At 44.8% G+C, this 63,221-nt stretch overlaps 1 protein-coding gene across 2 annotated transcripts; it reads left to right on the forward strand.

Moving 5' to 3' along the window:
- Positions 1 to 30,884: 30,884 nt before the first annotated feature.
- Positions 30,885 to 60,716, forward strand: Tspan33 (tetraspanin 33). Of its 2 annotated transcripts, none has more exons than XM_069996737.1 (8): positions 30,885 to 31,224; positions 49,744 to 49,801; positions 50,738 to 50,865; positions 51,135 to 51,209; positions 53,699 to 53,794; positions 57,178 to 57,306; positions 59,286 to 59,447; positions 59,645 to 60,716. In XM_069996737.1, exons 1-8 carry the CDS (start codon positions 31,123 to 31,125, stop codon positions 59,744 to 59,746), a joined length of 852 nt encoding a protein of 283 aa, XP_069852838.1. In that variant the 5' UTR covers positions 30,885 to 31,122; the 3' UTR covers positions 59,747 to 60,716. The 2 variants fall into 2 exon arrangements, with proteins under 2 accessions (XP_069852838.1, XP_069852839.1); XM_069996738.1 differs by having other exon boundaries at positions 50,741 to 50,865.
- Positions 60,717 to 63,221: the final 2,505 nt, after the last annotated feature.

The raw sequence follows: 63,221 nt of genomic DNA on the forward strand, positions 1-63,221 counted from the left end.
TCTTAAGTAGCTAGGATTACAGGTATGTACCAATAGCACCTGGCTACTCTACATTTTGTAGTAATGTATTTAGTGCTTTCCCAGAAAATTAAGGACTAAGTATGTCTTTTTTGTGGCTTGGATTCATCAAAAGATTACAACTGCACCCAGCCATTGCGCTTCCTTTGCAGCTTGGGATGCCAAGGTGCTCATAACCATGCTCAGCTTCTGAAAGAGATGGAGTCTTGCAAACTTTTATGCTGTGGCTGGTTTCAAACCATAATCCCTTGATCTCTGCCTTAAAAGTAGGCTAGATAACAGGCTCGACCCACTATGACTGGCTATATATTTTATAAATAGTGTTGGGGCTGGGAATGTGGCTTAGTAGTAGAGTGTCTAGCATGCATGAAGCCCTGGGTTCAATTCCTCAGTATGACAGAAACAGAAAAAGCCAGAAGTGGGCGCTGTAGCTCAAGTGATAGGGCACTAGCCTTGAGTAAAAGAAGCTTAGGGACAGTGCCCAGACCCTGAGTTCAAGCCCCAGGACTGGCAAAATCAATCAATCAATCCATCAGTAGTGTTTGGAAACTACATGGTCAGCCTTTGTTTTTCTTGTTTTTTTTTGTGGGTTTTTTGTTGTTGTTGTTTGTTTTGTTTTGTTTTTGGGTCCAGTCGTGGGGCCTGAACTCTGGGCTTGGGCGCTGTCCCTCAGCTCTTCAGCTCAAGGCTAGCGCTCTACCATTTGAGCCATAACGCCACTTCCGGCTTTTTTTTTGCTTATGTGGTGCTGAAGAATCGAACCCAGAGCCTCAAGCATGTGAGGCAAGCGCTCTACCTGTGAGCCATCTTCCCAGCCTTTTTTTTCTTTTTTTTTGAGATGAGAAGGATACCGGAGATAGAAAGCAGAGCTTCTCAAATGCTAGGCATTTGAGAATGCTAGGTAGACTACTTGTCTACCACTGAGCCCCACCCCAGCCATCTGTACCCATTTTTGTTGGCTTTATAACTAAGGTAGAATTGCTGTGCCATACACTTGCTTGAATTGTCCTACCAGCCTTCCCAGTGTGCTAGACTAATTTACACTGCCATCAGCAATGTATGAAAGTTTCCATTGTTTCATGTTCTTGACAACAATGAGTATTATTTTTCATTTTAGTCATCCTGGTAGGTGGGTAAGGGTATCACCTGGTAGTTTTAATTTACATTTCCCTGATGAATAAAGCACCTTCTCAGGAGCTTATCAGCCATTTGGTTTGAATATTTTCTTTTGTCAAGTGTTTTTTCAAGGCTTTTAGGCAAATAACTTAAAGCCTAAATTTACCCAGGGTGAGTGATAAGAACATTGTTGAGTGTTCAGGTTAATCCCTCAATAAGTAAGTTTTATTCAAGGGCTACATTGAGATCTAGTCCTTGTTTTTGTAAGGTATTTACGTGATCTCACTTGGCTAACATAACATGTAGAAAATGGAGGTTTTCCATGTTTTGCAGAAGAGGAATTGATCTTGGGGAGTTTTTTTTTTTTTTGGTCCGGTCGTGGGGCCTGAACTCTGGGCCTGGGCGCTGTCCCTCAGCTCTTCAGCTCAAGGCTAGCGCTCTACCACTTGAGCCACAGCGTCACTTCCAGGTTTTTTCTTTTTGCTTATGTGGTGCTGAGGAATCGAACCCAGGGCCTCGAGCACGCAAGGCAAGCGCTCTACCACTGAGCCACCTTCCCAGCCCTCTTGGAGAGTTTTTATTTTTATTTTTATTTTTTTGATGTGCTGGGGTGGAACTCAGGCATTGTATATGCTAGGTAAAGACTTTACCACTGAGCTATATTACAAGCTCTTTTTTCTTTCTTCTTTTTCATCAGGTGTAGGGCTCAAACTCTGGACTTGGGCGCTGTCCCTGAGCTCTTTTGCCCAAGGCTAGCATTCTACCAGCTCATCTTTTAAAAATTTTTTTTTATTTTTTATTTTTATTTTTTTTTTTTGTCAGGGCTTGAAGTCAGGGCCTTGACACCGTTCCTAATCTTGTTTTGCTTGAGGCTAGAGCTGTAATACTTTGAGCCACAGCTCCACTTCTCAGTTTTCTGGCAGTTAATTGGAGATAAGAGTCTCATCAACAGACTGGGAAGGTGGCTTAGTGGTAGAGTGCTTGCCTAGCATGCATGAAGCCCTGGGTTCGATTCCTCAGTACCACATACACAGAAAAATCCAGAAGTGGAGATGTGGCTCAAGTGGTAGAGTGCTAGCCTTGAGCAAAAGAAGCTCAGGAATCACAATAAAAAATTGCTATTAAAAAAAAAAGAAGAAGAAGCTCAAGGACAGTGCTCAGGCCCTGAAGTCAAGCCCCAGACTAGCAATAACAAAAACAAACAAAACAACAACTCTTAAGCCCAGTGCCAGTTGCTCACGCCTGTAATCCTATCTACTCAGGAGGCTGAGATCTGAGGATCGCGGTTCAAAGTCAGTCCAGGCAGAAAAGACCATGAGACACTTATCTCCAATTAACCACCAGAAAACTTGAAGTGTCTCAGTGGCTTGAGCACTAGCCTTGAGCTGAAGAGCTCAGGGAAAGCACCCAGGCCCAGAGTTCAAGTTCCATAACTGACAAAAAAATAAAAATTCAAACAGAACACAAATAAACAGAAATGCAAATAGTTCTGCATATTGGTGGCTCTGACATTCTTTTTCAAATTGGTGAGCAACTCTAGGCAATTGTTTCTGTTTTTGTTTTTTATCGGTCATGGGGCCTGAACTCTGGGACTGAGCTCTTCAGCTTAAGGCTAGCACTCTAACACTTGAGCCACAGCGCCACTTCCAGCTTTTTTCGGCTTATGTGATACTGAGGAATTGAACCCAGAGCCTCATGCATGCGAAACAAGCACACTACCACTGAGCCACCTTCCCAACCTAGGCAATTGTTTTTTGAGACATGGTCTTACTGTATAGCCTGGACCAGCCTTGTATTCTCAATCCTCCTGCCTTAGCCTCCCAAGTTCTGAAATTATAGGCATGCATTATCATGCCCAGCTTCTAGGTAAACTTTTGAACAAAACAAAGTAGGATCATCTTTTAACAATCATGGTATCTGAATTCCAAAGAAGTGAACTATGATTTTAAATAATATATCAAAAAATTTGTGTTTATGCCAGGCACCATTGGCTTACACCTGTAATCCCAGCTACTCAGGAGACTGAGATCTGAGGTTTATAGTTCAAAGCCAACCTAAATAGGAAAAATTGGAAGTGGAGCTGTGTCTCAAGTGGAAGAATGCTAGCCTTGAGAAAAAAAAAAAAAAGCTCAAAAATAGTACTCAGGGGCTGGGAAGGTGGCTCAGTGGTAGAGCGCTTGCTTTGCATGCATGAGGCCCTGGGTTCGATTCCTCAGCACCACATATGCAAAAAAAAAAAAAAACCCACTGTGGCTCAAGTGGTAGAGCACTAGCTTTGAGCTGAAGAGCTGAGGGACAGCACCCAGGCCCAGAGTTCAGGCCCATAACTGGACCCTCCCCCCCAAAAAATAGTACTCAGACCCTGAGTTCAAGCCTCCAGACTGGCACAAAAGAAATAAATTATTGTGCTTATATGCAAAAGGAGGTTAGCTTTTAAGCTTAGAAAATTATGCACAGGTTTTTCCCTCACATGAATTCCTAAAGACATATTCCTTAGTTGGATAGCATACAGGACAATTCTTTACAAGATTATCACGTTTATTGCCAGACAATTTATCAGCCTGGTTTCATGTCCTCTAAATGGCAATAGTGTCATCCAATCATTGTGACAACACAATACTCATAGGCACCTACTGCACCTATTACAGCCCTGGAAAGCAAAGTCTCTGGCTGAGATAAGAAATAAAACCAAAATGCTGGGCTTTGGATTGGGAAAGACCCAAGCTTAGTACTTAACTTTTTATTCTCTGTGAGACATTAAGCAAGTCACTTAACATCTCTTAGCCTCGGTGTCCCAGCTACAAGGCTGGCATCTGTATTTCACAGTGCCAGCACCTGTGCCTCACTGTACCTGTGGCAAGCTGTAGGCAGGAGCCTTTATCCCTTACACTTCATCATTTAGTCTATGCACCATTCTGCCCTGCCCCATTAGGCAGAGACTTGCAAGGCAGCCCGGCTAGTTACTCCTGCACTTAATTTTTTTGTATTTCTCATTTCCTGATGCTAAATATGCTCAGCATTAGATTACATGGAAGATATGTGTGAACTATCAGAAAAGAAATGGCAAGCCAGCCATGGTGGTACATGCCTGTAATCCCGGCATTCAAGAGGTTGAAGCAAGAGGTTAAAGAATTTTTTTTTTTTTTGGTCCGGTCGTTGGGCCTGAACTCTGGGCCTGGGCGCTGTCCCTCAGCTCTTCAGCTCAAGGCTAGCGCTCTACCACTTGGGCCACAGCGCCACTTCCGGCTTTTTTCTTATGTGGTGCTGAGGAATCGAACCCAGGGCCTCAGGGCCTCAGGCATGCAAGGCAAGCGCTCTACCCACTGAGCCACCTTCCCAGCCCGAGGTTAAAGAATTTAAAGCCAGTCTGGTCTCCATAGTGAGACCTTGTCAGAAGAAAGGAGACTTGGGGGTATGGGGAGAGGAAGGGAAGGGAGAGAAGGAGGGAGGGAGGGAAAGAAAAAGAGAGAGAGAATAAATGTATATCTATATCAAAATTACTGCTTCAGTAAAAAAAAAACATCCTTACGTTCTTAGCTATTGAAAAAATAATACTCTATTTGATGCTTTCCCAAGTCCAAATGCAATACTTCATCACGACCAAAATCTTGGCAAATACAATAACTTCCCACTGGCTGCAACTGTAGGCCTTGGCACAGACTTTTCTAAAATTTGTGATAATTGACTGCTTGGAAACTAGAAATCAAATTAGCGCCTAATGTCAAAGCAAATTTAAAATTATGACTAGAGCTTACATCCAAAGGCACAGAGGTGCAAAATACGAACATAACATTGCAAATGATAGTTTTTAAAGTTCTTAACATGCTGAGCCCTGGTGGCTCACACTTGTCATCCTAGCTACTCAGGAGGCTAAGATCTGAGAATCATGGTTCAAAGCCAGCTTGGGAAGGAAAAATCTGTGAGACTCAATCTCCAATAAACTACCAAAAAGCTGGAAGTGAAGCTGTGGCTCAAGTGGTAAAGCACTTGAGCAAAAAAACTCAGGGACAGCAACCAGGCCTGAAATCAAGCGTGTGCACGTGTGCGCAGGTGCACACGCGTACACACACACATACACACACACACAGAGTTAATAACATGGAACTTATGCCAATACAAAATAAATATGTGCCAAGGATTTTATTCAACTTATTAGCTGACAAGGGAAGCAAAGGATATTAAAACCAACTCAAATGAGAATTTGGCTTTCCAGAAATTCATATTCTCTCTACTGAATAATTCTTTCCTTTCCTCTCTCCCTCCCCCTCTTTCTTTCCATCCCCCAGATCAAATCTAGGACCTTGGCAATACCACAGTATTTTTAAAGCTCTTTGAACAGAAATCATTTATCACAGTGGACAAAAAGTAACTTAGTATCTATTTCCTATTGCTGATCTCAGAAAGTATCACAAATTCCATAGTTTAAAAGCGACCAAAAAGGGCTGGGAAGATGCCTTGCATGCATACATGAGGCCTTAGGTTCGATTCCTTAGCACCACATAAGCAGAAAAAGCTGGAAGTGGTGCTGTGGCTCAAGCAGGTAGAGCATTAGCCTTGAGCTGAAGAGTGGAGGGACAGTGCCCAGGCCCAGAGTTCAAGCCCCATGACCGACAAAAAAATAAAATAAAATAAACGTGACCAAAAATAGCCTGGCACTGGTGTCTTACACCTGTAACCTTAGCTACTCAGGAGGCTGAGATCTAAGGATCCCAGTTCAAAACTAGCTGAGTGAGAAACTCTGTGAGACTCTTATCTCCAATAAACTACTCAAAAAAAAAAAAAAAAGTCAGTAGAGGAGCTCTGGCCCAAGTGGTAGAGAGAGCTCTAGCCTTGAGCAAAAAGAAGCTCAGAGACAGTGAGTAGGCCCTTGAGTTCAAGCCCCAAGATTGCACCAAAAATAAAATATAAAAATTTATTTATTAATTATATAAAAATGAACATTTACTTTCCTACTTATTTTAGGAGTATCTAATATCTCATTATACAATAAAATATCTTATAGTTTTGTTGAAATGTCTTCCAATTGGAGGTCAGAAATCCAGACTGAGTTTACAGTGCTAAAATCACAATGTGGGCAGGCGCTTAGGGAAGAATCAATTTCTTTGCTCTTTTTACCTTGTGGGGTGGGGGAGAACGTCCCATATGTCTTGGCTAGTGGCTCCATTCCTCATCTTAAAAGCCAGAAATGGTTGATTAAGTCTTTCTTACTCGGTATCAACCCAGTTCTCTGCTTTCATTGTCATGTCTCCTTGGATTCAAACCCTTCTGCCTCTTTCTTTTCCTTAAAGGGACCTTCACAATTACATTTAGGAATCCAGGATAATCTCCCCATGTTCCCACCAGGCAAAATCAGATACTTCCTGGGAAGTCCCAGAGACTACATGATATGATCATCCACCAAAATCACACCCAATAATCTCTTTTGCCCTTCTAATACTATTGGACAGTTTTTTCTGACAATAGCAAAACTAAAAGCAACAGTGATTGTAAAAAACAGATTAAGTTACTCTTAGTTCCAGGTCCTATGAACAGTCATCTGACTGAGCCAGGAAATAGCTGTCCCTTCAATCAGGGCCTGGCCACTTTGTCCCTACCCAGGAAACTTCTAGTTACTGACTACTCAAATTTCCTTCCCTCCATTCTAGAGGGTTGGGAACAGCCCGGAAACAGGCACAGAGAAGAAGAGAGAGAGGGATAAGAGGAACATGAACCTTAACCATGTAGCAATTTAGTGTAGGGCTGGGAAGGTGACTCAGTGGTTGAGTGCTTGCCTTGCATGCATGAGGCCCTGGGTTCCATTCGTCAGCATTACATAAGCAGAAAAAGCCAGAAGTGGTTCTGCGGCTCAAGTGGTAGAGCGCTAGCCTTGAGCTGAAGAGCTGAGGGACAGCACCCAGGCCCAGAGTTCAGTCCCCATGACCACCACCACCACCACCACCACAACAACAACAACAACAAAACAATTTAGTGTAGACCTAGCATTATCCCCCAGGTGGGGTAAGAAAGAAGGCATTAGAGTGGAGTGAGGGTGTCTTTCTAGCTACCTTCTTTTCCAGACCCACTTGGCATTCTTGGAATAAGGCCTGGGAGTAGGGAGTGATGATGGTGGTGGTAAGCGTTTCCTTATAGTAATACAAGATGGCTTCTTGCTGTTCATAAGTTAGCACCAATAAAGCAAAAGGTAGCTGGCACTCTTGATTAACCCAAATGCTCCTAAACAAATGACAGATAACCAAGATTTAATGAACTGAGTGATAAGAGTTCAGAAGACCACATCAGTAAAAGTCAAAGTGACACATTCCTTCCCTGAGTGAACCCCAACTAAGCCTGTTGTGGGTTCAAGGGACTGTTAGACTCAGGAGGAAATACAAGTAAACCAAAGTCCTGCTTCTAGGAGGTCCCACTCCAGTAAGTGAAGAGGTCAGGGGCAAAACACAAAGAGGGAAGAAGAGAATTCCAGTGTGAGAACAGCTGTAGAGAAGGCACAAAGATGTGGACACACTGAGTGAGCTGTGGGGTGAAGACATAGATAAAAAGAAGTGACTGAAGCTAAGGATGAATGGTATCAGGCTGTGGGAGTGGGTCTGCAGAAAGGGGGGAGGATATAAGATCTGGGAGGAAAGGATTAAAATATTATATGCCTGGGGCTGTGAAGGTGGCTCAGTGGTAGAGCACTTGCCTTGCATGCCTGAGGCCCTGGGTTCGATTCCTCAGCACCACATAAGCAAAAAGAAAAAAGCCAAAGTGGCGCTGTGGCTCAAGTGATAGCGCACTAGCCTTGAGCTGAAGAGCTGAGGGACAGCGCCCAGGCCCAAAGTTCAGGCCCCAGGACTGGACCAAAAAAAAAAAAAAAAAAAAAATATATATATATATATATATATATATATATATAGTATGCCTTCAGTTTGGGGTTGAGTCTTTTCTTTGCTATGTATTTATTTAGTACATCTTATGTAGCAATATTGAGGCAAGCATGTCCAACACAAAGAAAACTGAGTGAGAAGCTGGGCAGCAGTACTTATGCCTATAATCCTAGCTACTTAGGAGGCTAAGATCTGAGGATCATTTGTCAAAGCTAGCTCAGGTAGAATAGTCCAGAAGGGCCAGGTGCTGGTGGTTCACGCCTGTAATCCTAGCTACTCAGGAGGCTGAGATCTGAGGATCACAGTTCAAAGCAAGCCTGGGCAGGAAAGACTGTGAGACTCCTATCTCCAATAAACCACCAGAAAACCAGAAGTGGCACTGTAGCTCAAGTGGTAGAGCACTTGCCTTGAGCTGAAGAGCTGAGGGACAGCGCCCAGGCCCAGAGTTCAAGCCCCAAGACTGACCAAAAAAAAAAAAAAAAAGAATAGTCCATGACGCTTCTTTGTTTTGTTTTTCTGTGTAAGTATTGAAGCTTGACTCAGGGCCTAGGTGCTGTCCCTTAGCTTTTTTTTTTGGGGGGGGGGGGGAAGGGGTCCGGTCGAGGGCCTGAACTCTGGGCCTGGGTGCTGTCCCTCAGCTCTTCACCTCAAAGCTAGCACTCCACCACTTGAGCCACAGCACCACTTCCAGCTTTTTCTTTTCTGCTTATGTGGTGCTGTGGAATCGAACCCAGGGCCTCATGCATGCAAGGCAAGTGCTCTACCACAGAGCCACCTTCCCAGCCCATCCGTTAGCTTTTTTGTTCAAGGCTAGTGCTCTACCACTTGAGCTATAGCTCCATTTCTGGTATTTTGGTGGTTAATTGGAGATAAGAGTCTTGTGTGCTTTTTCTGCACACAATATTCTTAGACCACAATCTCCTTAGTAGCTAGGATTACAGGCTTGAGCCACTACTGGTGCCTGGCTCATGAGAGTCTCATCTCCAATTAACCAGAAAAAAGCCAGAAGTAGAGGTATGGCTCAAGTGGTGCAGCTCCAGCTTTGAGCAAAAAAGCCAAGGGAGAACATGGTGGTACATGCCTTAATCCTAGTCACTTAGAGGGTAGAGGTAAAAGAATCACAGTCCAAAGCAACACTGGCAAAAACATGAGACCTAATCTGATATGGTCTAAAAGGGAGAATGTTAGAGTGTGTGGTTCAAGTAGTGGAGTGCTTGCTTACTAAGTACTGAAAAAACAAACAAGCAAAAATAACAAAACTGAGGGCTGGGAAGGTGGCTCAGCGGTAGAGCGCTTGCCTTGCATGCCTGAGGCCCTGGATTCGATTCCTCAGCACCACATAAGCAAAAAGGAAAAAGCTGGAAGTGGTGCTGTGGCTCAAGTGGTAGAGCGCTAGCCTTGAGCTGAAGAGCTGAGGGACAGCGTCCAGGCCCAGAGTTCAGGCCCCACGACCAGACCCCCCCCCCAAAAAAAAAACAAAACTGAACAGGACAGTCTACTGAAGAGAAAGTGTTATGTAAATAAATAAAGAAAGCAAGGTGGGGTTGGGAAGGTGGCTCAGTGGTAGAGTGCTTGCCTTGCATGCATGAGGCCCTGGGTTTGATTCCTCAGCACCACATAAGCAGAAAAAAGCCGGAAGTGTTGCTATGGCTCAAGTGGTAGGGCCCTAGTCTTGAGCTGAAGAGCTGAGGAACAGTGCTCAGACCCAGAGTTCAGGCCCCACGACTGACAAAAAAAAAAAAAAAAGATAATAAATAAAGCCAGGTATGTGCAAAGGAGTTAAGTAATGATCAAGCAACCCTTGAACTCTGCCTTCAGAAGTAGGGAGAGAAAGAAAGGCCCAGTGGAAGGTTTTGCAGAGAAGCCATATAAATAATAGCATATCTCTAAGTATGTTAGAATTAGAAGAGGAAGCTGGGAAAGACAATATCTAGTCTACTAAGGGTGGTCTATGCTTACAGACAGTCCAAAGACACAAAACTCATCATGCTGCCTAACTAGGTCATTAGTGACTTAGTCGCCATTGCATCAAGACAATCTGAGACATACTTAAATTGTGCACAAATTAATTTCTTCCCTTCTGCTTAATGCACTTTTCTCCTGGTATTCCATGCTTTGGACTGATCCCTTGGTGCCCAGCAGCTCTTTAATTTAGTTCAGGATCTGATTTCTCTCCTCTTTTGACCTTGGATTCACTGTCTGCTTACGGCTTTGAAACTGCTGATTGCATGAAAGGCCTTAGGGTCACTTCAATTGCCTCCACCTGTTACTCAGTAACTAGCTCTGAGATTCCCAGTCAGGCGAGAAGGAAGGGTTTACAGGCACTCTGCTTTAGCTCTGCTTGGCTAACTTGGCATTAGAGAGAACGCCTCTCCTTCCAGAGGTGAATTCTGTAGTGGTCAGCTGGCAGCTCCAATGGTTATAAGCTTGCTCATGCGCTCCTTTTCCATCTGCCTCAATGCAGGTCAAGTTCACAGTGTCTTCCTCTCCTCCCCAACGTTGTATCAAAGATTCTGCCATCTTCTGTCATCTGTTTTGGCTGAAAAATTTTAGGCCCTTCAAAAATACACACACACACACACACACACACACACTTTTCCCCCTTGCCAGTACTGGGAATGGAACTCAGCCTTGTGCCATGTGAGCCATGCCACCAGGCCTCTTTGCTTTCATTTGTTTTTTCAGATAGGTTCTGGTCTTCTGCTTTTGCCCTGGCATATTCCACAATGATCCTTCTATCTCCATCTCCAGAGTAGCTGGGATTATAAGTATTGTGTAACCACATCCGACTTTTTTTTTTTTTTTTGGTCAGTTGTGGGGCTTGAACTCAGGGCCTCAGCACTAGCCTCTTTGTGCTCAAAGCTAGTGCTCTACCACTCAAGCCACAGCGCCACTTCTGGTTTTTGAGTGGTGCTAAGAGTCTCACAAGGACTTTTCTGCCCAGACTGGGCTTCTAGCCATGATCCTCAGATCTCAGCCTCCTGAGTAGCTAGGATTACAGTCATGAGCCATGGTCACCCAGCTAGCTTCATACTTTTTAGGGCAAGGTGTTCTCCTCACCTTGACTGCCCAGCCTGTCATGCCTGGAATAGAATTCCTTCCCTACAGGTGGGGTTTAGTGGGAAAAAGGACCACTTCTGCACCCGGCACTGAGAGAGGAAATGATCTGACCATAACAGCCTGTGCCTCCCAAAGTAAAACTGCAGCCACAGTCTGGAGACTGGAAACAATCTTGTTGAGAATAGAGATTGGATAGCTCCTCAATAAGTTGCTGAGGGAGGAGAGGCAAGTGAACGCATCAAAGGTCAAATGCCACAGACTATTCACACCCAGACTTTTTTTTTTTTAACAGTACTGGGGATTGAATTTGGATTTGCAGTTGAGCCATACTTCCAGCTCACCTTTAAAAAAAGGTATTTTATTGTAAAGATGCTGTACAGAAGGATTACAGTTACATGAGAAAGGCAATGAGGATATTTCTTGTTAACCCTTCCCTTGTTGTTCTCCCACTATCCCTTCCTTCCCTACCTCCCTTACTACTCCCCCACCCCCACCCCAGCCCGAAGTTGTAAAGTTCATTCCAATATACTATCTTGTGGGTATCATTGTTGAAATGTCTTGTGGGTATCATTGTTGCAATGGTCATCCTGTGTTCTTGTTTCAGTGTTTTGTTATTCCCCTTCCCCTCCCCAAATTAGAAAAATGTATATACAAGATGCAGGGCACCAGAATCAAGTACAGTGACAGCAGGGGATATACCATAGGGGGAAGAACATACAAAGGAAACAAAAAAAAAATCACATAGTACATTAAAAACAACAGCAACAAAGAAAGACCTCTTGTGTCCATCTCTTGGGGTTCATTTCACTTAGCATCATCTTATATGGTCATATGTACATAACTTTTGAGCTTTTCTGCTCATCTGGTAAAATTGTCCTAGATATATACCAATCATTGCAAATGAGGGAAACCATGAGACCCATATTTGAGTCTAGCTTACTTCATTTAATATGATTTTTTCCGTCTTTCCATTTCTTAACAAATGGGGCAGTGTCATTCTTTCTGATGGAAGCATAGAATTCCTGTGTGTGTGTGTGTGTGTGTGTGTGTGTGTGTGTGTGTGTGTGTGTATACCACATTTTCTTGATCCATTCATCTACTGAGGGGCATCTGGGCTGGTTCCATATCTTTTCTTTTCCTTGGTAATCCTGGAGCTTGAACTCAGGGCCTGGACACTGTCCTTGAGCTTCCTTTTTGCTCAAGGCTAGTGCTCTGCCACTTGAGCCACAGCACCACTTCTGGCTTTTTCTGTTTATGTGGTACTGAGAGATCGAACTCACTAAGCCACATTTCCAGCCTTTTAAAAAAAAATTGTTATTTATTAGCTGGGCACCGGTGATTCATGCCTGTAATCCTAGCTACTCAGGAGGCTGCAATCTAAGGCTCACGGTTCAAAGCCAGCCCAGGCAGGCAAAGTGAGACTCTTATCTCCAATTAACCACCAGAAAACCAGAAGTGGCACTGTGGCTCAAGTGGTAGAGCGCTAGCCTTGAGCTGAAGAGCTCAGGCCTAGAGTTCAAGCCCATGACTGACCAAAATAAATTTATTTATTTATTTATTTTTGTGAGGGGCTTGAACTCAGAGCCTGAGCACTGTCCCTAATCTTTTTGAGGCTAGGCTCTCCCATTTGAAGCCACAGTGCCACTTCCTATTTTCTGGTGGTTAATTGGAGATAAGAGTCACATGGACTTTCCTGTCCCAGTTGGCTTTGAACTGTGATCCTTGGATTTCAGCCTCCATAGTAGTTAGGATTACAGCTGTGAGCCACCAGCTAAATTTTTATTTTATTTTTATTTGAAATTGCTAAAAACAGAGGGGTTACAGTTACATAAGGCAAAGAGTACATTTCCTTTTGGACAATGTCACCTCTTCCCTAGCTCTATCTTATAATTTGTGTGTGTGCGTGCATGTGTGTGTGTGTGTGTAATGGGACTTGAACTCAGGGTTTGGGAACTGATTCTGAGCTTTTTTCCTCGAGGCTAGTGTACCATCACTTGAGCCACACCTCCATTCCAGCTTTCTGGTGATTAATTGAAGAGAAGCATTTCCCTGGACTTTCCTGCCCCGGCTGGTTTTTAACCACATTCCTTGGATTTCAGCCTCCTGAATAGCTCTCAGAGTACAGGTGTAAGCCACTAGTGCCCAGCTCATCTTATAATTTTTTTGGGGGTGGGGGGTCCAGTCATGGGGCCTGAACTCTGGGCCTGGGAGCTGTCCATCAGCTCTTCAGCTCAAGGTTAGAGCTCTACCACTTGAGCCACAGCACCACTTCCAGCTTTTTTCTTTTTGCTTATGTGGTGCTGAGGAATCGAACCCAGGGCCTCAGGCATGCAAGGCAAGCGCTCTACCACTGAGCCACCTTCCCAGCCCCTAATAATTTTTTTTTAACAGTGAGATTTTTGTTTTGCAGGGAAGAGGCTCTGCCATTCTAGAAATCCTAGCTCCATGTACTGCCATTTAGAATATGGCCTGCATTGGTGAGTGCTCAGCTGTGCTGTATTTTTGTTTCTCTCCATTTATCTCTCAGGATTCAGAGGTTCCTACCTCATCAGTGATGATGCACAGTCCATAACAGCAAGCCTTCCTCAGTAGCATTTGTTTTGTGTTGCTTTGTCTTCTTAGCCACCTTCTGTACAGGATGCCTCCTTGGCTGGACCATGAAATGCTTTTATGCTTTTCTCTATTTCCAACACACCTGATACCATACTCTGTAAATTTTGTTCAGTGATGTGAAACACAGAAGAGTACTAATATTAGAGGAAAAGTTTGTATCTGACAACAATAGATAATCTCATTGAAGCTGGGCGCCAGTGGCTCACACCTGTCATCTAGCTACTTAGGAGGCTGAGATCTGAGGATCACAGTTCAAAACCAAGGCAGGGCAAGGAAAGTCTGTGAGACTCTTATCTCCAATTAACCACCAAAACACTGGAAGTGGTGCTGTGGCTCAATTGGTAGAGCACTAGCCTTGAGCTGAAGAGTGCAGGGACAGCACCCAGGCCCAGAGTTCAAACCCATGACTGAAAAAAAAGAAGAAGAAGAAAAAAGAGAAAGAGGAAGGAAGGAAGGAAGGAAGGAAGGAAGGAAGGAAGGAAGGAAGGAAGGAAGGGAGGGAAGAGTGAGAGAGGGAAGGAAGGAGAAAGAAGGAAGGAAGGAAGAAGGAAGGAAGGAAGAAGGAAAGAAGGAAGGGAGGGAAGAGGGAGGGAGGGAAGGAAGGAAGAGAGGGAGGGAGAAGAAAGGAAAGAAGGAAGGAAGGAAAGGGAAGGGAAGGAAGGAAGGGAGGGAGGGAAGGAGGGAGGGAATGGAGGAAGGAAGGAAGGAAGGAAAGAAAGAAAGAAAGAAAGAAAGAAAGAAAGAAAGAAAGAAAGAAAGAAAGAAAGAAAGAAAGAAAGAAAGAAAGAAAGAAAGAAAGAGCCGGGCGCTGGTGGCTCACGCCTGTAATCCTAGCTACTCAGGAGGCTGAGATCTGAGGATCGCGGTTCAAAGCCAGCCCGGGCAGGAGAGACCGTGAGACTCCTATCTCCAATAAACCACCAGAAAACCGGAACTGGCGCTGTAGCTCAAGTGGTAGAGCGCTCGCCTTGAGCTGAAGAGCTGAGGGACAGCGCCCAGGCCCAGAGTTCAAGCCCCACGGCCGACAAAAAAAAAAAAAAGAAAAGAAAGGAAAGAAAGAAAGAGGGAGGGAGGGAGGGAAGAGTAAGGGAGGGAAGGAGGGAGGGAGGAAGGGAGGGAAGAGGGAGGGAGGGAGAAGAAAGGAAAGAAGGAAGGAAGGAAAGGGAAGGGAAGGAAGGAAGGAAGGGAGGGAGGGAAGAACAAGGGAGGAAGGGAAGATCCAGGGTGAAAGAAGGAAGGAAGGAAGGAAAGAAGGAAGGGGAAGAGAAGGAAGGAAGGAAGGAAGGAAGGAAGGAATGAGGGAAGATCCAGGGTGAAAGAAGGAAGGAAGGAAGGAAAGAAGGAAGGGGAAGAGAAGGAAGGAAGGAAGGAAGGAATGAGGGAGGGAGGAAGGAATGAGGGAGGGAGGAGGAATGGAGGGAAGGAGGGAGGGAGAGAGGGAGGAAGGAAGAAAAAAGGAAGGAAGGAGGGAGAGAGAAAAGGAAGGAAGGAAGGAAGGAAGGAAGGAAGGAAGGGAGGGAGGGAAGGAGGGAGGGAGAGAGGGAGGAAGGAAGAAAAAAGGAAGGAAGGAGGAAGGAAGGAAGGAAAGAAGGAAGGAAGGAAGGAAATGAGGAAAGAAGGAAAAGAGGGAAGACGGAAAGGAAGGAAGGAAAAGGAGATTTAGCAAGAAAATTGTGTAGAGTCAGTTTCTATAGTGCTGTGTAAGGACCACTACCGTGGCCTGTCAAGCTCTACCTACACAGGCTGTCTCCAGGAAAACACCAGGGATCTGCTCATGTTTCATTCCAGCAATCAATAAGAGATCTGCTCTGTCTCTCCACACAGATGACAGAGCTTCCTGATCTATCAAGAGGCAGCACTTTGGGAGTAGCCAGGCACTTACCCCTTCATTTAACCAACTGACCACCAACCACCATCCAGCACCATCAAAGGTGAGCCTAAAGAGAGCCTTGGAGTCCAGGACTGTGCTCAGCTTCTCATCATACTGCCCCAGTGCCTCTGCTGCCAGGTCAGGACTCTTCCCTGTACACATCATTAGTGGCTGGGCTTATAAAAGCATGCCAACTTGCTTATAAATCAGTCCCTTCAGACTCTACAATTCGCTAAGCCACAAAACCTCAGAACTTCAAGACCTGCAGGAAATATCAAAGGCCACATCCCAGTAAGCTTCAATGCTACCCATTTTACAAAGGAAGAAACTGTTGTACAGGGAGATTAAGGGGCTTGTCCAAGGCACAGGGCTACTTAGTGACAGATTTGGAACTAAAACCTAGGTTTCAACTCCCACTCAGTGTTCTTTCCTCTAGAATCTAGCCTCTGCCCCCTTGTTATTTTTGGCATAAGAGAGAAAAGATTATATCCGAGTCTCTAGAAAAGCTTCACTTTTGGATTGAATTCTCATTTTCTTTTCTCAATACTCATTGAAAGCCAAATAAAAAATTTCTCTGCTGGATTTGAGTTGGTTTTTGATTTTTTTTTAAAGAATCTGAAATAAAAAATAGCAAATCTGCTATCCTAATGAGATAATGAATGCACAAGTACTTTGAAAGACATTCAGCACTTCAGGGCTTTCAGATATAAGGTATTATTATGTTCTTGAAAGAAATGCAAAGCCCTAGCCACATGAGGGCTGGGGGTGGGGACTGGCAGAGATGATGAATAGCAGACTGTGGGAAGTAAGGTTTTCTCCAGAAGGCTGACTCATTTTGTGGTTCTCCACAGCTTGGATAGGCCCATTTCTTGGGGCTATTTCCCACCTCGTCAGGAATTAGTGGAGTTATTTATTTAGTGCCAGTACTATAGCTTGAACTTGCAAGGCTGGTGCTCTACCACTTGAGCCACATCGCACATTCCGACTTCCAGCTTTTGGCTGGTTAGTTGGAGATTAAGAGTCTCACAGACTTTACTGGCCAGGCTGGCTTGGATCTGATCCTTCAGACTTCAGTAGCTAGGAATACAGGAGTGAGCCAAGGAATCAGGCTGAGTGGTGGGTTCTTTCTAGAGTTAAGCTTTGAGGAGGATCTGTCCAGTATGGAGTGGGATCTGCCCCAGGACTGTCCAGGATAGCTGTGGTTGTGCGGTTATCTGTAGTCAGGTGTCACCAGCCTTCAGGATCCACTTTGAAATGAACCCCGCTGAGATGCTCCCTGCTAGAGCTGCTGAAAGGAGGTCATTGACCATTGCCAGAGGTAAAGATAAAGTCAATAGCTAAGCTGTAAAAACTGACGGCCTAGATCTGGCTACTTTATGGCCTTTTTTTTTTTTTTTTTTGCATGTGGAATGAACTTCTAAGAGAAGGTGAATCCTATTAATGTTTGGAGCACACAGACAGAGGAATGCTGTCTAGGCAGCCTTTTTATCAGTTGCAAGGTTTCTGCAAATCTATTTAGGACTGAAGGCATAGCTCAAGTGATAGAGTACTTGTGTAGCAAGTATGATGTTATCTCCCAGTATTACTGACAAATAAACATAAAATTAAAAAATCCGTTTTTTCTGACAAATAAAAATCCAGGAAATCACACCAATGATTTTGTTGAGAAACTTAACAAAGTCTAAGGTTAGGATAATCTGGAACTACTAGATCTGGTGCCTCAATAAATGTCATCAGGACTTCATTTACTCTCTCAGCCTGGCCTTTCTACGGTGACCTTCCTCTTTCAGGATCTCTGTGGCCCTTCCTTGCAGTAGTAGGTCACCTGTAATGCACAACAAAAGAGACTCCTCACATTCCCACACACATATACCAAATTCAAGGTTTCACTTCCATTGGACCAACTTGGATGACATGTTCATCCCTATATTCTGATTGGTCAGAACAAGTCCAGTACTCTAACTCTACGTAGAGACCTGGCTCTCATTTACTTAGCCTGAGATGAAAGGTGGGATATTTTTCAAAAGAAATCTAGTATATTGATGAACAAAGATTCAGTTCTATGCACATATTTGAAACAATTTCACTCCCAAATCACAGTAACCAAATCTCAAATACATAGATTCTATTTGAGCTCTGTCATCCTTTGATTTCTGGTGGCTTGAATGGATATGGAATAAATATGTTGAGGCTAGGTGCTAATGGCTCACATCTATAATCCTAGCTACTCAGGAGGCTGAGATCTGAGGACTGTGGTTTGAAGCCAGCTTAGGCAAGAGACTGCAATTAGCTACCCAAACAAGCCAGAAGTAGAGCTGTGGCTTACATGGTAGAACACTACCTTGAGCCTTGAGCCCCAAAAAACTCAGGGACAGCACTCAGGCTCTGAATTCAAGCCCCAGGACCAGGACATACAAAAACAAACAAACAAATGTATGTGTTGATTAATGTATCCAGGTAAGATCCGGATACTGGTGATTTGTACTTGTAATCTAGCTACACTGGAGGCAGAGAATAGGAGGATCATTATTCCAGCCTGAGCAGTCACAAAGGTTGTTGTCCCACTTTATGTAAAATTGAAGCTCCAAGCCAACCTAGACAGAAAATTCTATGAGACTCCATCTCCACAGAGGGAAGCTGGGCATTGTGGCATACCAGATACCAGCAACTATGGGAAAACGAAAATAAGGGATCACAGAAGAGAGAAAAATCCCATGTCAAAAATAATCAGTGCAAGCTGGGTGCCAGTGCTTCACACCAGTAATCTTAGCTACTCAGGAGACTGAAATCTAGAAAACTGACATTAGAAACCAGCGTGAGATGACGTCTTCTTTATCCAAAATATCTATCAAAAATGAGTGCTGGAGGCATGGCTCAAGGAGTTAGAGGACCTGCCTAACAAGCACAAGGTCCTCAGTTCAAACCCTAGTACTGACTAAAGAATAAATAGTGCAAAACAGGCTGGAGGTGGTATGGCCTAAGTGGTAGAATGTCTCTCTAGCAAGTATGAAACCTAAGTTCAAACCCTAGTACCAACAAAAAATTACAATGAAATCAAATGTATGAAGTGCTGATATTAGCTGTGTTCCTGTGTTTGAAACAGTTGCATCTTAAAAGTAAAAGCAGTTCCAAAGGGTTGCTCCATGGTAGAGAACGTAGTTAGCTGAGGACCTGGGTTCAATCCCTAGCATCAAAACAAATGACAACAGGGCTGGGAATGTGGCTTAGTGGTAGAGTGCTGGCCTAGCATGCATGAAGCAAGCCCTGGTTTCGAGTCCTCAGTTCCACAGAAGCAGAAAAAGCAGGAAGTAGCGCTGTGGCTTAAGGGATGGAGCATTAGCCTTCAGCACAGAGAGGCTCAGGGACAGAGCCCAGGCCCTGAGTTTGAGGCCCAGGGCAGGAAAAAAAAAAGACAACAATAATCCAAGTAATTCCTTACCTCAAACCAACAATGATGGGATTAGAGAATGGTGGAAATTAAAACCCTTCAAATGACACGAGTGAACTATGGCCTAACCCATTATGGATCTGAATCTTCTCCTGATAGGAAATGTTCCAAATCCCCTTGTGGAAATGCCCCAAAATTTGTAGTCACAATCAGGTTGGCCAGTTTCCTCTATGACCATCCATGAATAATCCATGAAGACCGTCCTTTCTCCCATCTTAGTCTCTTTTTCTGCTACTATACAGAATCCATAGACTGGGTACACTATAAACAACACAAGTTTATTTGGTTTATGATTGTGAAGATTGGGATGCCCACGATGAAACGGCTGTATCTGGTGAGGGCCTTCTTCCTGCACCTACCATCACAGAAGGGCAAGAGTAAGAATATGTGAGACCAGATGGGTGGTGGTAGCTCACACATGGAATCCTAGCTACTCAGGAGGCTGAGATCTGAAGATTGAGGTTTGAAGCCAGCCAAGGCAGGAAAGTCTGTGAGAATTTTTTGGGAGGGTCAGTCATGGGACTTAAACTCTGGGCCTGGGTGCTATCCCTCAGCTCTTCAGCTCAAGGCGAGCACTCTACCACTTGAGCCACAGCACCACTTCCAGTTTTCTGGTGGTTAACTGGGACGTTCCTGCCCCTCCTAGCTTTAAACCGGAATCCTCAGATCTCGGCTTTCTGAGTAGGTAGGATTACAAGAGTGAGCCACAAGTGCTAGGTTAATTGAAGATAATCAACCATAGAAAACTGGAAATGGAGCTGTGGCTCGAAGTGGTAAAGCCACTGCCAGTAGAAGTTGAATGCAATTGGAATGGATTCTAGCAGAACACATTGCCCTCTTCCTCCTCCTCTTTCTCCTCTCCTGCCCCTTCCCCTTCTTTTTTTTTTTTTTTGGATCCGGTCATGGGGCCTGAACTCTGGGCCTGGGCGCTGTACCTCAGCTCTTCAGCTCAAGGCTAGTGCTCTATCACTTGAGCCACAGCGCCACTTCTGGCTTTTTTCATTTTGCTTATGTGGTGCTGAGGAATCGAACCCAGGGCCTCAGGCATGCAAGGCAAGCGCTCTACCACTGAGCCAACTTCCCAGCCCCCCTCCCCTTTTTCCTCCTGCTTTTCCTGCCCCTCTTCCTTTTGGGGATTGAACTGAAGGCCTTGTGTTCCCGCTTGGCCCTCTTCCACTTTGGCCACAACTTAATTTCTCTTTTGGCTGGTTAATTGGAGATACAAGTCTTCTGGACTTTTCTGCCTGAGCTCACTCTTGAATCATGATCCTCATATTTCAGCCTCCCAAGTAGCTAGGAGTACAAGTGTGAGCCATGGGCACCCAGCACTTCTGTCTCTCCACCCCTCACCTGAGACTTGAACTCAGGGCCCAGACTCTCTCTCTGTTCCTGAGCTTCTTTTGTTCAAGGCTACCACATTATCACTTGAGCCAGGCATAGCTCCAGGTCTGGATTTTTGGGGTAGTTTAGAGGAGATAACAGTCTCATAGACTTTTCTGCTTAGGCTGGCTTTGAACTGCAATCCTCAGCTCTCAGACTCCCAAGTAGCCAGGATTATAGGTGTGAGTCACTGGCACTTGGCACTTTTGTCTTCTTGAATAAGCACAAAACAACCTGAAAGTTTTCTCCCTTGTTGAATTGTAAATATTCCAAAATCTACAGGATCTTTTGTCAATCCATTTTTTCACTGTTCCTACATGTTCCTAATATGTCCTATAAACCTTACTTACCTCTTGCCAGTCTTACCTCCATTAATAATATGACCCCAAATATTTTGAGCCCATCTTCATCGGCTAGTTATTGTGGCTTACCACTCAAGCTGCACAAATTATGCCTGCCCACCTCTGCCTGCCCTGCTCTTAAGACCATACTAGAGTTCTAGCACTGAGCCTATAATCTCAAGTGACTACTAGAGCTAAGTGATGTAACTTGGAGTGATAGAAGTGATGGCTAACTGGAGCATGCCGGTCGCTTTTCTCATTGTTGTGACAAAATAACTGAGAGAACAATTTAAGAGAGGAATTATTTACTTCAGCTCACAGGTTGACAGGATTCTGTCCATCACAGCAGAGGAGTGGGGCATGGTGAAGCAGCACAGACAGGGAGCACAGTAAATATCTGCAAACAGTTTTAATGCTTACTAAGAATTGGTCTTTCTTTGTTGTTGTTGTTGGTCCTGGTGCCTGAACTCTGGGCCTGGGCGCTGTCCCTCAGCTCTTCAGCTCAAGGCTAGCACTCTACCACTTGAGCCACAGCTCCATTTTTAGCACTTCTAGCTTTTTCTGCTTATGTGGTGCTGAGGAATTGAACCCACGGCCTCATGCTTGTAAGGAAAGCACTCTACCACTGAGCCACCTTCCCAACCCCTCAAATGGTGATCTCAATAAAATTAGCAGGGTGATCAAAGATGATCATTAGCGAAATGATCTCTGGTTCTTTAAATTTTTCCAACATTGCTTATTGATGTTTCCAAGTCTACAGAAATACCAACTATTGGACTTATTTCTGTGAAAAATGTATGTATGTATGTGTACATGTAGGTGAAAAACTTTAAAGCACAGTGGGCTTCTAGGTGATTTTATTTGCTTATTTTTTTGAGTTGTTTTTCTTTTTCTTTTTCTGGTTGGGTCCTCAACCTTGAATTCTAGGCCTGAGTACTGTCTCCTAATCTCCTTTTGCTTAAGGCTATTATTTGAGTTAGAGCATCATTCCCTGATTTTTCTGTCATTAATTGGAGAAGAGTCTCCTAGACTTTCCTGCCCAGGCTGGCTTTTAATGGTGATCCTCAGATCTCAACCTCCAGAGTAGATAGGATTACAGGCATAAGCCATCAGCATCAGGCTTTTTTTTTTTTTTTTTTTTAAGGTTTTAGAAGCCCATTATATGGTTCATGCCTGTAATCTCAGCACTTAAGAAGATGAGACAGGAGACTCTTGAGTTCAAGGCCACCTCAGCTACATAAGGAGATCTTGCCAAAGGTGTTGGTGTGTTGTTTTCAGAATTGAGTTTTTATTCTTTTTTTTTTTTTTTTTGGGGGGGGGGAGGGTCCGGTCGTGGAGCCTGAACTCTGGGCCTGGGCGCTGTCCCTCTGCTCTTCAGCTCAAGGCTAGCGCTCTACCACTTGAGCCACAGCACCACTTCCGGTTTTTTTCTTTTTGCTTATATGGTGCTGAGGAATCGAGCCCAGGGCCTCATGCATGCAAGCCAAGCGCTCTACCACTGAGCCACCTTCCCTGCCCTGGAAAGAATAAAAACTCGGGCTGGGAAGGTGGCTCAGTGGTAGAGTACTTGCCTTACAAATGTATTCTTTCCTTATCAGTAAAGCAAGGCCCGATTTCTGTTTCAAATCTAAATGATTAAATTGCAGCTAGATTGTGTGCTCCTAAATTTATGATTAAACCTATATCTCTTACTGAATGCTGATGACTCATACCTGCAATCTTGGCTACTCAGGAGGTTGAGATCTGAGGATATCAGCTCAAAGCCAGCAATGCCAGGAAATTCTGTGAGATTCCCATCCAATTAACTACCAAAAAGCCAGATGTGGAGCTATGGCACAAGTGGTAGAGTATTAGCTTTGAACAACAACAACAACAAACAAACAAAAAAACCCTCAGGAACAGTGACCCAGTCCTGAGTTCAAACCCTAGTATCAGCACAACAAACAAACAAAAACTAATACCTATGTCTGATATATGATGGTTGCTTACAGCACATCTGTGGTTCTGTTTGAACAGTTCTATAAGCATAGCTTCTTTCTGAATACAAGTATCTAAATTGTTTGCACAGATTGAATAGTTTAAGCTTCCTATCATAGTGAGTATCCACAAAAAGTGCCACAGAGAACGGTGGCCTGTTACAATTATGCTACCTTGGAAAGGTGAGTCACAATTTTCCTATAATCAATGCCACAAATACTCTAGTAATCATTATCACAAATACACGAATTTCATAACGAAGTTAAGGTAGTCCATGAAACCCAATTTATATCCAGCCTCTCTTTCAAACAGACAAATCCCATCTATTTTGGTATAATGAAATCATATCTGTAAAGAATGGATCATACTTGAGATGTAAAATTCAATTATTGTTCACTATTTTTATTTATTTTCCCTATGTCATTCTATTAAGGATTTGTGACAGATTCTCTTTGCCTGAAGAAATCGTAATGGCCTTCCTATGAGACTGATGCTTTGCAGGGAACCGCAGGTCTCCCAAAGATCCACGCCCATCACTTCTTGTTTTCCTAGACTTGTAAGATCTGAGGTAAAACAGGCCCTTCAGAATTAAATTTAAACTCCAACTCATGAAGAGGTAAGATATACATCGAAGAGTTGCATTATTTTACCCATTTATATCACCCAATTCCCAGGCTGGATCAAGTTCACAATTTATAACAACCAATGTATACTACCCTGGGGAACATGTGTGGGAATGGTTTCTCGGAGTATGGAATTGGAGCAAAGGAAACAGAAAGTTGAACCAAGTCCAATTTATTGATATGAGCTCACCAAGCAGAGATTTTGGATTTAATATGTTGGTTCAAGTTGCTAGAAATGGCTCTGGTTGTTTGGTTAGTTAAACTGAAATTTCATCTCAACAGTGGCCTAGACTGGCTGACATTTCCTTAGTGTACTATAGAGCAGAGTTTTTCAATCTTAGCACTATTGATACAGTGTATTGTCATGGGGCCTGTGCTATGTATTTCAGGATATTTAGCAGCAGGGACAAAACTTGAATTAGCTGCAGGAGATATCTAATTTTGTGCCCCAAGTACTTCACTAATCTCTTCCTAGCCTTGCCCCATTTAGCATCGTCCTATTCTTTTTTTTTTTTTTTGGTCGGCCATGGGGCTTGAAATCTGGGCTTAGGTGCTGTTCCTCAGCTCTTCAGCTCAAGGCTAGCGCTCTACCACTCGAGCCACAGCGCCACTTACGGCTTTTTTCTTTTTTCTTATATGGTGCTGAGGAATCGAACCCAGGGCCTCAGGCATGCAAGGCAAGCGCTCTACCACTGAGCCACCTTCCCAGCCCCAGAAAAAATATTCTTAAGGAAAGCTTCCTCCAGGTTTCTCTGTAGGCCAGGAATGATTACATTGCTGTCATCAAATTAGTCTCCCTGAATTCGGGGGAGATGATGGGACTCAGGGTGGCAAGGACCAAGCAGTGGCACTTAATAAGCAAATATGGCTGTTATTGTGAGGGACAGTAGAACCAAAGTGGTAATCAGAATACCTGATCTACAGAGGTCTATTGTTGCATTAGCCCATTGATTATCATGTTTCTAGAGCTGAAACAGATGGGCATTCTACTAAAGTTTTGTGAGGTATTTTTGGGGTGCTGGTGATGGAATCCGGGGACCTGCACATGATAAGCATATTCACTACCACTGACCTATACCCTTATGCCCCTAAAACATTTTTTTTCTTTTTTGGGGGTCATCGTGAGACTTAAGGTTTGTTTTGTTTTTTGATCAGTTGTGGGGCTTGAAATCAGGGCCTGGGCACTGTCCCTGACCTTTTTCACTCAAGGATAGTTCTCTCTCTCTCTTTTTTTTTTTTTTTTGGTAGGTCATGGGGCTTGAACTCTGGGCTTGGGCGCTGTCCCTGAGCTCTTCAGCTCAAGGCGAGAGCTCTACCACTTGAGCTACAGTGCCACTTCCGGTTTTTTGGAGATAGGAGTCTCATAGTCTTTCCTTCCCCGGGCTGGCTTTGAACCTCGATCCTCAGATCTCAGCCTCCTGTAGCTAGGATTACAGGTGTGAATCACCAGTGCCCAGCTAGGCAACTGTTTTTGTTGTAGTTTGTTTTATTTTGATTTTGTCTGTCATGGGGCTTGGACTCAGATCCTGGGTTCTACCCTGCTTTTTGGTTGTTAATTAGAGATAAAAGTCTCAGGGATTTTCCTGCCCCAGCTGACTTTGAACTGCTATCCTGAGCCTCCTGAGTAGCTAGAATTACAGGTGTGAGCCACTAGTTCCTGGCTACACTTTTTTTTTTTTACATGACAGAGCTTATTTATTACATATCATTATTCAATAATAAGTTTTTAGATGAGAACACATCCTTATATTTAAGAGACATCCCTCAAACATATGCCTAGAAGCCCTGAGGGAGACAAGTTGGCCACAAATTCCAACCTGCACCATACCTTCCAAGTCTTTCTGAGCTTCCCAGGGAAGTTAATCTTTATGACAAAATTAACTCCAGGGAACCCAGAAGCATCAAGCCCTTGTCTTAAGGAAACCTGAGAGAAGGGATCACTCATCATGGTTGCCAAGACAGGAGCATGGTATCAGGACAAGCAATGAAAGAAAAGGCCAAGTCCTCCTTGGTGAGGGGCTGGCTCCGGACATGCTGCAGCATTTCTAAACCTTGGGCTTGACAATGAGCATCCTAGTGCCCCAAATACTGAACCATGTTCATGAGCCACTGCCTGGCCTTTGGTGGACTAACCACAGTGACTTGAGTGTGGCCTGTGGCTGTGAACCAGGGCTCCAGCTGAATGAGGGTGTGGCTCTGTTTCTCAATGCAGGGGAGGAATGAGTCCCCTTGGCCAAATATGTATTTCTCCTGTTCTTCTGTCAGGTAAAAAACCAATGGAGCATCGAAGTTTTCAGGCCAGGTCCACAGGCTCCCATGCTGTGAGCTCAGCTCTGTTGTCCTCTCCCCTAGCTTTACTCAGAACAGAGCAAGTCCAAGCAGCTGCTTCACTTTTTTTTTTTTTTTTAAAGACAGTCTCACTATCTAGCACAACCTAGCCGTGTTGAACTCATTATCATCCTGCCTCAGCTTCTTGAGTGCTTGAATTATAGACATGTACTATCAAGTCTGGCTCCCAAATATTTTCAATCATATGTAAAATCCGGAGTTTGATCCTAGTCTCACACATACATACAAAGTTCCATCAGCAATTGGTTAAACTCATGGAACTTGCAGATGCGAACCCAAGAGTCAGAGGTATGACTGCATCACAGACACCAATTGGTCATATGGCTCTATTTTGTGTGAGTAAATTCTTTACCCAAATAACATAAAAACAGTAATTTAGATTTTCTGATCACCAGTACCAGCCAGAGACCAATGCTATCACAGTGATAATCTAGCTATAACTGAACAATTCACTCTCTTTTCCATTTAACTGTGTTTCTAGAAAACTCATTATTTAGAAGAGTTAAAGAGATCTAGCAAGATGGTCCTCACTCTTACAGAGATTACTCACTTCTCAGTCATTGATCAAAACTATGAAATTATTTCTTTTCTTTTCTTTTTGGTATCAGTACTGGAGCTTGAACCTCAGACCTGGGTACTATCTCTTTGCTTTTTTGCTCAAGGCTGGCCTTCTACCATTTGAGCCATAACTCTGATTTTGACTGTTTGCTGGTTGACTGGAGATAAAGTCTCCTGGACTTTCCTGTCTGGACTCTCTCTTTTGTTGTTGTTGGTGGTGGTGGTGGTCGTCGTGGTGGTCGTGGGGCTTGAAATCTGGGCCTGGGTGCTGGCCCTGAGCTCTTCAGCTCAAGGCTAGCACTCTTTAACTTGAGCCACAGTGTCACTTCCAGTTTTCTTAGTAGTTTATTGGAGATAAGAGTCTCACAGACTTTTCCTGCCCAGACTGGCTTTGAACCATGATCCTCAGATCTCAGCCTCCTGAGTAGCTAGGATTATAGGCATGAGCCACCAGCACCCTGCTGAACTGTCACTTGAGTAGCTAAAATTACATGCATGAGCCATACATACCCAACTGGATATCTTTAAGAATAACATCTCAAGGGGCTGGGAAGGTGGCTCAGTGGTAGAGCACTTGCCTTGCATGCCTGAGGCCCTGAGTTCAATTCCTCAGCACCACATAAGCAAAAAGAAAAAAGCCGGAAGTGGCGCTGTGGCTCAAGTGGTAGAGCTCTAGCCTTGAGCTGAAGAGCAGAGGGACAGCGCCCAGGCCCAGAGTTCAGGCCCTGGACCCAAAAAAAAGAATAACTCAAGAAGATCTAAATGAGGAAAAAGGAAATTTGGAAGTAAATAAATTTCAGACTCCTAATAACAGTTTTCCTACCAGACTTTCAGAATAAATATTGTTTTGATAGCCTTAAGTATATAGTGGTAAAGTCTAATATCTCTGGGAAAAGTCATTGCTTGATTCTTCCTATGTACCTTTCTTTCCTTATCACCATCAGTTTAACCACTAGCACAAGCTTCCAATTGCTATCATCTTTTCACATGTCATTATGGTTAAAAGAGACTAGAGCTGAAAAAATAAAGCAGATGTGTGTTGAACATCAAGCTTTCCCCCCCAAGACCTCAGAAATAGTTTTTGAAAGAGACAGTTGATTGCCAATAGTTTTTGAAAGAGACAGTTGATTGCCAATAGTTTTTGAAAGAGACAGTTGATTGCCAACAGCAGTGAATATAGTGAAAGCAGTTTTCATAATTAATTGTTCCTATCAAATATGATAAGTGTTAAGAAAAGTTGTAGTGTATGGAATCCTTACTAGATGTACAGTTATTGCATTAATGATGACTAGTAAATACATAATTCAAAAATATCTACACTTTTTGGAACAATTTGATGCCTTGGATTTACTTTGCAATGAGCCAATGATGGGACTGTAGGAGAGTAGTAGTTATTAAATAAGAATGGCCTGGAAGAAAAGGTGTGGCTCAAGTAGTAGAGTACCAGCCTTAAGCAGAAAAAGCCAAGGGAGAGTACAGGGCCCTGGATTCAAACCCAGTACTGGAACAAGAAGGAAAGGAAGAAAGAAGGAAGGAAGGAGGAAGGAAGGAAGGGGAAAGAGAGAAAAAGAGAGGAATAAAGGAAGGAGAGAGAGAGAAGGGGAAGAAAGGAGGGAGGGATGGAAGGAAAGAAGGAAGGAGGGAAGGAAGAAATAAAGGAAGCAAGAATTAAGCATGGCTAGGAGTTGATAATTGTTGCTATTGGGTTACTGAGGATGTGACTGTATTATTAGCCTCCTAACTCTGCATATATTTGATTCCATCATATAAAGGGAAAATAACTATTCTAAGCTAAAATTCATTTCTTAATTGCACAAGTCTTACCCTGAAAAATGCTAAATCCCTGGAGTTTTTCAAACTATTATTCATAGTGATCTACACAAGAACTACACAAGCTGAGCACTCATGGCTCATGCCTGTAATCCTAGCTACTCGGGAGACTGAGATCTGAAGATAGATGTTTAAAGCCAGTCCAAGCTGAAAAGTCTGTGATACTACTATTTCCAATTAACCAGCAGGAAAGCTGAAGTGGAGCTGTGGCTCAAGTAGTAGAGTGCTTAAGAGAAAAATCTAAGAAAGAGCACAAGACCTTTAGTTCAAGCCCTAGTTCTGGCACAAAAATAAATGAATAATAAAAAATAATTACAGAGGCTACGTGTTTAAGTAAATTTCCACTGTGCTGATTTGCCCAAGTGGGCAAAAACTCAGAATCACTGGAGCTAAGGCCTGGGTATCTGTTGTGAGTGTGTGTGTGTGTGTGTGCATGTGTGCGCGTGCCAGTACTGAGGCTTGAACTCAGTGCCTAGGTGTTGTCTCAGAGCTTTTGTGCTCAAGGCTAGTACTCTACCAGTTGAGCAACAGCTCAGTTGGCTTTTTGGTGGGTTGGAGCTAAGAGTTTCAACAGACTTTCCTGCCTGGGCTGGCTTTGAACCTTAGTCCTCAGGTCTCAGCCTCCTGAATAGTTCAGATTATAGGCAGAAGCTACTGGTGCCCAGCAAAAATATTTTTTCTTTTTTCTTTTTTTTTAAACTAATTCCACAGATGATCCTTGTGCCTCAAAAATCATAAGAGCCACTGATTAATCATCTAGCCAGGTGTGAATATTTGATGGGTAGCAAAGCAAACATAACTAGTTATTTTGTTTGTTTTGATTTTCTATTTTTCCTAGTTGGGTACCCATCCCCATCCCTAATGACCTTAATTAAAAGATTATCAATAAGGTCCAACCTCCTTCTGGAAGGAAGATAAACAAAACTATTACGATTGAATGAAAGCACCCAATTTCCAATGTGGAGTTGCAAATGTTCTGCTTGCTTTAGTAAGTTTATTTTAACCAAGTTTGCTAAGCTTCCTCTAAATGTCATTTCAGCCCTACTCCCTTCCTTATTTGAGCACTGTCAATTATATACCACTTTCATATATGCAATTGTGCTCAGTATTTACTCCAATGGTCTAATAAAGTTGAAATAAAATCCAATGTAACTCTAATTTGATATTCCTTTGTTTAGGCTTCCTTGAGTTATTTTTAGGCCCAGATGATTATCCAACTCTGTGTGTGTGTGTGTGTGTGTGTGTGTGTCTGTGTGTGTGTGTGTGTGTGTGTGTCTGTGTCTGTGTCTGTGAGTCTGTGTATGCTAGGGATTAATCCTAGGGCCTTAGACATGCCAGGCAAGCACTCTATCACTGAGCTACAGACCCAGCCCAAATTTTGGTCTCTTACTGAACTTAACTTTCATATGAAAAAATATAGGTACACACAATTTCTAAAATCCCAAGTCTTATATTTGAGTATGATTGCAGGTTATTAATAATACCAGAGATTATGAAACAACTCTTGGACCTCATAAACTATCCTGAATCTATCAATCTTTCTAAAAACATCTCAGAGCAAAGTCTCCTCAATAGTGGTTTATGTGACCCTCAGCTCTTCCTTAGGGCTCAGCTTTGCTTAAGCTGTTTCCCCACCTGGGTTTGCCAAACCCCTCCTCCTCTACAAAAAGCCATCTCCAATTCCTTCAATCCATTCCACCTGCTCTCGCCTCAAAATTCTTATTCTAGAGCTGGGAAGTTGGCTCAGTGGTAGAGCGCTTGCCTTGCATGCCTGAGGCCCTGGGTTCCATTCCTCAGCACCACATAAGCAAAAAGAAAAAAAAAAAAAGCCAGAAGTGGCGCTGTGGCTCAAGTGGTAGAGTGCTAGCCTTGAGCTGAAGAGCTGAGGGACAGTGCCCAGGCCCAGAGTACAAGCCCCACAACTGGACCCAAAAAAAAATTCTTACTCTACTCATCACTACCACTTAATTTTTTAAAACATTTCCCAAGGGGAGATAATAATATGGTTCATTTCTTAAAAACGCTTCAAGGCTGGGGATGTAGCTTGTAGGTAGCATGCTTGCCTAGCATATATGGAGGTCCGAGTTCAGTCCTCAGTACCACAATAATAATATAGTAAGAACAATAAATTTTGGGTGAAGAATTTACTCACACAAAATAGAGCCACATGATGGTGTCTGTGATGCAGTCATACCTCTGACTCTTGGGTTCACATCTGCAAGTTCCATGAGTTTAACCATCTGTGTGTGAGAGACTAGGATCAAACTCCGGATCTTTCATATGATTGAAAATATTTGGGAGCCAGACTTGATGGTTCATGTCTATAATCCAAGCACCCAAGAAGCTGAGGCAGCACGATAATGAGTTCAACAAGGCTTCGTCTGTGATTTCACTGTCCTCTCCTGGGTATTGTTTCTCGTTTTCTTGTGTTCCCATAGTTTTCAGGGCATTGTTCAACACACGGAGTGCATACTTGTTGATTTTAATGTGTGTGTGTGCGTGTGTGTGTTTGCATGTGTGCCCAGCAACAGGGAAGAAGACGTGGGTGTGGGATTCAGTGTTGCATTCCTTTTCCTCATTCTTCTCCTCCCACCCCCTTGAGCAGCTGCAGCCTTAGAGGTTTTCCCTCTGGGTGGGGAGGAGGCAGAACCGCTGACCCTTTTAACAAGTTGTCCCTCACAGAACAGGTGTCTCCCCCGCCTCTTTGAGAAGGAGGGACGGCTGGATACTTAGTGACATCAGCGCTCCACCAATCAGAAATCAGACTGTGGCAGCTGCACCAATAGGCGGCCGGGGGCGGGCTCAGTTTCCCGGGAGCTGGCGGGTCGGGCTGGTCCTGCGGTCGCGGTGGAGTCTCCGCAGCTCCGGCTGTCCGCGTCGGCTCCCGCGGTTCCCGCAGAGGCGCCGTTCTCAGCCCGCGCGCCACCCCGACGCAGGGCTCGGGCGGCTCCCGCCGCGGCGCAGCTCCCCCGCCGCCCGGATTCCTGCGGCGGCGCCGCTCATGCCCCCGGGTGCGGGGCGCGCAGGTGGGCCGGCGGCCGCGGGGAGATAGGCCCCCGGGGGGCAGCGGCGGACCATGGCGCGCAGACCCGGGGCGCCCGGCGCCTACGGGGAGGAGTTCTCCTTCGTCAGCCCGCTGGTGAAATACCTGCTCTTCTTCTTCAACATGCTCTTCTGGGTGAGTCTTGGGGGGCACCTGGGCTACAGGGTTTACCCCCCCCACACACACACACAGTGCGAGGAGCCAGGAGGCTACCTGCGGGTTGGAGCGGTGGTCCGCGCTGCCCAGTGCCAAGCGAGCGTGGGGAGCGGCACTACCTAGTTTTCTGGGCTGGTGACACTTTGGGGGCATTTCTCCTGGGGGAGAAGGAGAACGCCACTGTGGCGCCGTGTCGGGAGGGAGCGTTAGAAAGGCACCCAGTTTACTGCAAGAGATGAGGGTTTAGTGAGGTTGAAGATCTGTGGCAGGCCAAAAAAAAAAGGTGGATTTGGGGGAGGAACGGGTTTTCCTGTTGTGCCAGGCAGCCCCAACCACACAGTCACCACTGGGGACTTTCAGGCCTGGGGGCTGGGAGGCCCTAGTGGCCAAAAAGAAAAAAAAGAAAGAAAGAAAGAAAAAAAGAGGAAGGAAGGGGGGAAATTCAAGCTTCTCATCCTCCCCTCAGAGAGGAAGGGTCAAGGGGCTCCCCTTCTCCCTTTTACAGGCCCCAGGTGCCCCCTCCCTGCAAGGCTGAGAAGGGATGTGCACGGCTTTCAGGTCCTATTCCCTTCTCACCCAGCACTCCCTTAACTTTGTCCTACCTGTCTCAGGACCAGACACTTCCCCTGAAACCTGGCGGTCTTCAGCTGATTTAAATAGGACGTCGTGCTGGGATGGAAAGCCAAGAGGTTCTTTCCAAATCTTCTGCTTGAAAATAGAAAAGTGGAAAAAATACTAGCCTGAGGGTGCAGACACCTAGATTTTCATTCCCACTCTGCCATCCTTGTTTACTTGATTGACCTGAGCAAAGGTGTTCAAGACTGCAGATCTTCCTTCCCTCCCCTATAAAAATCAAACCCAGTTATGATCAGGAATGGCAGAAACACTGCAGGAGCTGAGAATTTTCATGAAATGCTAGCTCTATCCTGTCCCATGGCTAGAATCCCTGGGCCCTTTGGGATCTGAGAGCAGAGAGGTCTGTCTGACCTTCTTGCATCCCTCAACCTGACACCCACAGTTCAGATTTACAGGAGGGAAAAATGGTGAGACTAAAATATGTTTCTTAGGAGAAGGTGCAGGCAGACCAGACATCTAAGGGAGCTGCTGGAAAGGTTTCACAGGGGCCGTGGTGTGAAGTGCAGACACAAAGTGCATAAGTGCTAGCCTATTGGGACAAATGAGAGAAATCCCAGAGGGTGGTGATGACAGCACACTCTCAGCCTTGTACTCTTGGGAAAATTGAAGTTTGAGCTTCTATGAAATTCTCAGTTTTAAAACTGGAAAGAAATTGTAGCAAGCACTTCATCCAGCCTCCACATTTTTTTGTGTGTGAGAAAGCTAAGTCACAGTGATGTTAAATGTTTGTTCAAGGTTCAACAGCTGGTTAGCAGGCTTGGTCTGGTAGTTTTTCTACTGAACCAGAGTGCCTCTAGGGGAAGTCCTTGACCTAGATGACTGCTACTGGAGCTGGGGTAGAGGGCGGGATTCGTAGTTAACCAGTCAACCCAAGTTCCTAAGTTCTAGGTTCTGCTTCCACTGGAGGTTGGTGGGGAGTGGAGTGGGGGATGGAACAAGAAAAATCCCACACCACTTGCTTTGCAAGGCTGGGGAAATATGCTAAGGGGAACTCACTCATTAGGGGGAAATACCAGTGTAGCATCTTTCATATCCACGGAGTGTGCCAGGCCAGGGCATGCTATCTTCAGAACCAGCATCTGCATCCCAAGGATGTAGGGCTCCTCTACTCTCTCAGCTATCTAACTCTTCTCTGGAGCCTTCAGTACCTTACTCTTATCTGTGTTCCTAGAGACAGCAGCTGGGTTCATCTGTTAACTCTGTGTTCCTGTCATGTTTTGGACTTCTCTGCCTTACCCCACACTCCCTTTATCAAAGAAATAATTTGGAGAGGTTGTAGCCAGGGAGATAATTTGGCTCATAGATCCATTACCTTGGTGAAAATGCTTCATGTAAGGTCAGATGACCTGGCTTGCCAGGCGAGCACTACCTCAAAAAAGAGTAGAGCCCCTTTTTGGCACTGCTGTACATACAAAAAGCCAGCCTAGAAATAGCGCATTGAAGGAAAGAGGCTCAGCTTCTTTCTGGTACCAACTTACTGTGTGATCCTAAGCTAATGTATCCGTGTCTCTGGCCTTACTGTAAAGGAGAAATTTGTCTGACTCTGTGAACTATTTAAAGATGGATGAATCACTTTGGGGACTGTTTCTTTCTTTAAGATCTGGGGCTGAATATGAGAATGAATCTCTCTGTGTCTTAGGGAACTTGCCCCTCTTAGGGGACAGTACTTCTCAGGATTACTCAGTGTCACTTCTCTCCTAGTCCCAGAGCCACAGAATTACACCCCACATCCAAGCTGCCGGAGATGAAGAACTGTTTCCCCAGATCAGAGGCGATCTTTCTTCTCATCCCATTTCAGGAACTGGATACAATGCTTTCTTCTTTGCAGGCTTCCTTCTACTAATCTAAGCAAATTCCCCTCTTCTGCCTGGATACACCCATGACCAGAACTATCAGCTTGTCTGGCCAGCTGCTGTGGGTGCTGTATGGGGGTGATGTTTTATCTGTACTGGGACACATTGGGAATGCAGCCAGTATCATCTGGGCTCCTACTCAGTGGTTAGTTGTGGTGACAGTGGCCACCTCTGCTCCTGTTCAAGGAGCCCTGGTTCTTGGGGGGGGGGGGCATTTGCGGTCTAATGGAGAAAGCTTCTGGCTCCAAGAGAGAACTTCAAGGATAAGTTCCTCCTGTTTATGTTTCAAATCTTGCTTCTCCTTTGGCCTGTGAGTTCTGGTTTTTCTCCCCTGAATCATGTTACTGGATGACTGTTGTGTTTCCATGGCCTGGAATAATTGCTCTAAGGTCCTAAAAGTTGTGTTGAAACTTGAAGAAGAGGCTGTTTTTCCACAATGTCCTGTGTCCAGACATCTCCATGCAGAGTTAAGACATTGGGATGGTACATACTTTATTTAGTTGTGGGCATACAAGGTCATAAGTACAAGTCCTGCTCTGCTCCTCCCTTGCTGATCCTTTTCCCTCCTCAGGACAGCAGTTGGAGTGGCTTTTGAGTTGAGCAGAGGCAAGAAACCCAGACCTTCTCTCCTTGCTGTCCTTGTGTGTATCTCAGCCCAGACATCTCTGATTGACCATGTCTTTGAACTCCGCTGTCATCTTGTGTGTGTGTGTGTGTGTGTGTGTGTGTGTGTGTGTGTGTGTGTGTGTATGTGCGTGCCAGTACTAAGGGCCTAGAAGTTATCTGCTGCTCTACCACTTGAACCCCAGCTCCACTTGCAGCAGTTGATTAGAGATAAGAGTCTCACTGACTTTCCTGCCTGGGTTTTGAGCCATGATCCTTAGATCTCAGCCTCTTGATTAGCTAGGATTACAGGTGTGAGCTCCTGTGGCATCTTGAACCTAGTCTGATTGCCACATCCCTATATGTTCTGCAATTAATGTACTTTTTTTGTGAAAATACCGTACAGAGGGGTTACAATTACATGAGCAAGGTAATGAGTACATTTCTTTTTTTTTTATTCACCCCCCCCCCAATAAGTACATTTTTTATCAAGCGTTGTTGCCTCCTAATTATGTACCTATTTACCTGTCTCTGCCACTAGACTTCAGGCTCCTCGTAGTAGAGACTGCTTTATTTGCTTCTGGATTCCCAATGTCCAGCTGTATTGGCAGCAAGTGGATATTTAGTAAATGGTGAGAGCAAAGCTCACCAGGTAGAGGTGGAACATTTTCCTCTCCCTCCATCAAGGACTCTGGTCTGTCCAGATGCAGCATAGCTTTAAGCTCTTGAGCATTCTTAGTGTGGTATCCACACCACTGTTCTCTGCCAGGTCAGAAAAAAAAATGCTAGCCATCCCTTTCATTCTTTCCCTAAACCCCATTTCATTACTGTCACAGCCTGTGGAGTTTTTCTTTTCTATCAAAGGATCCCCCATCAGGTCTTCCCTAGGCTAGTCACTGGTAAAGCCTCTTCATTAACAAGTCTACTCTCTCACTCAGGTCCATTGTTCTAGAGTCCCCAAGGCACTCAGAATCACCCCCCCCAAAAAAATTCTGCCCCCCCAATTCTGTAATGGCAGAGGCCTTTGCTGCCACCCAAGCCTTCCCCCTTTGCCTGCTTTGGGAAGAGCCCACCTCTTCTTCGCCCCTTTTCCTAGGCTAGGCACACTTCAGTCAACGGGGTGGTCAGGTTCTTTTCTAAAGTCAACAAAAGAACTGAAACACCAAAAATGGAGACACATGTGCCTTCTTAACTTCCCCAGCAGTTTTGCCTCCCTTGGTCCAGTAGAAAATGCTAAATTTCAAGCAACTTTTAAAAAGAAATGGGGGGCTGGGAATGTGGCTTAGTGGTAGAGTGCTTGCCAAGCACCCATGAAGTCCTGGGTTCAATTCCTCAGTACCACATATACAGAAAAAGATGGAAGTGGGGCTGTGGCTTAAGCGGTAGAGTGCTATCTCTGAGCAAAAGAAGCTCAGGGGGCTGGGAAGGTGGCTTAGTGGTAGAGCGCTTGGCTTGCATGCATGAGGCCCTGGGTTCAATTCCTCAGCACCACATAAGCAAAAAGAAAAAAAGCCGGAAGTGGTGCTGTGGCTCAAGTGGTAGAGCACTAGCCTTGAGCTGAAGAGCTGAGGGACAGTGCCCAGGCCCAGAGTTCAGGCCCATGACCGGACCCAAAAAAAAAACAACTCAGGGACAGTGCCCATGCTCTGAGTTCAAGCCCCAGGACTTGCAAAAGAAAGAAAGAGAGAGAGAAAGAAAGAAAAAAGAGGGAAAGAAAGAAAGAAAGAAAGAAAGAAAGAAAGAAAGAAAGAAAGAAAGAAAGAAAGAATGAATGAGGGGCTGGGAAGGTGGCCCAGTGGTAGAGTGCTTGCCTTGCATGCATGAGGCCCTGGGTTCAATTCCTCAGCACCACATAAGCAAAAAGCCGGAAGTGGCACTGTGGCTCAAGTGGTAGAGCGCTAGCCTTGAGCTGAAGAGCTGAGGGACAGCGCCCAGGCCCAGAGTTCAGGCCCCACAACCGGACCCCCCCCAAAAAAAAGAAAGAATGAATGAAAAATGGGGCCAGGTACTATTGGCTAATACCTTTAATTCTAGCCAACCTCAGGAAGCTGAGATCTGAGGATCACAGTTTGAAGCCAGTGCAGGTAGGAAAGTCCATGAGACTCTTATCTCCAATAAACTACTCAGAAAAAGCTGGAAGTGGCACCGTGGCTCAAGTGGTAGGACGATATCCTTGAGCACAAAGAAGTTCAGGGACAGCACCCAGGTCTTGAGTTCAAGCCCCAGGACTGGCAAAACAAAAAAAAAAAAGGAGGGGAGAATGGATAAAAGCTAGTGGTAGAGGAGGTGAGGTTGATTGTGACACATTATGTACATGAGTGGAAATATTACAATGAACTCCCCCCCATACAACTAGTGTATGTGTTTAAATAAAGCAAAGGAAATGTAAAAAGAAATGTACACTTTACCTAACTTATGTAACTAACTCCTCTCTACATCACCTTTATAATAGCAAAATATTAAAGCAAAGAAAGGAGTAACAGTGTCCAAAAAGAAATGTACTCATTACCTGACTTATGAAATTGTAACCTGTTTTTTTTGTTTTTGCCAGTTGTGGGGCTTGAACTCGGCCTGGGCACTGCCCCTCAGCTCTTGAGCCACAGCACCACTTCCAGCTTTTGAAATTGTAACCTTTCTGTACATCACCTTTACAATAACATTAAAATGTTTTGATTAAAAAAAGAGGAGAAAAAAACAGAATAAAAGAAGATACAGAGCACATAGAGCCCCTCTCAGGGTCTTGGTAACAGGCTCTGTGTTGGGCCAGTCATTGCACAGCAGTGGGTTCCATGTTTCTACTCCTGTGAGCCCTGGTAGACTTCCCTTTCATGTTCATTACCTTAGAAGACCAAAACAAGCCATAGCCCGAGGAAAACTCTGGAAGTTTGGCTTCCACCATTGGCAAGGAGTGAGCCCTGTGGACTCCTCCATTGCAGCAGGATAGTACCTTGCAGTCTAGAGGGAGAAAGCCAGGAGCTAGTGTCACCTCCACAGCTGCTGCTTCAGAATCCTGTGTACAACAGGTCACAGGACCAGCATGTGCAGGTCCTAGCTATGGGGAGTAGGGAGCTGCTGTAGATCTAGGAGGCTGTGGCTTCCTTGGCTTTCCCCAGAACTCAGGACAAACTAGGAAACAAGGTAGAGTTCCATCCCTTGCACTCTCTCTAAGTAATATTCATTTTTTGTGGATCCAGGGCCATGAGCATCAAACCAAGAGCCTTGAACATGCTAGGAAAGCACAGGACTACTGAACTACATCCCCCCAGCTCCCAGCTCAGCTATGGTTTTGATTCCCACACAGGGACTCCCTAGCCTCAGCTTCTTTCCACCATCTTCAGAAGGAAGAAGGCTCTAAGGAGTGATACCAAGATGGGTCCATCACTTCCATGCCTCCATCCACTTCATGATGCAGACTGGACTTGGCAGTATGGGGGACAGACAAGGACAGCTGCCTCTTAGAGGCTGCGTAGCGTCCAGCCCTGCGTGGCTGTGTCATCTCTTCTCTTTTCAGGATGCCTCTCTCAAGACTGAGCTATCTCCTGCTGGCATCTTGTCACCTCCCCATGCTTATCTTCTTTCCCCTGCCTAGTTTGAAGATTGTCTGCTGCTTCTCAGCACAACTGCAGACAGCTGTTTCTTCTAGCTCACATGATAGCCCCAGGGGAACACATAGGCTCCCTGGGTTGCTGTGTAGCAGAGATAGGAAGGCAGCCATGTGGCTGACTGAGGTCATAAGGCTTTGGGGCCATCCAAGATGTAAGTTCAGTCCCACTTCATCTACCCTCCAACTGAGGGAATTGGACAAAGTTATCTGAATTCTGTGAACCTTGGTTCTGTAAAGTGGCGACACTAATGCCCTCTTAGGACTGTGGTTAAAAATGTAATGAGATAATATATACAAAGTATTAGCTTGGCCCTTAGCACTTGCTAGAAGGTAGTTCCTACCATTGGTCTTAGCTCTGGAACTAGTTCTTAGAAATCACCTGCTGGGGGTAAGCTTGGAGAGCTAAGATGAGAGCTCCTTCAGGAGTGGCAAGCAGATGGAGATGAGGCTTGGGAAACTCAAATGAACCTGAGTGAACCCAAGGTCTAAATGATCACATCAGCCAGAGGGTGATAATAATTGATGATGCTTCTCTACTCTGCAGTTGATGAAGATGTTCACATATATCCTAGGAACAGGGCACACTCCTGCCTCTCTCAGGCCCTTCCCTCCTCTTCACTCCTTAGGGGTTGACACACATTGGTATTGAGGTGGAAGCTAGAGGAAATAGACTCCAAGAACCAGTTTGCCTATAATTATTGCCACTGGGCTTGAGAATCTTTGTTTAGACCTCAGTTGGGCTCTGTAGCTCTTTCAGTGTTGGGGTATTATAGCTAGTGGATATAATAAGAGTTTTCCCACACAACACAGAGGCATAATGCCTATGTGCCTTTGATCATATAAAATAATATATACCAAAATGAAGGGCTAGACAGGTTGGGAATGTGGCTTAGTCATAAAGCGCTTGCCTAGCATGCATGAAGACCTGGGCTTGATTCCTCAGTACCACATAAACAGAAAAGGCTGGAAGTGGCACTGTGACTCAAGTAGTAGAGTTTTAGCCCTGAACAAAAGAAGCCCAGGGACAGTGCCCAGCCACCGAGTTTAAGCCCCAGGACTGGCAAAAAATAAAAATAAAATGAAGTGTGGCTTAATCGTAGAATGCTACCCTACCATGCATGAGGCCTTGTGTTCAATTCCTTAGCAGCACACAAACAAGCAAAAAAAAAAAAAAAATGAACTCCAAAATATGGAAGCAAGAGGTTTTTTTCTTCATTTTTTTTGTTGTTATTTATCTGTTTTGGGGAGGGTAAGTGGGGGGAACAGAAATAGAGGAAAAAAGAGTGAACAAATGCAACAATAGTACTTAATAGACACTATGTTGAAAATGAACTATACAACCTTGGGTGGAGATAGGAAGGAAAAACTGGGAAAGATGGGCTGGGAAGGTGGCTCAGTGGTAGAGCGCTTGCCTTGCATGCCTGAGGCCCTGGGTTCGATTCCTTAGCACCACATAAGCAAAAAGAAAAAAAGCTGGAAGTGGCACTGTGGCTCAAGTGGTAGAGTGCCTTGAGCTGAAGAGCTGAGGGACAGCGCCCAGGCCCAGAGTTCAGGCCCCATGACCGGACCCAAAAAAAACAAAACAAAACTGGGAAAGAGCCAGGGAAGGGGCAACACTGTTTTAAAAAAAAAAAAGTGCTCATTACCTGATTTATATAATTATAACTTCTCTGTACATTACCTTTACAATAACATTAAGTTTTTAAAAGAGCTTTTCCTCACAAGCATCAAATCATACTTGTCTTTTCCCAATTTGCAATAAAAGTCAAGATAATGGAGAGAATTTTCTCCATTTTGTATTTTTTCCTCTAGGTATTATTAGCACCCGTGGCTTCTTATCTGCCTGCAGTAAGTGCTTGCAAAAGACAAATGCAAGAAAACCAGAAATAATCAAATATATGAAAAACCAGGAAACAGTATCACCTTATTGTTTTATGAGATGCAGCGACATGTATCTAGCAGTCACATCATGTTAGTAAAATGGTTTCTTATTTCTGTGATAGAAATTAGTATCTTGTAGCCTCCCCACGTGATACACTGAAAGGTACACAACAGTAGCTCTGTAATACTTCTGTCAAAAATGTCTAATCTGGATATAATTGTGTGGGAACAGGCAAATACAAATTAAGGGATATTCTTTTTTTTTTTTTTTTTTGTCGGTCGTGGGGTTTGAACTCTGGGCCTGGGCGCTGTCCCTGAGCTCTTCAGCTCAAGGCGAGCACTCTACCACTTGAGCTACAGCGCCACTTCCGGTTTTCTGGTGGTTTATTGGAGATAGGAGTCTCACGGTCTCTCCTGCCCGGGCTGGCTTTGAACCGTGATCCTCAGATCTCAGCCTCCTGAGTAGGTAGGATTACAGGCGTGAGCCACCAGGGCCCGGCTTCGTGAAACTCTTATCTCCAGTAAACCACTCAGAAAACCAGAAGTGGCACTGTGGTTCAAGTGGTAGAATGCTCGTCTTGGGCTGAATTGCTGAGGGACAGCGCCCAGGCCCAGAGTTCAAGCCCCACAACTGACAAAAAAAGTATCAGTGTCACTGGATGCTCAAACCTATGATAACTACTTGGGAGGCTGATATCAAGAGGATTGTGGTTCAAGACCACCTTGGCTAAAAAGTTTTTGACACCCTTTGTCAATCAATAGCTGGACACATGGTGTGCATGTCATCCCAGCTACATAGGAGACTGATATCAGCAGGATCACAGTTTCAAGCCAGCCTGAAACAAAAATATTCACAAGACTCCATTTCAAAGGAAGAAGCTGGGCATGGTGGAGTATGCCTATCATCTTTTTTTTTTTTTGTCAGTTGTGTGGCTTGAACTCTGGGCCTGGGCGCTGTCCCTCAGCTCTTCAGCTCAAGGCGAGCACTCTACCACTTGAGCTACAGCGCCACCTCTGGTTTTCTGGTGGCTTATTGGAGATAGGAGTCGCACGGTCTTTCCTGCCCGGGCTGGCTTTGAACCTCAATCCTGAGATCTCAGCCTCCTGAGTAGCTAGGATTACAGGCATGAGCCACCAGCGCCCAGCAGCCTATCATCTTAACTACATCTCAAAGCACCAATTACGAGACCCTGTCTCAAAATAACTAGTGAAAAAGGGTCTGGAGGCGTAACTCAGCATTAGAGCATCTACCTAGCAAGTTCAAGGTATCCAGTATTACCAAAAAGAAAAAAAATTGGTGTCAAGGAGTCTTTAACTCCCACTTCCTACATGAAGAGCAGGAGATGTTGTTTCTCTCTTTTTCTATTTCTCTCTACTTTAACCCTGCTGTACTAAAATAAATCCTTGCTAAAACTTAAAGAAAAACCTACTGTTCGTTTAAAAAGAGTCAGAACAAAAAAGGATAGAAGCAGGAGAACTGCAGATTCAGGACCAGTTTGGGTTCCATTTCAAATCACAGGCCATCCTGAGCCCCACTGAAATAAAACAAAACAAGTACATGAGGATATTGGAATCTGCAGACATTGCTAGTGGGAGGTAAAATAGTGCAGCCACTGTGTAAAACACATAGAAACTCTATATAACACTATAATTCTAATCTTAGGCATATGCTCAAGGAACTGAAAACGGCTATCCAAAGAGAAAGTTGTACATGGATATATTTATAACAGCATCACTATTCATACTAGCTGAAAGGTAGAAATAACCCAAATATCTGTTAATGGAGAAATACATAAATTATATCCGTATGATAGAATATTACTTAGCCATGAAAGAAATGAAGTAATGGAACATGCTCTATGATAGAAGAACCTTAAGAAAGAAGTCAGGCATGAAGGAAATATATAGAACAGGTAAGTCCATAGAGAAAGAAAGCAGATTTGTGGCTACCAGGGTTTAGGGAAGGAAGAAGGGAAGAGGAAATGAAAAATAACTTTAATGGGTATGGGGTTTCCACTGGGCGTGGCGAAAAAGCTCTAGAACTTGGTAGTAGTGTGATGGTTACATTAGCAATATGAATGTATTTAGAGCCACTCAATTGTGTGCTTTGAAATAGTACAGATAGGGTCATTCTCTCTGTAGAGATGACCCACTTCCATTCTGTTGGAAGTGTATTCTTTTCCTAATAAACTTTCCTATGACTTTCACTGTGCTTCAAGTCTTGCCTAAATTCTTCTCTTGCTAGACACAGGAATGAGGCTGATACCTGCTCTAACTTCCCATAACATATTTCAGTGCCATGACTCAGTGACTGAGATCCAACAAGTCTCTTTCTGCAGGAGACTATAAAACTACAAGTGATACAGTTTAAGGGCTAACTCACAATGGCTTACACCTGTAATCTTAGCCGCTCCGTTCCGGAGGCTGAGATCTGAGGAGCACTGTTCAAAGCCAGCTGGGGTTGGAAAGTCACTGAAACTCTTAACTCCAGTAAACTACTCAGAAAAATCCAAAAGTGACTTTGTGGCTTAGGTGGTAGAGCCATAGTGTTGAGCACAGAAAGGCTCAGAGACAGCACCTAGGCCCTAAATTCAAGCCCCCGGACCAGCATAAAAGAAAAAGAGTCTCACTGCCTTTCTTGCCCTGGCTAGCTTCAACCAGCAATCCTTAGATCTCAGCCTCCTGAGTAGCTAGGATTCCAGGCGTGAGCCACCAGTGTCCTGCAACCTTTAGATTTTTTGAAGAGTATTTTGTACAGTGTTCCTTTATTGGAATTTGCCTGAAGTTTTTCTCATGAGTATACTGAGATTATAGGCAAGGATTTGTTGTTGTTGTTGTTTGTTTGTTGTGCCAGTCCTGGGGCCTGAACTCGAGGCCTGAGTGCTGTCCCTGAGTTTTTCTGCTCAAGGCTAATGATCTACCACTTATCCACAGCTTACCTCCAGCTTTTTCTTTGTGGGGAAGGGGTTAATTGCAAATAAAGAATATCACAGACTGACAGGCTGGCTTTGAATAACAATCCTCAAATCTCAGTTTCCTGAGTAGCTAGGAGTATAGGCATGAGCCACCAGTGCATGGCCTTTTTTTGGGTATAATAGGTTCTGAAGAGGAGGTAAGATGCTAAAATGCCATTTTTAGCACATAATGGCAATGATTTATCAATATAATCGTTAACATTAACCTTGATCATGAGGCTGAGGTAGTTTTTGTCAGAGAAACCAATAAGCAAACACATGTACAAATTTTATTTAGATACCTGTTTTCAGGTCTCCTTTTGCCCTTTTTCATGCTGTGCTGTTTGGAAGGAAGTCACTATGCATAGTGCATATCTAAGGATTAAGGAGTTACAGTCTACTTTCCTGAGGACATTTACATAAATTTTAGGGGATTCTTCTGCATTGAGGATTTATCTTTTCTCCCCTGCTTATTTACTTAGACCTTTATTTGTTTGGATATATATTTATACTATGAGTAATAATTCACACTTAAAGCAGGGCATGGTGGGTCAATCCTGTAATCTTAGCTATTCAGAAGGTAGATAGAGATCACTGTTTGAGGCCAGCCTAGGCATAAAGTTTGAGAGACCCCATCTCAACCAATGACTGGGTATGGTAGGGTATGCCTAGTATTCCTAGTGACATGAGGAAGCACAAGTAGAAGGATTGCAGCCCAGACTAGCCAGAGCATCAAAAGCAAGACACTAATCTTGAAAAGAGCCAAAGCAAAAAGAGGCTGAAGTCATGGCTCAAGTGGTAAGAGCCTGCCAGTAAGTCCAAGGCCCTGAGTTCAAACTCTAGTACTGAAAAGAAAAAAATCAATACACCTTATTAACTTTGATGCTTAAATTTTTCCCACCCTGACAAAGAGCTCTTTCACTTGGTCCTATGTCCCTTTAGCAGACTACACTAATATAGGGGTTTGGGGTTTGATTTTATTTTAAATACTTTTTTACTTTCTAGTACAAGGTATTCCAAGTTCATCTTATATATTTCCTGCCCTAATCCTAGAATTAGCTATTTTTTCAAGGAGAAATAGCCCTGGGGATGGCCATTTTCCTTACAGGTTGAATACTCACATAAGGATAAAGATACTGGTATGTGGAAATTATTTTAAATAATTTGACCAACTTTTCAGGAACATAAATTTTGCTGAAATATGGCTCTGCTATTTTGAAAATTATATCTAAATTTCAAAAGTTTCTAACCGGACTTCATTCTGGCTGGGATATGAAAAGCCATCCTGAAAAGAGAAGTAACTTTATCGCTGTCCTCATGAAGGGAAGTCAGTTGTGACATTGTGAGTGTTATAAGAATTTTATACTGAGATAACCAAAATGAGATGTATTTGGTCATATTAAATATTAATAATATTCAAGTCTTAATCTTCATTTTTTAAGTGATGCTAGGAATCCAACCTGAGACTTTGTACATGCCAAGAGAGCTCTACCTTTGAGCTATGTCTCTGACCCCTTAATATTATTTTTTAACTTTTTTTTTTCTGGTCATGGGGCTTGAACTCAGGGCCTGGACACTGTCCCTGAGCACTTTTGCTCAAGGCTAGCACTTTACCACTTTGAGCCACTGCACCTCTTCCAGTTCTCTGGTGGTTAATTGGAAATAAGAGTCCCATGGAATTTCCTGCCCAGGGTGTCTTTGAACCACAATCCTCAGATCTCAGCCTCCTCAGTAGCTAGGATTATAGGCATGAGTCACCAGCACCCAGCTAATCTTGCTTTTAATGTAATCTCTTTTGCTGCTTTCAATTCTTGGACAATTGTGCTTTAGCCTTGTAGATTCTTGAACTATGAACACATACAGAACTACTATTGCCTGTCTGAACTACTATTTTCAGTGCAGCCTAGGCAGTCTTTCTATAATTGTAATAAAGCTAAGGTTAAGAACCTTGCTTTGGTGCTAAATGTTTTTAATTCTCTTCCCAACACAACATTATAGATTCTCAAGGTACCTTGAACACAGTAAATGCTGAATTGAATTTAGTTATTGTATTCATTTCCTATTGAGACTGTATCAAATTACCCAAACTTAATGCCTTAAAACTATACAAATTTATTTTTGTGTGTGTGCCAGTAATGGGGCTTGAACTCAGAATCTGGACACTGTCTCTTAGCTTTTTTGTGAAAGGCTGATGCCCTTCCACTTAAGCCTCAGCTCCACTTTTGGCTTTTGGGTAGTTAATTGTGGATAAGAATCTCACAGATTTTTCTACTGGGCTGGCTTTGAATCACTGTCCTCAGATTTCAACCTCTTGAGTAGCTAGGATTACAGGCATGAGACACCCATGCCCACAACAAATTTAATCTTTTCTGTTTCTGGAGGCCAAGTCCCAAACAGGTCTCAGTCATGTCAGCAGTACTACATTCCCCTGGTTTTCTCTGCAGATGTCTTTGTATGTTCCAGCCTTTAAGTTGTACACACTCCTTGGTTCATGGCAGGACATTGTCCAACCTTGTTTCTTGTTGTTGTTGTTGTTGTTGTTGGTTGTGGTCCTTGAACTCAGGGCCGGGGCGCTGTCCTTGAGTTCTTTTTGCTCAAGGTTAAAGCTCTACCACTTGGAGCCACCTTGCCACTTTCAGTTTTCAGTGGCTAATTTGAGATAAGTGTCTAACAGGAACTTTTCTGCCCAGGCTGGCTTTGAACTGTGGTCCTCAGATCTCAGGCTCCTGTGTAGCTAGGATTATACAGGCATGAGCCACCAGTGCCTGGCCCTTGTTTCTCTTGTTATACCTCCTTGTGTGACTCTGGTAAGGTTTGCTGTGACCATGTCAGGCCTTCAGGGATAATCTGGGGCCTGAACTCTGGGCCTAGGCGCTGTCCCTCAGCTCTTCAGCTCAAGGCAAGTGCTCTACCACTTGAGCTACAGTGCCACTTCCGGTTTTCTAGTGGTTTATTGGAGATAGGAGTCTCACGGTCTTTCCTGCCCGGGCTGGCTTTGAACCTCGATCCTCAGATCTCAGCCTCCTGAGTAGCTAGGATTACAGGCGTGAGCCACCGACGCCCGGCCCATGTTCAAATCTTTAATCACAGTTGCAAAGTCCATTTGGCCATGTAAGCTAACATAGTTATAGGTTTCAGGAATTAGGCCATGGACATCTTTCAGAGGAGACATACTGTTTACCACCAATAGAAACAGAGCAACTGGTATAATTGGAGGTTTACTAATAGATTTAGGTTACCATGCGATGGGTAGCAACTCTTTATTGTACCTTGTTTGGTTTATATGTGTTAGGATTTAATCAGAGACTTTATGAAAAACTATCCATCCTACTAACATTTTTATTTATTTATTTATTTATTTATTTTTTGCCGGTTGTGGGGCCTGAACTCTGGGCCTGGGCACTGTCCCTCAGCTCTTCATCTCAAGGCTAGTGCTCTACCACTTGAGCCACAGTGCCACTTCTGGTTTTTTCTGCTTACATGGTACTGAGGAATGGAACCGAGGGCCTCATGCATGCAAAGCAAGCACTCTACTACTGAGCCACCTTCCCAGCCCTAAAATTTTAGCATGTGGAAAAACAGTAAGGAGGGGCTGGGAAGGTGGCTCAGTGGTAGAGCGCTTGCCTTGCATGCCTGAGGCCCTGGGTTCGATTCCTCAGCACCACATAAGCAAAAAGAAAAAAGCCGGAGGTGGCGCTGTGGCTCAAGTGGTAGAGTGCTAGCCTTGAGCTGAAGAGCTGAGGGACAGTGCCCAGGCCCAGAGTTCAGGCCCCATGACCGGACCCCAAAACAAAACAAAACAAACAAAAAAAGAAAAACAGTGAGGAGCCTGGCACCAGTGGTTCATGCCTCTAATCCTAGCTAATTTAGGAGGCTGAGATCTGAGGATTGCAGTTCAAAGCCAGCCCAGGCAGGAAAGTCTGTGAAACTCTTATCTCCAATTAAGTACCAAAAAAGCCAGAAATGGAGCTATGGATCAAGTGGTAGAGTGAGCAAAAAAAAAAAAAAGCTCTGAGACATTGCCCAGATCCTTAAGTTCAAGCTCCAGGACCAAAACACCTCCCCCTCTCCCAAAAAAGTGAGGAGCTTAGAAACAACAGAATTAAAGAGAAGGTAAATACTATGCTTAAATGATTCTGTAAAATGATATTAACAACTGCAGTTAGGTGTGGTAGGGAGAGATGCTTGTTCGTTGTGGCCGGGGGTAGCCTTCAGAACTAGGGAGGATGGTAACTGCCAGCTCTGCTTGGGTTTCCCTGCTGTCCCTGTGCTCCCCAAGCCTGGTCATACCGTGGAACAAACACCAACTGGCACCTGCAGCCACATAGCTGCTGCCTGTCTCCTGGATAGATAGGGTTGGCTGATAATATGTGGGCTCATCATCAGGGGCAGGGCAGATAAGGACTCAAGCAGAGCTGGCTTAGGTCTCAAAGACATGGACCTTCTGTCCCCTGCCAGAAGGACTTTTGTAGATAAGATCCACAAGGAAAAGGGTTCCTCTGAGAGGATAAATCTGACCTTATTATCTGTTCTAGGGCTGGGCCCCCTTCTCCCTCCAAAGCCCCAGGGTGACTCTTTTCAGTGGTTTCTGTCTTCAGGCCTGTGGAACCTAGCCAGCCATTTTCTTCCCTACTGAGTTGGTCAAGTCCCTGATGCTGAGAACCCTCTCCTGCCAGAGCGTGGTGTCATCTATTGCCATGGTGACAGCTGGCCGCTGCTTAGCACCATCCTGGAGACTGGATTTGAAGAAAGGGTAGCTGAAGGGGAACATGCCGGGGCTGCCCAGCACTTCTGTAGGACTGGGAGACAGAATGCTTCTGTGGGGACTGCTGGTAGTCTAGTGGATTTGTTCTCACAGCAAAGTGCCATGAAATTCAAAAGGCCTAAATTCCTCTATTCTTCACCACTGGAATCAGCTTTTAAAAATAAAGGCTCTCTCCCGGGCAGTTCTGGCACTTACCACAGCGCATGCACACACTTTCACATGGCATGCACTCTCTTTTTGTTCTTGATACTATATTAACCTCAAACAGGGTCAGAGAGCTGGACTACTTTAGCTTTAAAAACCTATGCTTTGATCTAGATGGATTTGAATTCAGAACCTAGTTTCTATGTGACCTTGGGCAACCTATTCATAATGATTGATGATGTTTGTTGTCAGAAATTCTGGGGGTTGGGAAGGTGGCTCAATGGTAGAGTGCTTGCCTTGCATGCATGAGGCCCTGGGTTTGATTCCTCAGCACCACATAAGCAGAAAAAGGCAGAAGTGGTGCGGTGGCTCAAGTGGTAAAGTGCTAGCCTTGAGCTGAAGAGCTGAGGGACAGTGCCCAGGCCCAGAGTTCAAGCCCCATGACCAAAAAAAAAAAAAAAAAAAAAAGAAATTGTGTTATGTGCTTTCCATAAATTATTCAATTTAGTTTTTGAGATAAGGTCTTACTGTGTATCACAGACTGGTCTGTAAATCCCAATATTCCTGTCTCAATTTACCAAATACTGGGGTTACAGGTGTGAACCACCATGTCTGGCTCTTTATCCAAAATTCCGATCTTTTAAAAGGAATCACAGCTCAGAAATTTGTCCCACTTCTTAGTGTGAGTCATTCCAAAGCTTATGGTTTTGTGTGTGTTTGTTTTATAGGTAGTTTTTGGTGTTGGCAATCAAACTGTTCTTAGCAATGTGCTCTACCAATGAGCTATACCCCCAGACCTCCACAAGCCCATGTTTTTTTTTTAATTATTATTATTAAAGAGTTGTATAAAGGGGTTACGATTCTGTAAGTCAGGTAATGAGTACAATGCTTCTTGACATATCACCCCTCCCTTCTTTTTCCCCCTTTCCTTGCTCATGAGTTGCATAGTGCATTTTTTACATGATGTATATTGAATATAATGACTGCATTTATTCATCCTTCCTTCCTCCATTTCTTTCTTTTCTTTTCTTTTTTTGTTGGTAGTGGGGCCTGAACTCTGGACATGGGCACTGTCCCTCAGCTCTTCAGCTCAAGGCTAGCGCTCTACCACTTAAGCCAAAGTGCTACTTCCAGCTTTTTCTGCTTATATGGTGCTGAGAAATTGAACCCAGGGCCTCATGCATGCAAGACATGCACTCTGCCACTGAGCCACCTTCCCAGCCCCTCCTTCCTCCATTTCTGTGCCTCCTTTTGCTTCCCCCCCAAAAGACAACAACAACAATAACAACAAAGAACAACCAAAAACTCCAATAATACTACCAACAATAACAACAGCAGCAAAAAACAAAAAAAAATCATTTTTCATTTCCTGGAATTTGTTTTGATAAATAACACTTTAACTGTTCAGAGAAGTTATGCCTTTGGGTTCCTTCCCTAAGTGTATATTGTTTGTATGTAAATACATAGAACCCTGTAGAAGTTACCAGTCTAGTTGTATTTTAGATCTAGTTTCCACATACGAGAGAAAACATGTGCCGTTTGTCTCCCTGAGCTTGGCTTACCTCATTTAGTATGATTTGTTCTAGGACCACCAATTTCCCTGCAAATGACATAATAGTATTTTTTCTAATAGATGACTACAATTTCACTGTCTATATGTGCCACATTTTTTTTTGTTTTTTTTTTTTTTGTTGTTTTTTTTTGGGGGTCCAGTCATGGGGCCTGAACTCTGGGCCTGGGCGCTGTTTTTAATCACCATTCTGTATTAAACTTGTATCATCTTAGTTTCTTCATCTGTAAAATAGGATCTTTATCTGCCTCAGGAGGTGAGTATATTGTGAGGATTATTTGAGATAATGTTGGGGAAAGTATCTCACAGAAGTCAAACAGGTACTATCAGTAGTATTCCTGAACAGGGGAGGAGAGTGTGGGTGGGAACTGAGGGTGGGACCACTTACTCACTCCTGGTCCTGGGAATGCCACCCTCTCGGGCTTTCATCACATTCAAAGGCTCTCTGGCTCCAAAATCTGAGTCTGGCTCCCTCGCCGTTTCCATAGGTTATTTCCATGGTAATGGTGGCGGTGGGTGTCTATGCCCGGCTGATGAAGCATGCAGGTAAGTTATAGATCTTCCTGTATCTCCCCCACTCTCGCCATACCCCTCGCCTCTGCCTCCTTCAGCCCTGGCTTCTTGCCTTCCTGCATGGGCTGTGGGGCTACAAGTCTTAGATGGCTATTCCAAGTTGGCAGACCATTTTGGGTAGTTTGGTTTCTCTGAGCCCTCTCAGATCTCTCAAGGTCAGCTGACAGGTGAGGCTTAGTATCGGGGAGGGAAGCTGGGCCTCTGGGAGCACAGAGCAATCAAAAGCTTTAGCCACCCCTAGCTGGTCCTGGAGTAATTCAACCTCCATTCCTCTTCTGCACAAAGTCTCCAGGAAATGGAATCCACAGAGCTGGTGAGCCTAATGCCATTCTAATTCTTCTCTGGAGTGGAAGAAGCCTCTCAGGAGCCCAGAAATGAAGGCACTTATTTTGTTAGTTCCTCAAATTAAATGCTACCATCCCTCCTGGGCTCTTTCTGTCTACTCCGTGGGAGGCAGATGTTGTCTCCCCATAATCTGTTCTTTGTTGTGTGTGTGTGTGTGTGTGTGTGTGTGTGTGTGCGCGCGCGCCTGCGTATACAAGGGATGGGGCAGTCATGGGGCTCGAACTCTCTGTCCCTGAGCTCTTCAGCTCAAGGCCAGTGCTCAACCACTTGAGCCACAGCACCACTTTCTGGTGGTTAATTGGAGATGAGTCTCAACAGAGTTTACTGCCCGGGCTGGCTTTGAACCGTGATACTCAGATCTCAGCCTCCTGAATAGCTAAAAGGCATGAGCCACTGGCTCCTGGCTGAGCCACCGGCACCGTTTCCCCATAATCCTTACCCAACCACATTGGAGACTGTCCCACCAAAGGAAGAAGAAGAGTTTGGGGGGGTACCCTTTCACTCCCTCCCTGGGAGCTTCCTCAGTGGGCCCCGTGCTCACACTGAGGGGTGGCCCCTCCCCAGAAGCAGCCTTGGCCTGCTTGGCTGTGGACCCTGCCATCCTGCTGATCGTGGTGGGTGTACTCATGTTCCTTCTCACCTTCTGCGGCTGCATTGGATCTCTCCGCGAGAACATCTGCCTCCTGCAGACGGTGAGTGGCCTACGCCCCCAGGAGAACCACGGCCCCACCTCTTGGTGCTTCCTCGTCTCCTGATGCCATTCCCATAGCCTTTCCTTTTTGTCTATTCCGTCCACCCTGTTGCCATCCCTACACTACCCACCCAGCCAGGGTGCCCACCAGTCCCAGAGGCAGAAGGCTTTTCCTGCTGGGGGCAGCTGGGAGATGTGCACAGTGGCTCCCCAAACCCTCTTCCGGGAGAGGCTGCTGCCCTGAGCAGTGACTGTTTCCTTTTCCTGCAGTTCTCACTCTGCCTCACCATCGTGTTCCTGCTGCAGCTGGCTGCTGGCGTCCTGGGCTTCGTCTTCTCAGACAAGGTAGCATTGGGAGCCTAGAGATGTCCTCAGGTGTGAGCCCGACATTCCTGCTGTAGCTTATTTAGCCTGATTAATTAACCGCAGCACTCCTTCCCCAGAGAAGAATCTGCCTTTGAAAGAGTCTCCTTAGGGATGAGTTAATGGCGTTCTCAGTCACCATATTTAAAGATTGTAAGGTATTTTTCATGACAGTCTGAGAAGCCAACTGGGAAGCAAATTTATAAACATGAAGATAAAATAAGCCAAAAATGTTAGTAATAAATGACCAAAACTCCGTGATTAAGTGGGCCACAATCAACAGGAGTGCTTCTTATTTCTTCAAAAATAAATTGATGAGGAAAAAACAGGGAAGGTGGGAGGAAAATACTTCTTTCCTCTTCTTTTTTTTTTTTTCCGGATATTGAAGTTTGAACCAAGAGGTTGTTGTGCTTGCTCAGCTGGCACTCTGCCAGTTGAGTTCTGCCTCCAGCCTGGCTTCTGGCTGGTTATTTTCAAGATGGACTGTAGCATTGACTTCTCTGCCTGGACTGACTCTGCCCTGCAACTCCCCCGATCTCAGCTTCCTGATAACTGGAATTACAGGCATGAGCCACTGGCACTCAGCAAGGAAACATAATTTTTTTTTTTTTTGGGGTCCGGTTGTGGGGCCTGAACTCTGGGCCTGGGCACTGTCCCTCAGCTCTTCAGCTCAAGGCTAGCGCTCTACCACTTGAGCCACAGCGCCACTTCCGGCTTTTTTTCTTTTTGCTTATATGGTGCTGAGGAATCGAACCCAGGGCCTCAGGCTTGCAAGGCAAGCGCTCTACCACTGAGCCACCTTCCCAGCCCAGGAAACATAATTTTGAAAAGAGTTTATTACCATATCTTGAGGTGGTCTACTATGCAGGAAGTCCTTTTAACTAGCAGAATTCTTTTTTTAAATGAGGAGTGATTGCCTGAAATAAAGTATAGAACTATGGAAGGAACTTGTGAGAAAAGTGAAGTAGAGTAGAAAGACACTAAGGTAGAAAATTAAGAAATTGAATTTCTTGGTGCTGATTTTGGAGAGTCCTAAAATGATACAGGTCTAAATTGATGCAATTTTTTTGTGCCCACTAGGGGTCAGTACCTCTTGGGTCAGTAAGCACCAGAAAAAAAAAGATTTTGAACTTTTTATCAACCTACAAATTTTTCATAGTACTGGTATGCAGAAGTGGATAAACAGTATTATTTTGAAATAATCTGAAAAATGACAGAAAATCCAACATTTCTCTTCTGTACTGGGACCTGTGGTCCAGGAATAGATGGGCTTTGAACTGGTTTTCTTTCCTTGTTAGGAACTAATTCTAGCTTGAAGCCTTATTCAGATAAAGAAGGATGAACTGAGGGAAGATGAACTTCATTTTGCTACTCTGACTTTGACCTTTAACCTGTGACTTCCCACCCCCAACTCCTGGGAGCGATGCCCTAATATCTCTTAGAGGACCCAGGCTCTTAAGCCCCTGTTCCATTTTGTTAAAAGAGATGAAGGGAAGAGGTGGGTTGGGAAGGATGGATGAGAATGATGAAAGGGATGGCATTGATCAAGATACATTGTATTCATCAGCTGCTTTCTTGAATATCAACTCCTTTGTACAATTACTGAAAGATAATAAAAACAATTTTTTTAAAAAGGAGATGGACTGGGTGCTGCAACAAAGCATCACCACCATCCATCTCCAGGGCCTAGCTACTCAGGAGGCTGAGATCTGAGGATCTAGGTTCAAAGCCAGCCCAGGGAGGAAAGTCTGAAAGACTTATCTCCAAAGTGGTAGAGCACTAGCCTTGAATGAGCTCAGGGATAGCACCAGGCCCTGAGTTCAAGCTCCACAACGGACAAAAGAAAGACAGAGAGAGAGCTGGAATGATTCTTCTCTAATCTGTGTGTCTGTAGCTGGTTCAAGAGGTAGCTATAGCTGTTTATGATGCCTCCGTCCTTATCCATATATACAAGAGAAGGGGATTTGGGCTTGGTCCTCCATTTACAAAGCAGAGAGAACTCATTGGCCCTTCAGACCTCTGAAAGATATGGGCCTAAATGAGTATGTATCAGGAATTAATGCTCAACAGGACAGGATAGAAACAGTTTTTTAAAAAAGGAAGTTAGAATGGAAGCTGGTGATAATGAATGAGTATGGAGAAGATTGGAGCTGGGCAATAGGAAGCGGTGTGGGACTATTTGGCTGAACTGACTTTGGTAGTTATGAGTATGTACCCAGGGTGGCCTGGGAAAAGGAGCCACACCTGTGTTGGGCTGTTTAGGACTTGGCTAGAGGTGAGGAGGGATGCTGAAGCTGTGACCACACTGTATTGCATATGAATGGTATCCTCTGCCTTCACAAATCCTGCTGGGACAATAAACTACAGAGCTATCAAGAGTGGAAGGAATGGGGAGGTGATCCTGGCCTACTGTTACTCCTGCAGCGAGGAATGGAGCCTGTATCCTAATTCCCTGTCCATGTCTCTGTCAGGCTCGGGGGAAAGTGAGTGAGATCATCAACAATGCCATTGTGCACTACCGAGATGACCTAGACTTGCAGAACCTCATTGATTTTGGGCAGAAGAAGGTATGTGCTAAGTGTGGTGGGGTCAATTAGTGGTCTGGGGGGCTGTGAGTAAAAGTTAATGTTATCCAAGAGATGCCACATCCTCTAGGGTTGAGGGGCTTCTTTGTTACCTGCTAGGTAATAGATTCTGAAAAGAGAATTAGCAAGCAAACAATCGCAAACACCTACACACATAGAATACCTTAAAAATGTGTTTAAGGATAGTAACTGGTATATATAGTAATCCACTTATATAAAAAAGAGGGGTATACTTATTTGCAAAAGGATTCTGGAACGATAAGAAAATCATTATAAATGGTGACTTATGAAGAAGCAAGCAGATTTTTTTTCTTTTTTTTTCTTTTTTTTTTTGGGGGGGGGGGAGTCCAGTCGTGGGGCCTGAACTCTGGGCCTGGGCACTGTCCCTCAGCTCTTCAGCTCAAGGCTAGCACTCTACCACTTGAGCCACAGCGCCACTTTTGGCTTTTTTTTTCTTCTTGTTTATGTGGTGCTGAGGAATCGAACCCAGGGCCTCATGCATGCAAGCGCTCTACCACTGAGCCACCTTCCCAGCCTGCAAGCAGATTTTTGATTACCTATTTAAAAGTTACATTTTAATGCTTTTTAATAAGTTTACATTTGTAACCAAATATACATAACATAAAATTTACCTTTTGTTTAATGATGCTACAGATAGAACTCAGTACCTTGCATATCATGGGCAAGCACTGTACCACTGAGTTACACTCCTAGAATTTACATTTTTAATTATGCACATCTGTATTTTTATAAGTACAGGTCTAGATTTTTTTCTACAGATGACTCTAGGCAACAGCATAATTAATTGCAACGTCTTGCAGAAAAGTTTTCATATAAAACTTTTATTAAGTTTTCACATAAGGGGGCTGGGAAGGTGGCTCAGTGGTAGAGCGCTTGCCTTGCATGCCTGAGGCCCTGGGTTCGATTCCTCAGCACCACATAAGCAAAAAGAAAAAAGCCGGAAGTAGTGCTGTAGCTCAAGTGGTAGAGCGCTAGCCTTGAGCTGAAGAGCTGAGGGACAGCGCCCAGGCCCAGAATTCATATTTCCCAGCTGAAACTCTGTACCCATTAAACACTTACCATCTCCCTCTCCGTCATTTCACTCTCTATGAATGGACTACTCTAGGTATTCATATAAATGGACTCATACAATATTTGTTTGTGAATGATTTGTCTCACTTGGCATGTATTTAGATTCCATCTGTGTTGTAGCATGTGCTGGGACTCCCTTCTTTCCTAAGGCTGAATAATCCAGTGTCATAAATTCTACATTGTATTTATCCATTTATTTATGAATGAACATTTGTGTTGCTTCTACTTTGTCTATTTCACAATAGCTATGATGCTACGAATTTTGAATAAAAGTGCTTTGGAGATTGTGCTGACTTCTTCCTCTGATGCAGCAGTCCAATTTGCTTCCCCCCCGCCCCCAAGTTGTGATATTTGGATTGACCCAGGGGATATTCATGTGTACCATGTACTCTACCACTGGGCTACACCACCAGCCCTCACCAGTATTTTTGAACACCCTTTCACAGGCTGTCTGCTATGCAGAGCTACAAAGCCAGAATCTCCTCTGCATATGTGTACATTTGGTCCTGAGGCTTGAGCTCAGGGTCTGGACACTGACTGTCCTTGCGCTTTTTTTTTTTTTTGGTCTGGTTGTGGAGTCTGAACTCTGGGCCTGAGCACTGTCCCTCAGCTCTTCAGTTCAAGGCTAGTGCCCTACCACTTGAGCCACAGCGTCACTTCCGGCTTTTTTCTTTGTGCTTATGTGGTGCTGAGAATCGAACCCAGGGCCTCAGGCATGCAAGGCAAGCGCTCTACCACTGAGCCAACTTCCCAGCCCCTCCTTGAGCTTTTTTATTCAAGGCTAGCATCCTACCACTTGAGCCATAGCTCCACTTCTGTTTGTTTGTTTTGATGGAGTCTCATGGACTTTCCTTGCCCCAGCTAGCTTCAGATTGTAACCCTCAGATCTCAGCTTCCTGAATAGCTAAGATTGCAGGTGTGAGCTACTGGCGCTCAGCATCAAAATTTTGTCTTAAGAAGTTTGTAGTTCAGAGGCTGGGAAGGTAGATCAGTGGTAGAGCGCTTGCCTTGCATGCATGAGGCCCTGGGATCGATTTCCCAGCACCACATAAGCAAAAAGAAAAAAAGCCGGAAGTGGCGCTGTGGCTCAAGTGGTAGAGTGGTAGCCTTGAGCTGAAAAGCTGAGGGACAGTGCCCATGCCCAGAGTTCAGGCCCCACAACCGGACCCTCCCCCAAAAAAAGAAGTTTTGTAGTTCAGTGTGTAAAATTATATAAATATTAATATACACAAGTATAATACCAAATACTATTGGAGTTATAACAAGATACACATGTGCATGGTACCTCTGGCTCATGCTGGTAATCCTAGCTACCTAGAAAGCTGAGATCTAAGGTTTGAGGTTAGAAGCCAGCCTGGGCAGGAAAGTCCATGAGACTTTTATCTCCAATTAACTACCAAAAAGCCAGAAGTGGAGCTGTGGCTCAAGTAGTAGAGCAAAGTGGTGGAGCTGTGGCTCAAGTCTTGAGCAAAAAAGCTAAGTGACAACACCTGGGCCCCTGAGTTCAAGTCCCAGTACAGGCAGAAGAAGAGAAGGGAGGAGGAAGGTGAAGAAAGGGAGGTAATGGGAGGGAAGGGGAAGGGGAAGAAAGCATCTATAGATAAAGCCACCGGAAAGCTTGAGCTACAGTTCAACTTACATTTAAACAACTTTAAAATTAAAAGTGGAAGCCAGGCACTGGTGGCTCACGTCTGTAATCCTAGCTACTCAGGAGGCTGAAATCTGAGGATTGCAGTTCAAAGCCAGCCTGGGCAGGAAAGTCCATGAGATTCTTTATCTCTAATAAACCACCAAAAAAACAGAAGTGGTGCTGTGGCTCAAGTGTTAGAGCACTAGCCTTGAGCTGAATAGACAGCACCCAGGCCCAGAGTTCAAGCCGCACATCCGACTCCCCCCAAAAAAATTACAAGTGGAAGCTTACCACAGAGGGTTTTTTTTTGTTTTGGTTTGGTTTTTTGTAGGTCTTGGGGCTTGAACTCTGGGCTTGGGCGCTATCCCTGCGCTCTTCAGCTCAAGGCAAGCGCTCTACCGCTTGAGCCATAGCACCACTTCTAGTTTTCTGGTGGTTTATTGGAGATAATAGTTTCACGGACTTTCCTGCCCAGGCTGGCTTTGAACTGCAATCCTCAGATCTCAGCCTCCTGAGTAGCTAGGATTACAGGTGTGAACCACCGGCGCCTGGCTTATCACAGATTTTGACCGCTGAGAATTCCTTTGGGTATTTCAGTTGTGGGATGGGGGATTCTTAATCTCTATGGTGGGTTATGTTGCAGTTCAGCTGCTGTGGAGGAATTTCTTACAAGGACTGGTCCCAGAACATGTACTTCAACTGCTCAGAGGACAACCCCAGCCGGGAGAGATGTTCTGTGCCTTACTCCTGTTGTTTGCCTACCCCTAACCAGGTGAGCAAACCCAAACACCTCCTCATTTCCTCCTGAGTAGTGATTCAAGTTATTTTCTTTTTTTTTTTTTTTTTTTTTGCCCATCCTGGGAACTTCAACTCTGGGTCTGGCCTCTGTCCCTGAGCCTCATTGTACTCAAGGCTAGCACTCTATCACTTAAACCGCAGCACCACTTCTAGCTTTTTCTGATTAGTTTATTAGAAATAAGAGTCTCATAAACTTTCTTGCCTGGGCTGGCTTCGAACTGTAGTCCTCAGATCACAGCCTCCTAAGTAGCTAGGATTACTGGTGTAAGCCACCAGCAACTGGCTTTCTTTTCTTTTTTAAAAAATATAATTTCATTGTTATTATTAAGATGGGTTATTAAGAGGGGTTACCATTTCATAAATCAGGTAATTAGTACATTTTTGTACAATGTGACCCCTTCCTTCACTTTCCCGTTTCCTCCTCTCATCCCTGCCCACAAGGTACATAGGTTATTTTCACATAGTGTATACTGAATAGCATGATTATATTTGTTCACCCTTCCTCCCTCCCTTTCTACAAAAAAAAGCAAATGCCACCAGTAACAATAACAACCAAAGCCAGGCACTAGTGGCTCATCCCTATAATCCTAGCTACTCAGGAGGCTGAGATCTGATGATCACAGTTCATTTTTTTTGGGGGGGGGGGTCCGGTCATGGGGCCTGAACTCTGGGCCTGGGCGCTGTCCCTCAGCTCTTCAGCTCAAGGTTAGCGCTCTACCACTTGAGCCACAGCACCACTTCCGGCTTTTTTCTTTTTGCTTATGTGGTGCTAAGGAATTGAACCCAGGGCCTCATGCATGCAAAGCAAGCACTATACCACTGAGCCACCTTCCTAGCCCCTGATGATCACAGTTCAAAGCCAGCCTGGACAGGAAAAGTCTGTGAGACTCTTATCTCTAATAAACCACTCAGAAGACTGGAAGTGGTGCTGTGGCTCAAGTGGTAGAGTGCTAGCCTTGAGCTGAAGCTCTGAGGGATAGTGCCCAGGCCCAGAGTTCAAACCCCACAACTGAACCCACCCCCCCTCACCCCCTAATCCCCGCCCCCCCAAATAAAACAATTACCCAGGTTTCCTTTTCTTAGAATTCATTTAGATAAATAGCATTTTTTTGGGGGGGGGTCTGGATGTGGGGCCTGAACTCTGGGCCTGGGTGCTGTTTCTCAGCTCTTTAGCTCAAGGCTAGCGCTCTACCACTTGAGCCACAGCGCCATTTCCGGCTTTTTTCTTTCTGTTAATGTGGTGCTGAAGAATCGAACCCAGGGCCTCATGCATACAAGGCAAGCACTCTACCACTGAGCCACCTTCACAGCCCCCTAGCATTTTATTTTTATTTGTATTTTCACTTTATTTACTTATTTATTGCTAATCTTGAGGCTTGAACTTGGCGCCTGGACACTGTCCCATTTTGCTAAAGGCTAGTCCTCTATCACTTGAGTCACAGTGCTACTTCCAGCTTTTTCTAGGGAGTTTATTGACTACAAGAGTCTCATGGACTTTTCTGCCCCAGCTAACTTCAAATAATGCTCTTCAGATCTCAGCTTCCTAGGTAGCTAGGATTACAGCTAAAAGTCATCAATGCAAGAGATAAATAATATTTTAAATATTCAGAGAAGTTTCGCCTTTGGGTTCCTTCCCTAAGGGTATCCTCCTTTAGTCTGTGTGTGAATGCCTAGGTCCTGTATAGGTTATCATGTCCAGTTATATTTTAGATCTAGTTTCCACATATGAGAGCTCCCATGGGAGCTCAGCAGAGGCAGATCTAAAACATGGAGGACTTATCCCAGACCCCTCAAAGGAGGGGAAATCTGTATTTAGCAATTTCCAACCCAGCAACCTCCATAGAAACTCTTAACAATTGAGGGGTTGAAAGGGTGGGATGCCCATCAGCTAGGGTCTCAACCAAGATGTTAATTGTATGGGAATCACATTTGGCTTTTCAACTTTTTCCTCAGGCAGTGATTAATACTATGTGTGGCCAAGGTATGCAGGCCCTTGATTACTTGGAAGCGAGTAAAGTCATCTATACCAACGGCTGTATCGACAAGTTGGTCAACTGGATACACAGCAACCTATTCTTACTTGGTGGTGTTGCACTGGGCCTGGCCATCCCCCAGGTAACTTCCCTTGTCAGACTTGTATGTCTCACTAACTCTGCAAACACTCCTTGCAGGGGGGGGGTGAGGGACATGGGCATTGGCTGGGTACTGGGATTGCTAAGGGACAAAGGAGGAGATAGTGCTGACCACACTTAAGTCATAAAAAGCAAGAGCCTCATTCCTTGCTGAGGAGCCAGTTCCTTTTTGTCTTTTAGCTGGTGGGAATCCTGCTGTCCCAGATTCTTGTGAATCAAATCAAAGATCAGATCAAGCTACAGCTCTACAACCAGCAGCATCGGGCTGACCCATGGTATTAAGAATCCATCTATATCTCCTCACTATGGCCACAGGCAAGCCTCATCGATCAACAGCACTGGGTGCTGAGAACAGCACCTAATGGCGATTTGCATTCCAGCCTCCCGGCAATGATGACCCAGTGGGAAGAAGCAAACTCCAGACGGACAAATGGCAGGGTGCACAGGTGGCTTGAATCTCAGAGGATGTACCTCCTCTCCCCCATCCTAGCCCTGAGCATCATCAAAGAGTTATTTTCTATCGTTTCTAACCTTAAGCATCTGGATTTATGCTTTTAAGATTTGTTGGGGCAGAGATGTTTTGGAAACGGCAATTGCATGGAGTGTTGAGGGGGTACTAGCTGCTGCTTTTCCACAGAGGCACTATAGCTGACAGGTCTATTAGAGCTTGGTGGCCATACTTAGATCCTGCTGCCAGAGAGACCTGGCTGTGGAGAGCAGACACCAGCAGCCATGGCTGGAGTCTAGTTGGCAGGATTCCAGCTCCAGAAGTAAAGGGAGTAGAACAGGCCTAGGGGAGTAAGTCTCTGATGGGGGTCGGCTGGGGACAGATCTGTGTGTTGGGTAGGAATAGAAGATGGTATGTTTACCAAATGCCTGCCCTACCATCCTCCCAGGTAGTCAGAATGAGCTACATCCTGCCCCTCCCTCGTTTCTATGGCAACATGGCAGCAAGAGCAAGGGGGTACAACAGCGGCCAAATTCATTCCTACTCCCTTCGAAAAAAGTTTTAAACCATGGCCCCTATATTCTGCACTCAGCAAGTGGGACTGAGCCCTTGAATTCCTCTCTGTCTGGCCCTCCCTCCAGGAGAGTAGGGTTTTCTTTAACTTGGCTGTATACAGAGGAATGGTCACACCCCTCACCTCCATCCCCCTGCACCGGACTGAACTCAGTGTTTCTCCAGTGTAGAAGCAGGACTCTTGCTGGGGCTGGGGGAGCCAGAAGTGGCAATAAAAGTTTGTTGACCTGGGCTGAACTGTCTCCTACAAACTTTCCATTCTGGCAACTAGAAGGGGAGAAATGTCTGTGAGCTTTGCCTCTAGGAAGATACTGAAGACCCCTAAAACACCCTCCCTGGTCCACATGCCCCATCCAACTTGATCTTATAGGTCCAAAGGTTTGCAGTTCTGCTCTGAAACAGCGTTGTCAGATTGTATCTCCAAACGTTTTGTTTTTGTTGTTTCGAATTACAGTGGGTTAAAATTAATTTGCCACCCCAAATTTAGGATGGGTGTAGGGGAGGAAAGGTTATAAGTATTCTCCGCTGGGGTAGGGAAGGAAATGAAGAGGAAGGGCATCTCTTCTGAGGCTGGGCCCTGTGGCTCCGCACTCCCTCTTCGGAAGGCATTGGGTACCCCGCAGGCTGCCCAGCCGGTGCAAGGCGGAACTCAGCACAGCGTAGGAAATCACAGTGCGGGGCGGGGCCAGGAGGGGGGCGGGGTCGCGGAGGGGCGGGGCTCCGGCCTCCATGGGTGGTCTCCAACCTCTTGGCTGCTGGGGCCTGCTCTGTGCCTGCCAGGGAAGGGGAGGGGCTGCCCGGAAAAGGAGCGCGGGGCTCCTCGGACTAGGGACTGAGGTCCCTCCGGTGAAACCTAGAGAGAACCCCTTGGGGGGCCGGGGGGTGGGGTGCCAAAGCGTGGCAAGTTCGCTCCCGCCTCCACTATTTCCGCTGCGAGCCTTCTGCTCCTGGGAGGGCGCCTTTCCAGCTGCCGCCTGGGGCCCGGGCCAGGGTTTAGCTCCCAGCTCGTAAAGGAAAGGAAAGAAAAATTAAAATCATCATCACGAATATAAAATTTAAAGTAAGGGCCTTTTATTCTGCGAGAGAAAAGTAAAATAAAGCGCGTTTTGCGCTTTCTTGGTAACATGCCTTTCTTGCACAGTGCCAGAAACATGCATTTATTCTTTCTATCTGTAACAGCAGTCCACAGGTCTTGAATTAGGGGTTGAGGTAGCGTACCCTCTACGTATGAAAATAAGACACCAGGAATGGTGGTCCTCAGAACCAGAATTCAAATGCAGGTTTCTCCAGGGTCTCCATTGGTTCCTTTGTCTTCAGTCTTCTAGGCTAGAACTAAAGGCCTGGAAATCCTGCCTAAGAGCCAAGATTCAAAACTCAAGTAGCAAGCAGGGCAGGGTGGTAGGGGCTTATAAATTAGCTGAGGAAGGAAGATGATGAGCTCCAGGCTAGCCTAGGCTGCATGGTGAGATCCTGTCACAAAACAAGCAAAAGACAAAAACAAAATCTTACCAAGTAAATATTCAGAAACTGAAAAGGCAGCAAAGTGTTTCTAGCTAGATTCCAGTTTGTGGTACCTCTGGTTCTCAGTCTCTCTAGCTTGCTTTCTCTTTGGCTGGATGCTGAGAGAGAAAATACTATATTTAGAAGGTTTCTCATTGTAATTTCATGTTTCAGTTGAATTTTTCTTTATTTCTAGCAACCCCAGTCCCAAACAGGAGGAGTTAGCACCAGTATCAAGTCTAGGCACTGAAGGTGGGTGACTAGAAGGAGATTCACAGAGACAAGAAACGAATCTGAGGGCAGAGGCAGAGGCAGTGCTAAGAGATTGGTGAAAACCTAACTGCTCGGTGACATGGCAAGAAAAAAACCTCAATCCAAGCCTTATGTCCAGAAGAGCAAATTTTGCAGAAATTCCAAGCCCCCCTGTATTCTTTCTCTATTGCTGTTGTCACAAATTACCATAAATTTAATGGTGTAAAAACACATAAATTTGTTGTTATCATTCTGAACCCAAAAGTCCAGAAGGGGTCTCAGTGAGGGAGTCAAGGTGTGACTGTCCTTTGGGGGTATAGGAAAGAACTGTTTTTCAGCTTCTACTTACATACCTTGCTTGGTAGTATACCTTCCTCCATCTTCACCCCATCTGCTTTCCCCCTGACTCTCCCACCTTCTCATAGTACCCTTGTGATGATTATCAGGCCCACTTGGATTATCCAAGATGATTTTCCCTTTTTAAGCTCCTTTGTTTAGCCACCTCTCCGAAGTCCCTTTGCCTTCATAAAGTCAGATACACACTGCTGCAGGGCTTAGGACATGGACACTGGATGCACACTATTCAGCCTGTCACATTCTCCTTCCCAGTTTCATGTATGACTTCAGGTGAGGGAATCTGGGAATGAGCATATGTTGGATGCTGGCAAAAATACTCTCCAGCTCTCTTCTCTCCCCCCTCCTCCCTCCCTCCCTCCCTCCCTCTCTCTCTCTCTCCCTCCCTCCCTCTCTCTCTCTCTCTCTCTCTCTCTCTCTCTCTCTCTCTCTCTCTCTCTCTCTCTCTCTCTCTCTCTCTCTCTCTCTCTCTCTCTCTCTCTCTCTCTCTCTGCCAGTCCTGGCGCTTGAACTCAGGGCCTGGGCACTGTCCCTGAGCTTCTTTTGCTCAAGGCTAGCACTCTACCACTTGAGCCACAGCACCACTTCCAGATTTTTCTGTTTATGTGGTACTAAGGAATCAAACCCAGT

This window comes from Dipodomys merriami, unplaced genomic scaffold (assembly GCF_024711535.1).
Source record: "Dipodomys merriami isolate MVZ:Mamm:240054 unplaced genomic scaffold, mDipMer1.0.p SCAF_5, whole genome shotgun sequence".
In the NCBI taxonomy this organism is placed as follows: domain Eukaryota; kingdom Metazoa; phylum Chordata; class Mammalia; order Rodentia; family Heteromyidae; genus Dipodomys; species Dipodomys merriami.

Coding starts and splice junctions, on each gene's coding strand:
- Tspan33 (XM_069996737.1), top strand. CDS start 31,123: ATGGCGCGCAGACCCGGGGCGCCCGGCGCCTACGGGGAGGAGTTCTCC. Junction 50,866..51,134: donor ACATCTGCCTCCTGCAGACG/GTGAGTGGCCTA, acceptor CTTTTCCTGCAG/TTCTCACTCTGCCTCACCAT. Junction 51,210..53,698: donor GCTTCGTCTTCTCAGACAAG/GTAGCATTGGGA, acceptor TGTCTCTGTCAG/GCTCGGGGGAAAGTGAGTGA.